At 43.9% G+C, this 72,089-nt stretch overlaps 1 protein-coding gene and 1 pseudogene across 2 annotated transcripts in view; both read right to left on the bottom strand.

Moving 5' to 3' along the window:
* LOC308165469 (fibroblast growth factor 18-like) overlaps positions 1 to 398 on the bottom strand; it is a 634-nt pseudogene extending 236 nt beyond the window's left edge. Inside the window, exon 1 of the transcript in view lies at positions 1 to 398. This exon is cut by the window's left edge and continues 236 nt beyond it. The product of the transcript in view is annotated as a fibroblast growth factor 18-like (transcript).
* Positions 399 to 20,881: 20,483 nt separating this feature from the next.
* LOC308165468 (G2/M phase-specific E3 ubiquitin-protein ligase-like) lies at positions 20,882 to 49,602 on the bottom strand (the record flags this gene model as incomplete). The annotated part of the gene is made up of 7 exons (XM_080539620.1): positions 20,882 to 20,945; positions 24,022 to 24,164; positions 38,208 to 38,318; positions 38,541 to 38,690; positions 41,509 to 43,188; positions 44,417 to 44,686; positions 49,477 to 49,602. The coding sequence occupies 7 exons, from the start codon at positions 49,600 to 49,602 to the stop codon at positions 20,882 to 20,884; spliced, it is 2,544 nt and encodes an 847-aa protein (XP_080395746.1).
* Between the last annotated feature and the right edge of the window lie 22,487 nt (positions 49,603 to 72,089).

The raw sequence follows: 72,089 nt of genomic DNA, 5'->3' as shown, positions 1-72,089 counted from the left end.
TCTCCACGAAGACGCAGTCTGCACTGCGGTTACTGGCCTTCTTCCCCACCAGCTTGCCGCGGCGGTTCATGCACAGGTAGAAGTTGGTCTCCTTGCCTCGGATTCTCACCTGGCTACCAAAGGTATCGGCCTCCACTACGAGCATATTTGTCTCTGTCCTCCCCGCGGGCGCTGATCCGCCAGCCCAGCACCTGGACGTGCTTCCCGCTGGTGCGGCTGTAGAGCTGGTAGACCCGGTGGTGCCGGCGGCTCATGGCGTCCTGGACACGCGTCTGGTTCTCCACGTGCACGCTGAAGTTAACCCCGTCCACGCCAAACACCTGCTGCTGTAACGGATTGCACATCACCAGCAACATCTGGATACATAAGACAACCAGCGTGGGGAGAAGGGGCCACATCGCTTCCCCCCTCCACTACGGAACTTTGCCCGGAGTCAGTCCCCTCGCTCGGCCAGAGGCGGTCCGACAGTACGGAGAGTGTTCTCTGTCTGTGTTTATAATCCGTTGGACGGAGTGGAGGGTCAAAGAGTCAGCGGACACTCCCGTTGGCATCGTAGCCTCATCAACTTGCAATGCAAAACGTTTGTGTAGTTTCTCTGCGAGTTGTTCCTCAAGGTCCTCTGACATCTCACCTATGCATCTTGCAATGGTGTCGTTGGACAGGGGAATGGTCTTCAATTTTGCAGCGGTTGTCTCATCAATCAAAGTTGACACCATATCCAGTGCAGCTGGGAGTATGAGCTCCTCAGCTATGGTGTGCGGTTTCTTGCACTTCGCAATTCTGTATGCAACCTTGAATGACGCTATTTGCGCTTTGGTACTTACGGATGCCGCTTTTGTCATATGAGTTTCTTGCTTTCTGTACTCTGTAAGTTTTCTTTTAAAGAAGGCCAGTGGCTTCTTTGCATCATTGGGGTGTGTTGTCTCAAGGTGCCTTTTTAACTTGTTTGGCTTCAGGCTGTCTGCTGCTAATGTTCTGAGACATAGCACGCACAATGGTCTCTCCTCACCTCCCACCACATTCACGGTGAAGCCCATTGCAAGGTAAGCCTCGTCATACTTTCGAACATATTTTTTTTTTAACCATGTTTGTCGCATTTTCCGTTTTTGTTTTCGCTGTCCCTGTCAGAAATGACTCCATTACGAAGATTATGAAGCTACAACTAGAACAAGTCAAAGAGTTCACCTGAGTGTTAATTGTTGACCTCCCCAGTCTCTCGCGCCCCACCAGTATTGCTATTGCGCCCCCTTCCGGGGGCGCGCCCCACACTTTGAGAACCACTGGTCTACTGTGGCGGCTACAGCTTTTTTGTTTAGCTTAAATTCAGCCAGAATGCCATGTATTTCTTCTGCCACCACCAGGCCTGTCTGTGACTCATACACAGCTTTGGTGTTAAGCACCTTCTGCTTAATGTGGCCATGAATCGAGTAGTGCACAGTAACCGTTAAATAGTGGTCCTGTGCCACACTCGTCCACCCATCACAGGTAATAGCAACCACATTTATGTTTGCTAATTCCTTAACACTTAATCAGCCGTGAGGTGTTAAACAGCACCAGTGAGTACAAAAAAAAATCTACCTTTGCACTCGATCAAATTTCAGGACCCTCCTTTCATGACTTTTCCTAGATATGTGCGTTCTACCACCCAGCATCTTTACATTTTCAAAATCGAGTTAGTATAAAGCGATTTTGCAGTATTTCTGTGTGTGTCTGTGTATTTGCCTTGGGATTCGGCTGCCATCTTTTTCTCCAAGGCTGCAATTCTCTTTTATATCAGCAGAGGTAGCAAGGGGACACACACTGTGCTCAACCTTCAGGCTTCAGTGCTGAATTAGATACAGTATAAGACTGATAAGTATGTAACATAATGTGTTTATATATAGACTATATATAGCAATAGGGATACATAAGATATGTATATGTACAGACAGTTATGCAAATGATAAACTGTACAGTATGTCTCCCAATCCCTTCAGATTTGTTGGAGCTGAGTTTTTTTTTTCACCCAAGTTCCATGCAATAGTGATAAGATATTATGATATGTGTAGCCTATGTACAGTTATGAATGATACACTGCACAGTACCTATCAAGCTGTGTGGTATTACATAGGTACCGCAGCAAAGTAGTTCATCAACGAATATTATATAACAAACGGATATTTATAATATTGTATATAATGTCTTTTTTGTATATCACTGTAGACCACGTTGTAGTAGTAGCCAATTGCAGAGTGTATTAATTATTTTGTTTGTTTGAATCCTCACTGTGTTCATGTTGTGCAGTGAACAAACAATTGTTGGGAGAATAAACTGTCTCTTGCCGTGAAATGTGTACATCAAATAAAATGATGTCGGCGATGATTATGCCTGTAATCATCAACGATATAACGAACGGATATTTCTGAGTGGGGCAGTCCCAGATATAGTGAAGACAGACAGGAAAGTAAGGAGAAGAAGGGAGAGAGTATTGACAATTGATAATATTGATAATGTAGGAATAAGTGTGTTCATATGCAAACATATTCAATGGCATGTAATTAGTAGGCAATTGTTTATCACAGATGAATCCTGACAATTGATGGTTGATGCATGGGGGAGGGTCATCTTATTCTCAATGATCTCTTTCTGATCGTTTCCGATCACCAGACTGCATGGAAGATCATAGGGGTGAAAGACCACTCATCCCTGCAGTCTATTTTTGAACAGGCTACTCTCAGACAGGCTAATAGAATTCTCATGAATCCCTCCCATGTCCTACATGCAGAGTATGAACTGCTGCCCTCTGGGAGGAGGTTCAGAGTCCCCCGCGCTAGACTAAATAGATTTAAAAATTATTTTATTCCCGTTTCTGTTAAACTTTTAAACTGCACCAGATGAATGTTGAACATATCTTGCTTATCGTTTTATTTCCACTCTTGTTTTAATCAAGGCTGCCTTCTGTTTGTGTGTTAACATTCTGTATTGTCTGTTGCTCTTTGTTGGCTGCTGTGGGGTGCAAGCCCAATACACATTTCCCAGTGATGGGACAATAAAGTGACTTTTGACTTTTGACTTGACCACACAAAGGATGCCAATTCCTCCAACAAGCCCTTCAAACCATCCCCCACCAGAATGGTTGTACTCAGTTGTACTCAACTCTCTCAACCACGGCAGTTTCAACCACGGCAGTTTCTCGCGCCTGTCCCGTTGCAGAGTGTATTCATTATTTTGTTTGTTTGAATCCTCACTGTGTTCATGTTGTGCAGTGAACAAACAATTGTTGGGAGAATAAACTGTCTCTTGCCGTGAAATGTGTACATCAAATAAAATGATGTCGGCGATGATTATGCCTGTAATCATCAACGATAACGAACGGATATTTCTGAGTGGGGCAGTCCCAGATATAGTGAAGACAGACAGGAAAGTAAGGAGAAGAAGGGAGAGAGTATATTGACAATTGATAATAAGATATTGATAATGTATTTCGCTGTCGACCAAAATCGTTTGAAATTACGTGCTTGTGCATTGAATGACACTATGTACAGCGCTGTCAATTTTCAAATAATGCAATAGGCTATATATGAATGTTCAGTTGTGATATGAAGTAGCCAACAATTCTCATGTCGACCATGATAATAATAGGCTACAACAAGGTTGTACATAGATATACGCAGATTCATATTTGGATAGTTGATTTTGGCACCATAGTAGCCAATTGCAGAGAGTATACATTATTTTGTTTGTTTACTGCACATTATAAATGAAATGATGTGTATTAATTATTTTGTTTGTTTGAATCCTCACTGTGTTCATGTTATAATGTTTAGTGAACGAACAATTGTTGGGTGTTTGCCACAAATCGGAATTCTCTTGCCGTGAAATGTGTACTCAATAAGACATGCGCTCTGCGCTGCGGGCTACATTTGATTATGTAATCATCAACGATTGATTAGTAGGCCATTGTTTATCAAAGATGAATCCTGACAATTGAATGCCATTTGAGATCGAGACTCGGTAGCCTAATAGTGATAATGAGTTCAATCTGTAAACAGTTATCATCTCAATAGGACGGCCAATGTAATGCGTTGTTTTTTTGATTTTGCATTCCTTGTTTCGTGGTAAACTAATCTCTTTCTGATCGTCCCGTTCACAAAAACCTAAGGTGCATAAGTCACGTAATATGGTGAAATAAATGTTCGTTCAGACAATACAACATATATTGAAAAATATGATGATGAATACATGTGGGATGGAGGTACGGGGATGATATGTGGCATGTCCGCTCGCCAACTATAAAGCACTTGGTTATAAACATACTAGGCTCTGTTTCTAACAAGTAGGCACAAACAAAATCACTGTATGGGACAACTCGTTTCTAGGTTACAAACTTCTGAGTTACAATCACTTGATGTTGATGGGGGGAGGGTTGATGGCTCTCGATCGTTTCCGATCAATGAACAAAGACATCGGGTTTCCCCCGCTCCACCACGTCCCAACGGTGTGTTTCTGTAACCATTTTCTCCTCCTTGTTGCATAAAACAAATCAAGGTCTCTCAGGAGACCACTATTTATAAATAATAATCCACAGATAGGCACAGTCACAGTGCTACATGAAAATATCTAGCCACACACCACATATCATAGCTCCGCCCTATATGTATTTATCATCATATTTCTCAATATAAAACGGAGGTACGATATATGGCAGATATATGTATGGTATATTATGGCAGTTTCTGGCGCCTGTCCCGTTCTGTTGTTCAAAGAATATAATATAAAACGCATCACATGTTTGTCATTGTGTGAAAATGTTTCTGTAGCGAAGAACCTTGGTTCAATCTGGAGCTGATCAACTCCGGACGCTTCTTGCGTGACATCGCCATCCAGCGATTTTTGTGGGTCAGTACACACTCCCCCATTGTGAATAGTGGTCGTGTGATTCCACACCTCGTTGCGCTTTAGTAGGTAAAAAAACGTCGCGCCTGTAGTGTTAATGAGGTTTTCTTTTTCAACTGAGTACCATGCAGGAATAAGGGTATTGGACAGAGCATCCCTGGATGGCGGTTTGTAGCGAGGATTGAGGGCGGTGGTCATCTCTCTGTAAACATATTTGAGGATATTTATTATTAGTCATTTTGACTTTTGTTTTGTTTTGACATAATTGTCTAATGGCACAGATTTATAAACATAAAGTAAACAAATATTGTTTTCACGTCATGATGAACTCCATAGCAAAAGTAGGTGAGTAACCCTATGTGAAGAAATGCAATGTCACTAAATATATTATTACAATGACATAATACTTAAATAATAGATTTAATTATACTTAAAGTATGTTTCATGATGTTCATAGATATTTCTTACCCACTGCCATCCAAACAGCATAACGAATCCATGTGTCTTCTCCCAATTGAACCATTAAATAGACATTGACAAAAGTACTCAAAATAGGAAGCACTGGAATGAAAGGAACCTACAGAAATATCAAACAAAATGTAGTCAAACAAACGTTCCGGTTTAATATCAACCTACTCTATTTTCAATACTGTACTGAAACCTTACCATGAAAGCAGCTTTGGTTGTACTTTGAGGCTGTCTCCAGATAATGGTGACAGTGAGAACCAGAAGCAAAAGGATCACAGAGACCAATAAAAGACTCCACCACTCCTGGTTCAGCACAGACTCCACAGCCTGAAACCTGAAACAGGGAGATTCCACAGTGGAAAAGGAATGCAGTCCCTTGACCACAAACCTGGTAACAGCCCTGTGAATTTCCTCCACCTTGTCATTGGTCAAAGTTCCCTTCTTGAATCAGAATTATTTTTATTACCAAATATATTCATACATACAGGAGATTGAACAACCCTTACATTTAAACAACGTTTCTGAAACAATCAAAAGAAGCAAAAATCGAACTCCCCAACCCAAAAAAGCCAAACAGCCTGAACAACAGAATGTTTTTCTCTCTGATTCTAGGCAGAACTTCTCATACGCTTCCTCAATTTCAGGGTCCATCTCATCCTCATCGTCGTCAAATCTGTGAAAACACAAGTAATTTACATAATGGAATAAAAACTGTAAAACAAAGTGTTTTTATCAAGGTCACTCTGGCAACAAGGTACCCTTTACAATGAGTTTATAAATGGTTTGTAAAAGGGTTATGTTACATGTAGTTCATGTTAATCGTCATTAGTTAATCATCATAGTTTGGTGCTTTATTAAAATGCTTTTATGAGAAGAAAAGTTCTCTGATGCTGTAGCTGGAGAGCCAACAATATAAACATAGGTTAAATAATGTTACTGTAGCTAAATATTTGCTGCTGCCTGTCTTGGATAGGACCCTCTTGAATGCTGTACCACATAACGACACCTGGGGTCGCTTGGGTGCGGATCAGACGGTCTGCCTGACCTCCACACACCCCTCACCCTACTCCCCCAGTCCAGCTAACACCATCCATCCTGGGCCTACCTACCTGCATGTTTAATCTCTCAATCCCCCGTCCCTTTCCTGGTTAAATAAAACAAAACAAGAAATCATAGAACGATGATCAAATCAGTGTAACGATGGTCAAACAGGCAAACTTCTTTCAACCAATTCTTTTTATTGATCTGCATGGAAGACATATAAAACACAAATCTTCCTCTGGTGACACACACACACACACACACACACACACACAGACCCAGACACTCTGAGGGTACTTACTCACACACACACACAGAGACACAGACACTCTGAGGGTACTCGTCATCGATGGCCTCCCCCGTGAAGTAGAGCACGGCCCGGGGGACGATCGTGTCGCCGATCACAAAGTCCTCAGCCAGGACGGCCTCCGAGTCCTCGTCCTGCAGGAGCAGCAGGAGAGCCAACCGCTCATCAGTCACAGGCAGCCCACCGTGAAGGCAGCTAACTAACACAAAATGGAAGCTATTCACATCAGCACAGGTGAGGCTTTACTTACCAGCTCTCCACTTTCTGGAACTGTCAAAGGGGGAGAAAAGGAGTAAATAGGTTAAACACCACCATCCACTCATGAGCAACAAATGCACTCAAAACAATATCAATTTCTCCTCAAAGCCTCCCAATGACAAATCACTGTATATACGAGGCAATGCTCGTGTGAATCTTTCTCTCCTCTCTCACTGTAGCTGCTGCTTCTCCTGTTGGGCTCCAACTGATCTCTGATCTCACTCCAGTCTTTCTCTCCTCTCTCACTGTAGCTGCTACTTCTCCTGTTGGGCTCCAACGGGCAGCTCTCTGATCTCACTCCAGTCGGCAGTTGCAAATGAAAACGTGGCAGGAGGATCAAATGGCGAAGGGCGAACGCAGATAGAATGACCACTGTCCCCCTCTTTAAATAAATAAACAGAAACATTATTACTAACCTGAGGAAATGCTGTCATCATCATCCTCAATGGGAATGGCGATCTCCGCCTCCCCCTCTCCGGAGGTGCTTGCTGCTGCTGAGGTGCTTGCCGCCGAAGGGCGGGTGAACTTGCGCAAGCTGTCAAACACGGAGCACCCTTCTACCCTTAAATGTATCGCGTGCGTTGTCAGGTGTTTCATCAAGTTCGACGTGTTGCCTGCTTTACACGCAAATGATTTAAAACATTTTGAGCACTTCGCGTTGTTTTCATCGAGTCGGGTGAAATGCAGCCACACTTTAGAACGCTTCATTGCGGTCTTCGGCATTCTCGGTGACCTCGTAGCTAGGCTAGCTAGCGAAATTAGATAATATGATTATGATTATTATGATGATAATAATAATATCAATACAATAATACAATAATACAATCACTAACTATATTACTACACTTACTATAAACTCACTCTTCTTCTTCTCAACACAACTGCTCACCTCACTACCACGACACGCACTGATTGGAAATTGGAAACAGGCGATGTCACTCACGTCACGACTCAAGTCACGTGTGGTTGACTGTTGCATGACACCGGACACCAGGGGAAAAAAATAAAATAGAAAAGTACCGAAATGAGGAACCGAAATCTCCTTTGCGATTCGGTACGGGTACATACCGAATGTAAAGTAACCGGTACCCAACCCTACATAGTAGGCTACACTAGTATGCTTAATAAAGCAACTGAAAAGGGCTGGGCTATGCTACTTTTAGTGCATGAGGATGAGGTAGGTTGTGATACTCATTACTCACCACAAATGCGTGTTCAATAGGCACAGCAGCTTTTTTTTTCCGCGGCTAGGCTACTAGGCTACTAGTGCTTGATATTCCTTCCATACAGCGTGCTTGCAATGGTGAATCTTAAGGTGACTTATGAGATTCGTTGTGTTGTAACTCGTAGACCTTTGCCCTCCTCTCCGAACTTTTGTCGAACATGTGTTGCAACGCACTATCTGCCTCAGAAACTCTGCAGAATGTCAGACACACCGGGGAAGCTCTCATGTTTCGCTGTCGTCTATACACTGCGTGCCTGTACGCAGGCGCAGCAGCATGAGCGCGGAAACCGGAAGCAGAAATATTTCCGGCTTCATATTATCGGCTAAAATGTTATAAAACCGATAAATACCGATAAACATTAATTTCCCATTATCAGGCCGATAAATATCGGTGCCGATAATATCGTGCATCCCTATCTACAACATCAAAAGGATTAGAGAAAAGAGACCAGGACTTGTTAAATAATGTTGTTTTTGTTGTTGTTTTTTTACAGTAGTACACTACTTTATTGCTTTATGGGTTAATTTAACAAATCTTACCCTGAAGCATGTATTTCTCAGCTACTCTCCGGAGAGAACGCTTCTTCACCGCAGACATATCCTCCTGGAACTGGGCTTTGGACAGATATAAGAAAATTTCACTGTGGCTGGTATAGGATGCCATATCTATTATCTAATATGTATAATAATTGTGTATATATATATATATTAAAACAGATAAAACACAATTTCACTAGAAAACAATCAATAAATGGTTGGAAAGCTAGCTATCAATGCCCTGAGGTAAATTGTGTGTGTGTGTGCGTGTATAAACAGATAAAAAAACAATTTAATTCAAGATTCAAGATTCAAGAATGCTTTATTGTCTGTCACAGAGTGACAGAAATTCTCCTATGACAGGCAGAAGTGCAGCTCAAGAATACAGTTTCCACATTAAAACACACATAGGTCACATACATTAATACATACAATAAAACAGACAGATATAACAGTGTTTATGTAGTGCCTATTTAAAAAGTCTAGTCATTTAAAAATAATAGTAATAAAAACATTATTATGATTTAAAAAGCTAAAATGCTAAAATGCAGTGTGCTTCCTATTTTAAAATGTTCAGGGCGGTGGTTGCAGTAAGAATGAATGATTTTTTATGTGTTTTTCCGGGCCAGTGGAGTTCTATAACGGCGGCCTGATGGAAGTGGCTGAAATGATTGGTGGAGGGGTTGAGAGGGGTCCTGTGTGATTTGTGTGGCTTTTCTGATTAGTGACCGGTTGTAGATTTCAGACAGGGGGGTTTGAGGTGAGCCGATGATTTTACTTGCCTGATTGACTATACGGGAGAGTTTGGTTTTGTGTTTGACAGTGAGGGAGTTGTACCAGGATGTGTTATTGAAGGTGAGAATGGATTCAATGAGTGATTTGTAAACCAGGGTTAAAATGTCCTTGCTGACGTTAAAAGCCCTGAGCTTCCTCAGCAGGTGGAGGCGCTGCTGGGCCTTTTTGTAGATTAAGTCAGAATGCTGGGAGAAGGACAGAGAGATGTCAATCTCTGTCCCCAGGTACTTGAAAGACTGTACCTGTTCAACCAGCTGGCCGTTGATGCTGAGGGGCTGGAAGAGGTGGTGACAGTCTGCCTTCTCCCTGTTCCCAAAGCACAGCTCCTTAGTTTTGCTGGTGTTGAGCTCCAGGGAGCTTTGCTGGAACACCAGGGCTAGGTCTTCTGCTGCCTGGTGGTACTTGGCCAGGGCGTCGGCCCCAGTCAGGTGGGCCACCAAGGCCATGTCGTCTGCATATTTCAGCAGCACCATCCCTTCTGTGCTGCAGGTGATGTGGTTGGTGTAGACAGCGAAGAGTTGGGGGGATGAGACAAGTAACATTACATCCAATCATCAAAATTCTGCCGTCTGAACTAAGAACTCCCTAGGGGTTCATTCTATAGTTTCTAAATCCAAACCACATGTTCTGTTCATATCATGGTTATTTCACAATAGGCAGGTCAAAAAAAGGCTCCTTGGGCCTCAAATGGATTATATGGCAGTTACAACTATAATGAAACAAAGAATATGTGTGTGGGCATACAGTCAAAATAACACATCTGACAGTTATTGCATAGAGAAACACGTGTTCTTCTTCCTTGTGTCTTCCAGCTTTGTTGGATACCAGTTCCCCGGTTACCGTGGTAGCCAGTACCTGCTGGAGAAGGGAGAGTACAGACACTTCAACGAGTATGGCGCCCTCAGTTCCAGTCCGTGAGGCGCATTAACTAACTTTAATTAAAATTAAAATGTAATTAATGTGAGGCGCATTAATTAACTAGCAAGCAATCAATAAATGGCTAACTAGAAATAAATCACTACAATTTGACTAACTAATAACAGCTAGCTATCCAAGTTAGATAGCTAGTTCGAAATAAATCACAATCTAAAATAAAACAATTTACAATACAAGCACAATATAAGAGTAACGTATAAAAGGAAATGATAGGGTTATCTGTAGTAGTTCTCTGTAGTAGTAGTAGTAGCAGGGGTTTGCGTCGAGCAGGAGTTGGCACGAAACAACAGCTAGTTGGCGCGAAACATCAGCTAATCAGCAGTGTCCATCTGCATAGCAACGGCATAGAAACCGTTTTATTTTGATTAAATTGTATTTATTCAACCTCAGAGTTTTTAAGAGGTTAACTTGTTTTTGTTTGTGTGTTTTTTTGTGATTATTTCAATAATTTGTCACGGCCAGGCTCATGACCATGACAAAAGACGGGAGACACACACACGATCTTAAAGTAATGAAAATAAATGTTTTATTATAAACTAAATGAGGCTAATAACAATAATAAGATGAGGTGTGGTAGTCAGTGAATCAGTGGTGTAATGTGAGTGTAGTGGAAAGTGGTGAGGTGAGTGTTGCATGGTGTGAAACAAGGAACAAACAAATAAGATAGAAAATAATGGTGCCTAGAAGGGGGCCATTGGGCTGTAAAACTAGATAATCCTGCATTAGCACGCAACTGTAACTATGGCACATGGGATCAGTGCAAATATACAGCCTCTCATCTCTTCTAAGTAACATTCAATCTCTTAATCTTTTCCCACCCATACTTAACCTCAAAGTGGGGATATGCCTGAGCTCTGGCTTATAGAATCATGGGGAGAGTGTGTGCAGGTGTGGAGAGGTTGAGTAGGTCAGGAGAATGAACACAGATATTGGGCCCCATTCCAAACCAACCACTTGACACTTTGCCGAGTGCTTCACTGAGCTCAGATAGGGATCGTGAGGCGGGTGACCTGATCTCAATGAACTCCCAGTGACCACGGGGAGGGAGGGTTACAATCAAGTCCTTTCAAATCGACTTTTCCGAATAGACACCAAGGCACGCTGCAAGCGCCCCGTTGTCCAGCTGAAGCCCCGTAATATGGGATTGTAGTGCTGCACAGCTGGATTTTATAACGTTGTATTTGATAACGTTTATTTTTGGTCTCCCTGAAGGACGGAATGTTAACCAACGCCAACGTCCTATTCAAGACCAAGTTCGTGGACGGCGTGTCGGCCGTCTCCAGGACGACCCAGATCCAGAGCGACTCCAACGCGTCCCAAGGCCGTCAGAGCAGAGAGCAGGAACAAACAGGTCGACGTTAACTAGCGAACACGGCATAAATAATTTAAAAATTACAATATTTATTTTGTACAAGTGAACAGAAAACCATTTTTCTGAGACAGGTAGACAGACTGGGGGAGAGACAGGTAAACAGACAGACCCGCTTTCACGGTCTGTATTCATACTGAAAATCAAGATCAAGCGAGCTTTTGGAAGGAATCTGTAGCTTAATAACGTTAGTTATGGCTAGCTATGTCACGTAGTTCATTGACATTGTGCAGACAGACTTGCTAATGCTAATTCTTACCTAGTAATCTAACGCCGAATCTAACGGTGAAACATTATTTGGCAAATATAATTCCCGTAACCAGCAATTACCTCTTCCTCATCGTGAATTCGTGAATGTTATTAATCCTTAATATAATATTAATATTATTCCTTATAATAAGTAATAAGTCTCAGTTCTCCTCGCGTCGTTCAATCCGCTCAAGCCGTTGCTGTCAGATTCAAAATACGCATCAACCAACCGTTAGTCTGGCCTCTGATTTAGCATTGTACAAGACCCGAGCAGGTCATCGCTGACTGGAGGTGTTAGTGTTAATTAGCGTTAATTAGTGATGTTCTTCACCAGTTGATCCTGCTTTTCCTCTGCTTGTGGTAAAACAATGTATAGATGCTATGTAGAGACGTTTATTTCCTGTGGAATGAGGTGCCTTGGATACTCTTTTTCCACTGATGGAAGGCGTACGTCTTCAGGGAGAACAGCAGGAAATTTCTTGTGGTTTAGGATATACTGCACCATGCCTTCCATTTTCTTATACTCGGTTGGTGGATACAGAAGATGTCCCAGATCAGTCGTCTCATCATCATGACTGTCTTGGTCCTCTGTTGCTGTGCTCTGGAAGTCCACATCAGTACTCCGGACTTCTAAATAGTTCGCGATCTGTTTGAAAGAGGTGCCATTTGGCGATGTATTTATGTGGGCATGATCTCTTAGTCTTTAGGCACGGACAGTGCCATGTGTTCTTTTTGATGTCATACGACACCATGACTTCCCAAACAACTGTAATATGAATGTGTGGGTTCAAAAACGGATATGTACTTTTTGGACTGAGGGGCTCCAACTTCAGTGTGCACAGAGAGAGGTATTTTGATGTTTTCTGCAAGCTTTTGTCGAGTGAGGCAGAGCTGTTTTTTGTCTTCCCCAAACCACTTGCTGGTAACCATCTCTTTAAGGGTTCCCTCATGAAGTACCGGAGGAGAAGCATATGATGTACCTATAGATTTCAGGTGTATGCATTGAAAAGAGACTAATCCACTCCTCCATGCAAACTCCATGTTCTTTTGGCACTCTGCAGATTCACATGAAACATGTTGATTTTCCCCCCATACTTTTAATTGGGCATGCAGAGTGCTGGCACCATGAAACGTCTTAAGGACAGCATAGATCCCATTGATAGGATCTATACAGTCACTTTGAAGGTGGGACGTTGCTGTTATGTCCTTCTGCTTATTTGTGTGCTTCCTCTTTATGTGCACTTTAATGTTTTTTTTGTTCATGTTAAGACGGCAGATAGGACATTTTTGTTTGGATTGCTGCTGATGTACCCTTTTCATCTGTCCACCCGGGGGGTTTGGCATTGTGGTCGCTGCAGTGGCGGTGGTCGTTGCTGCAGTGGCGGTCGCTGCAGTGGTGGTCGCTGCAGTGGTGGTCCCTGCAGTGGAGGTGGTGGTCGCTGCAGTGGTGGTTGCTGCAGTGGTGGTCGCTGCAGTGGCGGTCGCTGCAGTGGAAGTGGCAGTCACTGCAGCGGTGGTTGCTGCAGCTGGGTTGTTGTGCTTGCACGATCCAAGGTGGTTGATGACGTCCACCCGAAGTAAAATTGTTGACTGGCAGTGGATGCAGTGATAATGTAACGCTCGGTTACATTGTAACCCACATCTGTGAATGGTATACCCTATAACAGAGCATATAATTGTAATATTATTATTGATTATAATGATCCTTTTTAAAGTGTTACCTTATTATTCTATGATCATTTGTCAATTGAATATGCTACACAACATCTAAATCATATACCTCCCACAAATGTCACAGAAGGGTTAGTTTTGATTCATTGCTCAAATGGAATTGGTCTCTACTGCAACTCCATTTGCATTTCCCAGAGAATGTTGGCCAACTTTACCTTCATGGAAAACTGCCCGGTTGAAATGGCCCTCCAAGTGCCTCTTCACCTTACTTAGAAGTAGGGATGTCCCGATCCGATACTGAGATCGGATATCGACCCGATATTGGTCCTGAATGCTGGATCGGAGATCGGACCAGAAAAAAAAAAGGCTCCGATCCGATCCTACTGTCATCCGCAGTCAAACTTATGTGTATAAGCGATGAGAGAATAAAAACAGTGAACAGAAACACGTGTCGCAGAAATCCTTCACGCAAGTCCTATATGCGCTTAAAATGCGCATAGCGCTTCACGCGAGTCCTATATGCGCTTAAAATGCGCATAGCGCTGCGCTGTGTGCTTCCGGTTTCATTACAAAGAGGTTAACCCTATGTGCCTGACGTCTAACAACATTCAAATTACTCTAACTTCATATTTTTTCGGATTTCAATGTATGACACATCATTTGAAAGCTTATGATCCGTAGTTCCAATCCACAACACGTCGCATTTGTTGCTTTAATAAAGGCTGGCAGTCTTTAATTTAACTGTTGTTGGTGTGGACTATATACTGGGGAGGTATTTGAATGAATGAATGAATGAATGGTCTTTATTGTCATTGCTACAGTACAGGTACCAAACAACGAAATTTAGGAGGGGTGGCTCCCCTGGTGTTAGGTAAAAAAAAATAAAAATATTCAGGGGTCAAAAAATGTATACAAATATCAGATCGGTATCGGTATCGCCGATACCCGAAGCCCAGGTATCGGTATCGGTATCGGTAGTGAAAAAGTGGGATCGGGACATCCCTACTTAGAAGTGTTGGCTTGAAAACCATTGCATCGCAGAAAGGACAGTGAAACTGCTGGCAGCAGGTGCTGCATCTTTTCAGCTCTGGCAACGACCTTTCTCTCTGACATGTAATATGCATCTAGAAAAAGAAAGGGCCTAATTGGTCAAATTGAACGTTCTTAGATGATTCCACAGACAACTTTGACCAGAAGACTCTGGATTACCCCCCTGACAAACCCACATACAGTATAGCTCATAGTCATACCTGCATATAGCAGAGTTTATGTACAATACTGTAAAATAGCTTATAGACATAGCCTACCTGCATAGAATATAGTCATGTATAATACCGTATAATATTGCTGTATAATACTGCTGTTCATATCCTATACACATATTTACCCTATACATATATTTATATTCACCATTCCTCTTATTTACCATCTGTACATACCCAGGGCTGGACTGGGACAAAAATTAGGCCCTGCCATGTGGCTCAGACTGGCCCAACACAATCGGTCCGACACCGCCGATCAACATGCTGGCAGTCTGTTGAATATACCATTTGTAAAACCCCCTATAGAGCGGAGTAAGTGACATGGACAGCAAGTATACCAATGCAAGTGTGAACCAGTGTACTCACTCACTGTTGCCGTACTCCACGGTGATGAGACATGGCTGCTGTGCTGAGCAAACAATACCCATACTCAATACTGTTAAGTAGTTGTATAACAAAAAGCTCGGCAGTCATAGGAATAATTACAATTATTTATTAACATTTTAATACTGTTAAGTAGTTGTATAACAAAAAGCTCTGCAGTCATAGGAATAATTACTATATTAATTATTTATTAACATTTTAAATACAAACAATATCAAATATCACTCAATATAACACCACTGTAAAAAAAAATGCAGACAATGCAATAGGGAAGAGAGAGAAAGACACACACACACACACAAGAGAAATGTGAGACATGGTACAGCAACACATGTAAAAGATGGCTATAGCTGAAAAGATTGGATACTCACCCAGTTCCGAAAGGCTCAGCCCTTTCAATCTCCACCTGGACAATTAATGGCCATATCCGAAAGATAGTGAGAGGAACAGAGTAGAGGGAGGGGCAGAGATAAAGAGACAAGGAGTGAGAAGACATGATAAGTGATTACATAACTGATTCAGATCAGAATCTTCTGGGAATCAAAAAACAGATTTGCAGCATGTCTATATAGTGTATACTCACCAAGTCAAAACGCTGCCTGTGAACTCCAGATCAACCAACACAAACGGAAAGGCTGCAGTCTTTAAAACATGACAAGGGAAGGCATCCTATGAGACATAGAGAGCAAGAGAGAGAGAAGGAGAGAGGAATGATTACATGACAGATTCAGATCAGAATCTTCTGGGAATCAAAAAACAGATTTGCAGCATGTCTATATAGTGTATACTCACCAAGTCAAAACGCTGCCTGTGAACTCCAGATCAACCAACACAAACGGAAAGGCTGCAGTCTTTAAAACATGACAAGGGAAGGCATCCTATGAGACATAGAGAGAGAAAAGGAAAGAGATTAGCATTTGTTTGGCAAGTCTGTGGCACACACATCCCTGAGACTGGACTAGCCTAGTGATGAGAATTTAGATATTTTTAAATATATGTCTCACCTTTTTAAGCTAGAGGAGCATCTTTCTCATGAGGTCACTCTTCTCAGCTACCCTGTCAATGATGTCAGGGTGCTCCTCAGTCTGTTCTTGATGAACTTGAGTGTTGAAAATGTTCTCTCGCAAGCCACCTGGGTTACGGAGAGCGTCAGCAGGTACTTGTAGGCAAGCCCAAGGACATGGTAGGCATCTGAGAGCATGTTGAACTGTCGAAGTACCTGAAAGCAGCAGAGTGGGCAGTTTCTGCAGGAGGCGCAGCTTTTGCTGACAATATCTGGCTCCTTATCCTCTCCTGCAGACCCATCTTCTTCCACTGTTCTGGCAGTGTATTCCTCCATGTGGGATGCCTTAAGCCTGTCCCACTGCAGAGCGAAGTTCTTCATTTCCATCTGAAGGTTTTCCACTGTAGCCCTGCTGTCAAATCTGATTAGACATTTGCTGAGGTCCTGGAAAGCATTGTGAGGAAGGTCTGTCGTCTTGAAATTGTTGAAGTTCCTGGGGTCCAGGCATGCCAAATCATTAATGAGAGTGCCGTTTGTTAAAAACCTTCTCTGGATTACCTCGCTGGCTGTGTCCAGAATTAGGTTGTGGACATTCACCTCGTATGCTCTGAGAGCATTGTCAGGTACCTCATCTAGAGCCTTCTCTCCCGGCATGTTCTTCCTCTTCCTTATTCTTTTCTTGGGGAGTGAAGTCTCCACTTCGATGTCTGCTCCTCCCTCTCTCTCTTCCAAGTTCTCGTTGGCCCACTTTACAAAGGTGTCTGCAGCCGCCTTCACAGTAGTGAAATCCCGTGTGATGTTTTTGAGGCTGTCTTGTGTGGCTATCACCATCCGATGGGCGGAGAGGATTTCCATCCCACTGGTCTGGAGGTACTTGGAGAGTGGCGTGGTCAGCTCAAATATTCTGAGGAAGATCTGTGCTGTTAAGACGGTTTCGTATTTGAGGAGGCCCTCTTTGAATCCTCTTGCTTTGGCACGGATGGTTGGCTTCTCCTTTGCCTGCTGTTCTATGGCTGTCAGTGTGAGCACTGTTTCGAGGTAGAGGCTGCTTGTCGGTTTATTAAAGTGTCCAAACACTTTTCCAACTGCTTCATGCTTGGACAACCACCGTGTTTCTCCTATTGGAGATAGTCGTCTGTGCCTTTTGTCTTGGGCTTCATTGTCCCACAGTATGACCCTCTGATATGAGTCCTTGATGAAGACTGCCACGTCGTTTAGTAGACTGAACAGAGATCCACTTTCCAAAACACTTCCAGTCGTGTCTGCCAGGACAAGATTCAGTACATGGGCATAGCACCATACATGGACATGAGTAGGAGACTGGGATGCCATAAGTGCTGAAAAGCCTCTGTACTGACCCTGCATATTTGATGCTCCATCTGTTGAGTTGCCGATGCACATGGCCTTGTCCAGTTTCAGACCATCCAGGACCCCAGAGAGCAATTCCACAAAGTATTGCCCTGTGGATGCATGGCACTTCACCACAGCAACCAGCCTCTCATGGACTTCCTCTGTCACGTACCGAATAACGACGGCACACTGATCCTGGCTGGTTATGTCCTGTGTGGTGTCGAGCTGAACAGTGAACATTCCAGCTTTTTGTATGTCACTTGCGATGGTCTCCTGAATGAGATGACCAATACTGTCTATCACTGAGTTTACAGTGGTCTTGGACAGTAAGGTGACGAGGGACCCTCTACCTTTTGTTCCACTGGATGCATGCAATTCTTTGCTCTTTTTAATGCACTCCTCAAGATGCTCTTTGAGGCTAACATTGCACTTTCCTATTATAAGGATAAGCTCCAAAAAGTTGCCATGATCCAGGGTACTGTCGTCCCACTTGTATGCTGCCTCGTTCTCCACATGCCTGTAGCTCAAGCCCCTCTTGCCTATCACCTTCACCACATCCACAACACACTCCAAAACCTGGCGTTTCTTTCTTACTTGCTGCCCATGAGCAGACATCTGACTGCCAGCAAACTTGCTCTGGATATCTCCTTTTCTACTTCTTAGAAAATAGGCTTCAGCACACTTTCGGTGTGTAGCACTCTTTTCATGCTCCTCCACATTCTGTTGCGCACGTCTCCATCCTGTCATTCCAGTAATACATTTTCTGGGGTCAGTGCTATTGCCAAATGCCATACAGACAAAACAAAACAATGTATGCTGTTCTTCGCAGTATGTGAGCCACTTCCTACTGGTGCCATCTGCACATGTGAAATACTTTTGTGCCGCTGTATTTTTGGTTCTCTGCTGAGGGTGGTAATCTAAAAAGTGATCGAGCATGGAAGGCTCAGGACAGGCAAAGTAATTGAAGTCCTGAACGTGGCACTCTGTTTCCTCTGTTTCATCTTTTTCTCTCTCCTTTTCCTCTCTTTCCCTGACACTCTGCTTTTCTGGGGAGGGCAGCAGCAGCTCAACCTGGTTCAACAAGACATGGACAGAGAAGTAAACTAACTGGTTGTCAAAATCAGCAAAGTTCTCATTTATATGTAAACACAGGCTGCATGATTGCATTATGTTACACCAGAAGCCCAGTCATTTCAAATGGAAGGTTGCAAGACAACATTATTGAGTTGCAGCAGACTGCATGAGTTTTATTTCTCCATGCAATAAAAAGCATTCATTAGTTCTGAACTAGGCTAGTGTAGATTTTTTTTTAAATCTTTTTATTTTCAAATAAAAAGTATTATTAACACCCATTGTTGGTATTGCATTTATGTCAGTGACAGTGATACCTCAACTTGCTAGCTAGCAACAAAATAGAAAGTCACAAAATGCAGAACACCCCTATCTAACGTTAGCTATAGAGTCCACAGCCAAGCAGCACTAACGTTACACCACGAGAGAGATCACTGTGTGTGCATGAATTCCAGCCAAGTCCTGGTGAAGCGCAATGAATCATGCTGCCTGTACGGGTTAGCATAAGTCATAAGACATTCTCTGCTGCTGCTCCCTTAATCTGGCCAATGCAAGCGACTAACATAACTTTGCTTTTGTAAAACTAAGTAACAACACTGCTTACCTCTCTAGCTGTGTCCTCTGTCTCCTCCTCAATTGCTAACGGCACATCAGTGCTAACGTTAGTTAGCGGTAAAGATGTTGCTGTGGCAGCCACAGCTGTAGTCGGCCTAGCCCCCACAGTCGATGCAGAGAACATATCTGTCAGTTTCTGACATTTTGAGGCATCCTCTGCTAGCTTTTTACTTTTTTCTCCCTAATTTTCTGGGCACCCCCTTTCACTATCTTATCGGACATGACACTGTACTTGGGTTGTCGGCCGAGGGATCAGAGTGGAGGAGGGGGCCGATGGACAGCAGGTGTGTGATTGGGCCGATGGACAGCAGGTGTGTGATTGGGCCAGCCCATGTGTTAGTATAAACGGGGGCCGCAGCTTGATTCAGCGCTAGTGGGCCGCGCTAGTTGGGCTCGGCCGCGTTTTTTTTTTTTTTTTTTTTGGGAGGGGGCGGGGTCAGGCGGCCCGACCGGCCCAAAACTAGCGCGGCCCATCTGCCAGCTGGCAGAAAGATTGTATGGCCAGTCCAGCGGTGTACATACCTGCACATACATAGTATATGTTATAATAGTAATAGTTAATATAACATAATAGTTATATTTGCACTCCGGTTACATGCCAAACTTATTTTCGCTGTACTGTACTTGTACTGTACATTTGAATCTAATCTAATAACTAAGGCAATTGAAATATAACAGAACTTTAAACTAATGTTGGGCTAACAATTCGTTTTGCAGGGCTGCAAGTGAATACTTAAAATAATGGCACAGTAGCTCAAGTTTACATTGACTATTGGTTAGTACACAATCCCTTGCGGCTTCATATTGTTAATTTTGTTGTCAAATTCCATAAAGCCTGGGCTAGGGTTAGGGCTAGTCACATGTGCTGCAGACTCAGCTAGCTACGTAGCTAACCTCAGCTAACAAAGGCCGTTAGCACGCTAACCCAGCTAGCTAGGGATGTTAAACTATGTTTGACAAAAGCAACAACATTCCCACTGCTGAGCAGTCTGATAACACACCGCCACACAGTCCTAACCCTAACCCCAGTCTCACCTGATCTCCAATTTATATCACTTTTTAAATGTTAAGTGTTAGTTACGCTACTTACTTTTCTTTCTTCCTTCGCGAAGTTTCTCAAACTGGTCTAGCTGGCAAGTGCTGACACTACAAGTTCGTGCTAAACACGTGCAAGGCACATTCCATTCCGTCCTAGAAGGCACATTCCTTTCCGTCGCACATTCCTTTCCGTCCTGGCTGCAAGGCTGCAGCTGGACCCTTCTCGAGAAAGTAGTGAGAGAAGTAAGGGGGGTGTAGTCAGCTGGGCGGAAGATGACAGCGGGGGGGCGGGGGTGGAGGAGTTGGAGATGGAGGCAGTCAGTCATTTGTCATACGTTGAAAATATGTTGACTATACATTGCTAGCCTTAACACTATTATTAGCATACAAATAATAACGGAGGCTACAGATAAACTTGCATACCTCATTAGCCATGCTGGTCCAGGGCCTGGAGAATGTCTTGGGTCTTCTGTGCTCCAAATCCTTCATCCCTGGAGGGTCACACACACAGGACAAAGGGGACAATAAGGGAAATTTGATTTGGTTATGTTATGAGGTATGTATATCTGTGTGTGCGTGTGTGTATGCGTGTGTGTGCCTGCGTGTGTGTGTGCGTGACACAGTTAGTCAGGTCAGTTTTTGTGATGCTGTGACATACCTGGTCTTGCAGATAAGCTGTCCCTTTATGGATCAAGGTATTTAGTGAGGACCCTCCTGACCCTCTTCCGCTCTTCAACGACCAAACATACAGTAAATGATGCTGCACATAAGCATCCAAAATGCACCCTGTAGCTCCTAAGTGACAAAGAATATTTATCAGATGTTAAGAAAAAAAAATCTTCCCAAAAAATATCAGTCTGTCTTTCAGTCAGTCCTTAAGGGTCAAGGTACTCCGTGAGCACTCTCCTCACTCTCTTCCCCCCCCCCCCTTCATTACAGTCAGTGCTATATCTATTGCACTGTGTAGGAGGCTGTGAGTCCCTTTCACCTTGTATTGTTCCCAGGGCTGGACTGGGACAAAAATTAGGCCCTGCCATGTGGCTCAGACCGGCCCAACACAATCGGTCCGACACCGCCGATCAACATGCTGGCAGTCTGAAAGACTAATAATCTAAAAATCTATCGACCTAATCTAAAAAGTGATCTAGCATGGAAGGCTCAGGACAGGCAAAGTAATTGAAGTCCTGAACGTGGCACTCTGTTTCCTCTGTTTCATCTTTTTCTCTCTCCTTTTCCTCTCTTTCCCTGACACTCTGCTTTTCTGGGGAGGGCAGCAGCAGCTCAACCTGGTTCAACAAGACATGGACAGAGAAGTAAACTAACTGGTTGTCAAAATCAGCAAAGTTCTCATTTACATGTACACACAGGCTGCATGATTGCATTATGTTACACCAGAAGCCCAGTCATTTCAAATGGAAGGTTGCAAGACAACATTATTGGGTTGCAGACTGCATGAGTTTTATTTCTCCATGCAATAAAAAGCATTCATTAGTTCTGAACTAGGCTAGTGTAGATTATTTTTTTATATCTTTTTTTTCCAAATAAAAAGTATTATTAACACCCATTGTTGGTATTGCATTTATGTCAGTGACAGTGATACCTCAACTTGCTAGCTAGCAACAAAATGCAGAACACCCCCCATCTAACGTTAGCTATAGAGTCCACAGCCAAGCAGCACTAACGTTACACCACGAGAGAGATCATTGTGTGTGCATGAATTCCAGCCAAGTCCTGGTGAAGCGCAATGCAATCATGCTGCCTGTACGGGTTAGCATAAGTCATAAGACATTCTCTGCTGCTGCTCCCTTAATCTGGTCAATGCAAGCGACTAACATAACTTTGCTTTTGTAAAACCAAGTAACAACATTGCTTACCTCTCTAGCTGTGTCCTCTGTCTCCTCCTCAATTGCTAACGGCACATCAGTGCTAACGTTAGTTAGCGGTAAAGATGTTGCTGTGGCAGCCGCAGCTGTAGTAGGCCTAGCCCCCACAGTCGATGCAGAGAACATATCTGTCAGTTTCTGACATTTTGAGGCATCCTCTGCTAGCTTCTTACTTTTTTTCTCCCTAATTTTCTGGGCACCCCCTTTCACTATCTTATCTACGAACATGAGGTAGAGCAATTGAGCAAGCTGTGCAAGGTTAACAACCTGCTGCTAAACAAGTCAAAGACCCAGGAATTCATCGTAGACTTCAGGAGGAAAAAGTCCGAGATCCTGCCCCTGCTCATCGACGGAGAGAGCGTGGAGATAGTCTCAACCCTCCGATTCCTGGGACACAACATGCGGGATGACCTGGCCTGGAAGGACAACACTAAAGGCACCATCAAGAGGGCACAACAGCGGCTATACACCCTGAGATGCCTCAGGTAACAACACAACAAGAAGGAGATACTGGTGGCCTTCTACCACGGCGCAGTGGAGAGCATCCTCACCTTCGGCATCTCCAACTGGTTCCACAGCTGCACAACAGCGGAGAGAAACGAGCTACAGAGAGTCGTGAGAACAGCACAGAAGATCACCGGCGCCCCCCTCCCCTCTCTGGAGGAGCTGTACAAAACACGCTGTCTCAGGAGGGCCTCCAAGATCTCCAAGGACCCGACCCACCCTGGGCACGAACACTTTGTCAAGCTGCCCTCGAACAGGAGGTACAGGACCCCGGCCGCTAAGACAAACAGACTGAAGAACAGCTTCTACCACAGGGCCGTCAAGGCCCTGAACACAGAAAAGGCCTAAGTTCTGGGCCCAGGACAGTCCGGACGGATTGTATGGCAGCTAGTGCTGAGGCACAAACATGTACATTTTCAAGCCTGCAAACTGTGACACTTTAAAATAATGTGAAAAAAGACTTTCTTGTGCAATATGACAACCCTAGTTGACTATCTGTGCAGTATAGTACAGTGGATTGTGTACATAGCCTTTATTGATGTAAACCAGCTCCTTACCTTCTTGTGATTTTATGCATCTATGCTTTTTCTAAAATGTGTTTCTTTTTCCTTTCCTAAACACCAGGGGAGCCTCCCCTCCTAAATTTCGTTGTTTGGTACCTGTACTGTAGCAATGACAAATAAAGTCTATCTATCTATCTATGACACTGTACTTGGGTTGTCGGGCGAGGGATCAGAGTGGGGGAGGGGGCCGATGGACAGCAGGGCCTAAGCATGTGATTGGGCCAGCCCATGTGTTAGTATAAACGGGGGCCGCCGCTTGATTCAGCGTTAGTTGATGCCGCGCTATTTTGGGCCGAGCTAGTTTTTTTTTTTTTTTTTGGGGGGGGGGGGGGGGTCAGGCGGCCCGACCGGCCCAAAACTAGCGCGGCCCATCTGCCAGCGGGCAGAAAGATTGTATGGCCAGTCCAGCGGTGATTGTTCCCAACACAGAGTGATCATCCACAGCCTCCTTACTGGCCTCACAAAAATTGTGGAGGACAAAGCAGGAGTAAATTACATAGGGCAGGTCATCCATGTTTATGTCCATAGGCCTTCTAAGTGCAGCAAATCTGGCCTTGAGGCGACCAAAAGCACACTCAATGACCATACGTGTCCTACACAAACATAGCCCAAAGTACTGCTCCTGAGGTGTGGAGCCACCGTTTGAATATTCCTTCATCAGGTAAGGCAGCAGCGGGTAGGCAGGGTCACCAAGAAGAAAGATTGGTATGGCCTCCTCGTCATCCACAATCTGTTTTTTCAGAGCAGGGATCTTGCCCGTCTTCAAGAACATGTTTAGCTTTGAATTAGCAAAGACCCGTGCATCATGCACACTCCCAGGCCACATTATCACAACATCCAAGAATCTGTACTTGTAATCACAGACAGCCTGTACATTAAGGGAATATTTGCCTTTCCTGTTGATGTAGTCCATGGAGTTGCTAGATGGCTGCTTGATTTCGATGTGGGTGCCGTCGACTGCTCCAAAACATTGTGCCATGCCATGAGCACGATGGAAGGCCACAACTAGATCCTCAGCCGCAGGCTCCGTAAAAGGCAGCTTGATGTATTTTGGACCCAGGTGGGTGGCGATCGCTGTGCATGTCTGCCTAAGGATGACGGACACAGACTGTCGCGACACGCCAAAGGCGTTAGCAGTCTTCCGTAGCCTTCCCTCGTCGCTCAAGTAATAAAGTGTTACCGCAACTCTTTTCAGTGGATCAATTGGTGCCCTCATGTTTGTTGTTTGCCCTTCGATATATGGGCGCAGTTCTTCGCTCAGCGCGATGACAGAGGCTCTGGACATGCGAAAGTTCTCCTTCCATTCTTCGTCCACGACAACGCCATTCACAAAGTTATCCCACCAACTGCTGGTTCTGCCCGGTCTCACCCAAAAACTTTCGCCTGGTTGCCCTTCTGGTTGTCCTCCGCGGTGTATTGAAGAACATATTGTAGATGTTCTCCATGTCCATTTGTTGCTGTCGGTGGTAGTAGAGGAGCAACAGTAAATTTTGCTGTAAAAGCCCAATCAAGCTCAATAGGTTCTGCAGCACGAACGCAACAACTCTGTAAGGCGCCATTGTTGTTGTTGTTGTTGGCTGGGTTAGCGCATGCGTGTTACATAAAACAGCTGCACTGCGCATCATCTACGCGCATGATGACGTGACGAATACAAAACAAACGTCTATCTCGTCCAGACGTCCAAAAATATACAGCGTTTTTTAAAGATCTTCACTCTGGCAGGCGTTTTTAAACATCTTCGTTTTCAGAGGGCAAAAACTCGTTTGCGTCTGGACGAACCCCCCAAAACGAATAGAAACATCCACGTTTGTCAAAAAAACGTATAGGTCTGGACAGGGCCTTAGTGCAGCCAGGATACATTATTTTTTTATATCGCTCCGTCCTGGAGCGTACCGGAATGAACCGCCCTCTGCGGCGGCTGCTGGTTTGCCCAGCGAGGACATGATGGAGGGGGTGGTTGGGGTTGTCCCTGATGGACAGCAGCTTGCTCCTAGTCCTTCTCTCCACCACCGTCCCCAGAGAGTCCAGGCTCCTTCCCACCACTGAACCGGCCTTTTTTACCTAGTGTAGATGGATTATTACTTGATTAATACCTATATTAGCCACTCGCTCAAGACGTGGCATGTAGCAAAGACTCCATAAGCAAGGTTCTTCTCAACACAATTAGACACTGATATTGTGGGCACTGACATAGTGTAATTGAACGGAAAGGTGGAACAAAGTGTTGGTTACAATCAATTCAATTCAATTTTCAATTCAATTATACTTTATTTATCCCCGTGGGGAAATTCATTTTGCCACGCCACTCTCTAAAAACAACACATGACAACACAACATAAAGGACAGACAACAATATTGGGCCAGCCATGTATAGTATATAAAAAACAGTGAGATCATGATAGAAAAGTGGATAAAAAGATGGCTATAGTTATCATATTAAAATACTAAAAAGTGATGATTAAAATAAATAAATAAATACAGATTCAGGAGCCTTGACCCCGACTACTACTTTAGTTGCCATTGCATTTACATTTACATTTACATTTTTGGCATTTAGCAGACGCCTTATTCCAAAGCGACTTACAATCAATACATTTGAATGCTAAGCATGTGAATCAGCAGTCCACCATTCGTTGCAGGAAGAGTACTCTAGCTCGGGCCCGGGGCCACTGATAGAAGGAAAACCTTCTCCCTATTATCGCCTTCTACTAAAATTTTTTTTTTTTTTTTTTTTTACTGGAGAAACTGAGAAACAGTACAAGGGGGGCAATAGAAGTTCTTAGGGACACAGTAGAGGGGAAAGCGGGTGTCTTTAGGAGACGTAGTGGTGAGGGTCAGAAGATGTCTCAGGAGGAGCAGTTAAGATGTAACCTGAAGAGATGGGTCTTCAGTCTACGACGGAAGATGGGTAGTGACTCTGCCGTTCTGACAGCCGTGGGGAGCTCATTCCACCAGCGGGGAGCCAGTGTTGTGAAGAGACGTGATCGGGCAGCCCGACTGCTGTGTAGAGTAGGTGGGGCCAGTCGGCCAGCCGAGGTGGAGGAGCGGAGTGAGCGGGCAGGGGTTTGGGGGGTTACCATTTCCTTCAGGTAGGCAGGCGCTGTCCCTTTAGCTGCCTGGTATGCAAGCACCAGGGTCTTGAATCTGATGCGAGCTGCCATCGGGAGCCAGTGCAGGGTGCGAAGGAGAGGGGTGACATGCGAGTATTTGGGGAGGTTGAATACCAGCCGGGCAGCAGCATTCTGGATGAGCTGCAGAGGTCTAATGGCTGAAGCGGGGAGCCCAGCCAGGAGTGCATTGCAGTAATCCAGGCGGGAGATGACCAGTGCCTGGATCAAGAGTTGCGCTGCCTCTCTGGTAAGGAATGGTCATATCCTTCTGATGTTGTAGAGGAGGAATCTGCAGGAGCGAGTCGTTGCTGCAATGTTTTCCGCACAGGATAGTCGGTTATCCAGGATCACTCCAAGGTTCTTGGCTGTCAGGGAGGGGGTTACAGTAGAGTTCTCCACTGTGATGGAGAAGTCTTGGAGAGGGCAGGCTTTCCCGGGGATGAAGAGGAGCTCAGTCTTGTTAAGATTGAGCTTGAGATGGTGGTCAGCCATCCAAGTTGAAATGTCAGCGAGACATGCTGAGATACGGGTTGCCACGTGTACATCAGACGGGGGGAAGGACAGGAATAGTTGAGTGTCGTCTGCGTAGCTGTGGTAGGAGAGCCCATGTCAAGAGATTACCGAGCCAAGAGACTTGGTGTAGAGGGAGAAGAGTAGGGGCCCTAGGACGGAACCCTGGGGAACTCCAGTGGAGAGGGTTCGTGGAGAAGATAGCGATTCTCTCCAGGTCACCTGGTAGGAGCGGCCCGCCAGGTAGGAAGAAAACCAGGAGTGTGCGGTGCCAGAGATGCCCAGGTCTGAGAGGATGGAGAGAAGGATCTGGTGATTGACTGTGTCGAAGGCAGCAGACAGGTCAAGGAGAATGAGAACAGAGGAGAGGGAGGAAGCTTGGGCAGAGTGGAGGGCTTCCGTGACAGCAAGGAGCGCAGTCTCAGTGGAATGCCCAGCCTTGAAGCCGGATTGGTGGGGGTCTAAGTGATCCATCTTCCGGAGATAGTCAGTCAGTTGATTAGATGCCGCGCGTTCAAGGGTTTTGGAAGGGAAGGAGAGAAGGGATACCGGTCTGTAATTGTGGACAGATGATGGGTCAAGGGTAGGTTTCTTGAGGAGAGGCTTGACTCTGGCTATTTTGAAGGCCGCTGGGACAGATCCAGTGGATAGGGAGGAGTTGATTAGGGTGGTAAGGTAAGGAAGGATGTCGGCGGAAATGGATTGGAGAAGGGGGGAGGGGATGGGGTCAAGAGGGCATGTGGTTGCCCGCTTTGATGTGATAAGTGTGAGAATCTCATCGGGGGAGAGGGGGGAAAAAGATGACAATCCAGAGATCGAGTGTCGAGGGGGGAGTTTGGAAGGGGTGTTAGCATTGTTAGTGGGAACAGTGTTAGCATTGTTAGTGGGAGGAGGGAGCGGTGGGGGGAGAAAGGTGCTGCTGATGTCGTCCACCTTTTTTTCAAAGTAGGTGACAAAGTCATCGGCGGACAGGGTGGAAGGAGGAGGGGGAGGAGGTGGATTAAGGAGTGAAGAGAAAGTGGAGAACAGTTTTCTAGGATTAGAGGCAGAAGACTGTATTTTTGAATGATAGTAGGATGTTTTAGAAGCTGATGCCGAGGAGGCGTAGTTGGCAAGGAGAGAGTGATAGAGGTTAAGGTCATCAGAAAGGCCAGTTTTTCTCCATTTCCTCTCAGCTGCTCTGAGCTCTAGTCTACAAGCATGTAGCGTTTCAGAGAGCCAGGGAGCTCGAGGAGAGGATCGAGCTGGCTTCAAGGTTAGTGGACAGAGGGTGTCGAAGGATGAGGTGAGAGCGGACAGGAGGGTTGAGGATGCCGCATCAGTGGATAGAAGGCAGAAGGATTCGACAGAGGGTAGGGAGGATAGGACAGAAGAAGAGGGCGCTGGGGGACAGGGTACGTAGTTTACGACGAGAGGGTCTTAAGTGGTTAGAGGCTGAGAGGGAAGAGGAAGTTTTGAGGGGAAGGGAGAAGGATATAAAGTGGTGATCAGAAACTGGAAGAGGGGTAACGGTAAGGTTGGAAGTGTGGGAAGATCTGGTGAAGACAAGGTCGAGCTGATTGCCTGCCTTATGAGTCGGAGGAGAGGGGGACAGGGTAAGGCCGAAGGAGAGGAGAAGGTCAAGTACTCCAGATGAGAGAAGCTTCTCAGATTGGAAATTGAAGTCACCTAGTAGTACGAGCGGAGTGCCATCATCAGGGAAAGAGCTGAGAAGGCCATCCATCTCGCCTAGGAAGTCACCGAGTTGGCCTGGGGGGCGATAGATGACGACAATGTGGAGTTTGACCGGGGAAGAGACAAAAGCAGCATGAAATTCAAAGGAGGATGTAGACAAGTGTGCCAGGGGAAGGACAGTGTGTGACCACTTGGGCGAGATGAGGAGTCCTGTGCCTCCCCCTCGACCAGAGGGTCTAGGGGAATGAGAAAAGGAGTAGGCGGCAGAGAGGGCTGCCGGTGTAGCTGTGTTTTCTGGTGTGATCCAGGTTTCAGTGAGAGCAAGGAAATTGAGGGCCATAAGAGATGCATAAGCTGAGATAGCGTCAGCTTTCCGGACCGCCGACTGGCAATTCCAGAGACCGCCTGCGGCGATAAAGTCATGGTCAGTAGAAAGAGGTGGGTAGATGAGATTGGAAGGTTTGCGAGGGGGGATGTAGCATCTAGGTGTCCTCCTGAGTGTCAGAAGAACAGGGATAGGGAGAAAGCACATTGTGGCAAAAGTCTGTAGAGGGGAAGAGGGCTAAGGAACCAACAGAACTAGGACTAGCTAAGCGCACTCAGTAGACCGGAGTGACTTGAGAAGACAGCAGCAACACTACAAACAACTGGAAGAGAAGGTACTTGGTACCCTGGCTTCTGGCTTCCTCTCAGGCCTTCCTCGATGGACTCCCACAGATAGACTCCCCTGTCTTGTTGTCACGAGTCTTGACTCCCACAGATAGACTCCCTTGTCTTGTTGTCACGAGTCTTGACTCCCACAGATAGACTCCCTTGTCTTGTTGTCACGAGTCTTGACTCCCACAGATAGACTCCCTTGTCTTGTTGTCACGAGTCTTGACTCCCACAGATAGACTCCCTTGTCTTGTTGTCACGAGTCTTGACTCCCACAGATAGACTCCCTTGTCTTGTTGTCACGAGTCTTGACTCCCACAGATAGACTCCCTTGTCTTGTTGTCACGAGTCTTGACTCCCACAGATAGACTCCCTTGTCTTGTTGTCACGAGTCTTGACTCCCACAGATAGACTCCCTTGTCGTCACGAGTCTTAGTGTCAGGAGGCTGTCGCTCTCAGACAGGCCAGATATTTATGGACACTAGCAGGCTTGTAGCCACTCCTCACTAACGAGCACTAATGACAACGACTGACAGGTGTTCTCACAGTCGCCTGTATGACCTCCCTGGCCTTGGTCTATCCACTATATAGGGGCTAGAAGTCTCCTCCTACTACAAGTTAACACCTACTTGATCAGAAACTGGTTAGTTTCACCAGAATGACTCTGAAGCCTTTGTTTTGAAAACAGACAGCTTAACTAGATATTCTTAAAACAGACAGCAATCACCCTATTACTTTCCCTATCACTATTACTAATGAACAGACAGGTATCAGTAGTCCAATTTTAACTAGATAGCCTTAAAACAGACAGTTATTTACTCTATTACTAATAACGAGACAGGTATCAACTTATCAGAAGTCCAGCTTACTAGATAGTCTACTTACTCAGAGTGGAGAGAGAGATGACCATTGAACAGTCTTAGTGCAGCCGGGATAAATTATTTTTTTATATCGCTCTGTCCTGGAGCGTACCGAAATGAACCGCCCTCTGCGGTTTAATGGGACACCAAAATAAATAAAGGATAGAAAAAAGCTAAAAATAAATAAATGTGAATATGCTATAACATGTTATTTGACTATTGTTATGCTCTTAGGTCATTCCTCCACTGTGGCTCCTCTGGAGAGGGTGTCTAGAAATCATGCTGCTCCACCCGTCATCATCATATCTGATGATGATGACGATGATGTGCCTGAGGAGATTGTGGTGATAAGCAGTGATGATGAAGAGGAGGAAGTGGAGTGCCAGCAGCACAATGCCTCTTGCCAGATTGTGGTGAAGGAAGAGGAAGAGGAGGTCCCTTCCTCAAGCTGGGCCTTGACCTTTAGATCAATTTTGTTTGGTTAGTGAATGACTTGTTCACTTTGATACTAGAAATGTTTTTCTAAACAATTGTATGGGGTGGAATTAAAAAAAGATATAGTAACAACTTAAAAATAATGTGCTTTTTTAATGGGACACCAAAATAAATAAAGGATAGAAAAAAGCTAAAAATAAATAAATGTGAATATGCTATAACATGTTATTTGACTATTGGTATGCTCTTATAGTCTAGCAGCAAGTCCTCAAAAAAGGCTTTAGTTTTCGAGATACCCCTACCCGAGGTAGAGCAAATGACAACAATGATTTTTCTTATCTTTAGGGTCTCCCATTAATGAAATTGATTGTTGTCAAATTTTATTTTTGGGGAAAATATGTTTTTTTGGTTGTTCTTTAGAGCTACCCCAATCCCTGAAAAAGAGCCAAATTAGACCAGGCCGAATATGGGGAAGGTGACAAAAAAGCCCATAACTTGAGAATGATCACTCCTTTCCTCTTCAGATTTGCTGAGGTATGAACCAGGTGGTTGTCCTACATCACCAAATAGTCAGACAACTATTTACCTCAATAAATACTGAATTATAGTCCTGTAAACTTAGCTTTAGTTTAGACGGAAATTGTACTTTTTGGTGACAGGAACATAGGACTCCATCACTTTTCTCTCATTTATCAGAAAAACAGAAATCCCTGAAAAATATATCATTACTGAATTGTCTAGGGTGCTATTGAACAATAACCAGTAGTTGTATGGAAATATCTCATACAGTTCTATTGCAAATGAGATTTCTTTAGACATAGGCCTACCTCTTCTCTGATAGTCAAATTCCGAATGGGGGATAAGTGGCATAATAGCCTATAAGTTAAGAATGCCTACTCTGATGGTCATTATATTTGGAGAGGGAAATACCAGGTGGCTGAACTACATCACCAAATAGTCAGAATAAGAGTAACCCAATAAAATAAAGTGTATTAGTTCTAAGTTGCAAGCCTCTAAAACATAGGTGTAAATAGTACAGGTTTTATTCAAACTGGAACCTTAATTCAAAGTACAATTAAATACAGTCCTCAAACATTAGGGGACACATTTTGACATTCTGCACAGCAGGTGCAGAACTCTGTACAGGGAAGGCCAACAGAGAGGCACTGGCACTTTCCACTCTCTCCACACTTTGCATCTTTGCAATATAAGTGAGTGATGTCTCTCACTTCTGTAGGTGCTGGGGTTTTTGTAAAAAGGACAGGTTGAATGGCCCCATCTCTGATAATCCACCCCTTGCCAATAGGACTCCATAACAGGGGTTTGGGCATGTGGCTGTGACACCATACCGCTGTCTGGAACATTGCTCTCTGCACATGCTGCTGAAATGCATCCTCTGTTGGCGGCAGATTTGCAGAGGCTGTATCAGATGTTGATGCAATAATGAACCTCAGTTCATCCAGGTTTGTGCACATCAATCCATTTTATATGTTATATAGCCCACATTTTATATAGCCCACAGCTGCCACTATACACATTACTAGCTATACGAATTACTGCATGTATGATTTATTTCCGTGTCATGCCACATAGCTACACGGCCCATCTCACATACAAGACGCCTATATTACATAATAATAACAATCGAGCATGTAGGCACAATATTGTAGCGTGAACGCAGGAACATTCGTCAGCCAGACGGACTTACATATTGAGCCTCATCGGTTGGACGCAGTGCACCGCTCAGACCCCACGGGGGGGTCTCAAATACCCGGCGAGTTACGTGCCCTTTTAATTATTTACTATTCAGCCAATAGTCCAATGTTTGTCTTATTTATAGGCCTGTGATTATTTGAATGAGATGAATGTGTACTACTGTATATTTATGATGATTAATTGAGATGCATGATCAGTTGTGGAAGTTGAGTCCTAAGGGCGAATAGCTAGATGTTGGACTGTCTCCGTCCTCCGAATCCTAGTCTGCCTGATCATCGCCCATAATAATGAAGTGGCTTTTATAATACACCTTTCTGGCTGTGTGTTTTGTGCGCTCCCTCTCCTGACATTTTACCAATACCCCTAAATCAGGGACCCACATATTTTATCACAATATGTCCAGTTGTATCTTGTAGAAATTGTGGAAGCAAGGCAAGCAATATTGGTAGAGCCTATTGTAATCAGCCTGCCTGGTCCGACTACGTAACAATAAAGTAACAATTGAGAATGGAATGTTGTGGTGCGACAAAAAACGCATCGCACGCCGTGTGCATTGGGATGAGATTTTTTATGATTTTCTCATAGACTTCAATAGTGTGAGTTGAAAATTGAATTTTGCGGTGCGACAAAAATCGCATCGCACGCCATGTGCATTGCAATCGAATGTTGTCCGGCGACAAAAATCGCACGCCGTGTGCATTGGCCTTATGATCATGCGCACTGCGGCTGTTTGCTGTTCCCTAACGCAAAAATGTATTCACATTTTTCAAAAGAATTACATCAGATTCCGACATGAGGACCTAAGCTTTAAAATGTGTCACATATGCACTATTAAAACATTCTAACATATGTGCTTCAATGGAATGATGAAAGGTTTGATCAAATTCAACTGGTATTCCATCTAAGCCTGGGCTTTTTAATGCTTTAAAAGAGTTAACGGACACGGACAGTTCATCCTCTGTGATTGGTCCTTCACATTGGTCTTTCTCCTTGGATGTTAATTTGGTTGTTAAGTGGTGACGTGTTTCCGGGTCCAACGTTGGCTGAGGCGCTCTCTTCGAAATGCCTCAGTAATAATAATAATTCATTATATTGATATAGTACTTTTCTGAGGCTCAAAGACCCTGACAATATGGGAAAAATGGGAAAGTGCTGCTGTGTCCCTTGTTGTATGAATAGATCCCAGTCTAAAAAACGATTGAACTGTCATTCTACCGCTGTAGTACACTGGTACTCGTACACTGGTACTCTGGTGCTGTAGTACACTGGTACTCTGGTGCGGGGAATTTCTGGTTTGGACCCGGAAATTGCTAAACGTCGTTTGATGTCAGACTTAACAACCGAATTGTGGCCTATTTTCTGGGAAAAAAGATTGTGTGCTGGCACTCAAGAGTGGGACTGGGGGATTTCGAAATGAAAAAATGTTAGTAAAATATTTATGCTCTTTGATTATATCTTTAGGCTCTATAAATATCGTTTTGTTTTGTTATGTGTTTTTTTGGGCAACATTCCTGTGTTCATGAAGAACTCCTTTTTCCATCCATTCAACTTTATTTTTGTAAAAGGTTTGACTTACTTTTTCTTCATAGCTTAGTTCTAGTTCTTTTTTCATTTGTTTGAGGGAATTTTAGGTAATCATCTACGAGCTCAGATAGTCGCTCAATTTGTTATACTATCTTCTGTTCTGATGGTGTTTTTTCTTTTTTTTATTGAGCTGTGTTTTATACAGCGGCCTCTCAGGGGACACTTAAAGGCATCCCATACTACCAGAGGGTTCTGTAGCTGTTCCTACATTTCCATGGAAAAAATTATCCTCTTTAAAAGTGGGGAGACTACCCCCACTAGATAGGCAAAAAAAGAAAGAAAATAGATATCACTATGAACACATTCCCAGTTTGTTATGTACATAAAAACTAAGAAAAAATGTATTGCTTTTGTAAAGTTTTCTGAATTGTATTATTGTTTATGTTTTTTAGGCTAATTAGATGCTAATTGGGCCGAATGTGCATACATCTCCAAGGGCACTAACACCATATGTCAACATATGTGTTTTTTTCAGAAAAGATTGTGTCTATGTCCTCGTATCAGCCCATACATCAGGAAATACTGTCCATAGTCATAAAAATATATATTTTCGCCATGTTTTTGGTATTAAATGTACTATAAACAGGGCTATGCAGGGGGACTGCATTTTTGCAAGAAAAAAAAGAAAGAAAAAAACCCGACTTATCTAGTCTTACTTAACTTATCTAACTTATTAACTTATTAACTTATTAACTTAACTCTAACTTATCTAACTTATCGTCGTTTTCTTATCCTCGTAACTCCACTGAATCAATCGTAACTCCACTGAGTCAATCCTTCCGCGTCACATGGGACACGAGAACCAATCACATTCGAGAATTCTCGCATCAACCAATAGGATCGCGTATTTTAAAAAAAATGCAACCTATCTATTTTAGTGATTGGTTGCTGATACAAGGGGCGTTGTATATATTTTTTGCGACCATTACCTATATAAACCGAACGGAAAAAGGGAAAATTGCAGAGGGAGCCAGACTGTCGGTGGGGGATGGATGACGGGCTGATTACGGACAGGTGTCAGTGATCAGACTCGTTATCCTGCTGGTCTATTTAACCTGTGTGTGTTTGTTACCCCGGGAGAGTGAAGGAGACGGGAAAACCTGCTGAGGTGTTGGAGAGAGACAGAGAGAGCTGTACTTGTTCTTTATTCTTTATTATTTAGAAAAGACTCGCTCAGCACGTCAGTGACGTTGCTGAGCCGTGCTGTACGCCAATTAAAAACATATTTACAGCCGTTCCTCTGTGCCTAGAGACTCCTACAACAACTGAGTTGATTCAGTGAAGAAGTCCAATGCCAGTTGAGCATCATTGAACTTCTAGTAACATGACATCAATTCTACTTCTGAGTAAAACCTGCCAAGAAAGATGGCTCATTAAAATGTTTGAGATTTCTTCTCAAGGCCACATGAGATTTGTTATTTTCTAAGCGAATGCTTCTGATACCTACCTAATTCAAATACTCCACTGGCTACAATTTTGTCAACTTTATTGCTGAAAATCAAATCAATCAACACTTTGAGCTGTCCTTGAAATCAGGACTAGTGGGTCTCAACTAACAATTGAGGTTCGGTTTAGGTTCCCACGAACATCTGAGATTGAATTAAACTAATTTAAGTTAAAATCACCAGTTATAATAAGCTCATCGCCTGTATATTGGGCAAGTAGATCCCCAAGTGCTTCAACAGAATCCTTTCCAGCAGATGGAGAACAAACAAGATAGCCTGATAAGGCAATATCAGTGTCAGATATACTGATTCTTTTGAGCCATGATTCACTCGAAACAAGAATATCTGGGTCGGTTTGTAATACAAATATTTAAACCTGATCTAACTTGATATAAATGTCACGAGATGAAACGGGACCTAATAATAGGATGGGAAGTTCGCAGGCATGTTGATTAGACACAGCTGAAGTGGGTTAGCTGATGAGCGAACTAGTCATGGGATTGGCTGTTGTACCCTTTAAAAAAACCTGGGTTTAGGTGAGAGAGTGAGAGGAGAGACAGGGGGAAAGGATTACGTGTGTTGATGTGAATGGACTGTTGGTGATGTTCTCTTGGCGTGAACTGTGAGTGAGTGTGAGTGAGTGGCTAGTATTAGTGCCACACTATTAACCAGTGTTACGACCCCATATGTGTTCTAGTGGATACGCGGTGTAACAATTAAATAAAACCGGGGGGACAAGAATCAGAGGAGAAGGGAAATAAAATAAACAAGATTTATTGTACAAAGGTAACACAAACAGGTTTTCTGTGAAACTCTTAACTGAAAACTACTCTATAAAAAAGGAGATTGAATGAATCTACACTATAATTAATAAAGAATAAAGTAAATTAACAGGCCTTGTGGCAATCTAATCTAAGTAACCAATCAAATACAACTAAGATTAATAAACACAAAGTACAGCTGTAACTAACAAAAGAAACCAACACAAAACAACTATAAAGTTGTTGTCTGGCCCACTGGCACCAACTGAGTGTCTCTCCCAGGCTTTTATCCTCCCTCCACCCTTGATTGAGGATTGAGTAGTGATGGCGAGATCAGTGGCGTACCGCAAAATCCCGAGGGCCCTTTCACAACGGAGGTTAACTCAAACGGATGTTGCGGTACATTTATTTTAAGGCTGCATATAGCCTACAGCAGGGGTCCCCAAACTTTTTTCTGTGAGGGCCACATCATTTTTCCTTTCTGTGATGGGGGGCCTGGGTCGGTCTCTAACATAAAATAATATGGAACAGAGTGGAATGGAGGCGGTTGCGCAAAGCAATTGCGCGCAGGAGAGCACTGGTGGATGCAAACAAAGTCTAAACAGTTGAATTTGGATGGAATGTATACCTATAGTGATATGTCAATGAAATATAATCAGTTTTACAGTCTGATACATGAGGGAGGACCCTCATCATACACGGGGGGACCCATGAAGCAGGGCTGTCTGGGGGTCCTTAAACGAGCATCAAACACTTAATTTCTTGCTTTCTGGTGAATTTAGATGCAATTTGTGCCCTTTCTGCATCAATTTATGGTGGAAATGTCATTATTTATGTAAAGGAAAACACAATATTCAGGCACCAGATGACCATTCAAAATGTAATGTAATATAATGCAATATAATGCTCTCAGGCATTCTGTACTTTCAAATATGTATTCTCCTTGAGCAGTCAACATCAACTATCAGCTATTTCGCTAGCAAACACGAAAGCTAACTTATTTGCGAAACAGCGCCCCCGCCACCACGTCGGCGCAATGCCGCAATTGCAGTTAGAAATGTTGTTGTTCAAAGGGCCGGTCCAAGTGTGGGGGCGGGCCGTGTCCGGCCCGCGGGCCGGAGTTTGGGGACCCCTGGCCTACAGCATAGACCGTTAGTTAACCCTAACCCTACTACAGCATGGATAGGCCGTATGGTTGGCCTGGACAGCTATCAGCTACAGCGCGCCGCCCGTTTGTTCAGAATGACACTGTGTGTGTGACTGTGCGGACATATCCATACACAAACGGCAACAAGAACAGACCGACAGGCTACACACCACCCCGAGTTAATTTGATTCATAGATTAATACATATCTCAATCTGTAGATTGTGTGGAGAATGAAGAAGGAGTCCTTGAAATGTTCTCAAAACATTCACACAAGAGACGTTCACTTCAGAACCCCAACTCAAATGTAAAAAAGCTACAGACTTATTATTTTATACAGATTTATTTTGTTGATAAGATCAATTCACACATGGATTATAACAGACTAAAAGTGGATTATAACAGACTAAAAGTGGATTATAATTATAATATTATAGTATAACACACTTTACATCTCTTCTCTTCTTCTTCTTCTTGTTCTTCTCTGTGTTATCCTGGACTTCCTGTACCTCTGCCTCCTCTCCTCAGGGTTCTGGAATGTCCTCAGGGTTCTGGAATGTCCTCAGGGTTCTAGATCTCAGCTGCGTGTCCTCAGAGTTCTAGATCTCAGCTGCGTGTCCTCAGGGTTCTAGATCTCAGCTGCGTGTCCTCAGGGTTCTAGATCTCAGCTGCGTGTCCTCAGGGTTCTAGATCTCAGCTGCGTGTCCTCAGAGTTCTAGATCTCAGCTGCGTGTCCTCAGGGTTCTGGCCTTCTTAGCTTGTCGATGGAGGCTGATGATGATGACTTCCTCTTCCTCTCCCTCCTCTCCCAGACCTTCTGCATCTCCAACGAGTTCAAACATGAGATGGACGCCGGCCTCCTGGACGGCAATTTCTCCTGGGTTGGGCCTTTTTTTGAGTTAGATTGACTGGACTAATTATGGCAGAGTAGTTGAGCTCTGAGGTGATGAGCTGTCTGTAACGAGAGTAGATGTCCTCCAGCTGTTCGTCCTCATCCTGTGTGTTGGTGTAGATCCTCACCTGGAACACACGTACACAGTTTATAAACCTGGACTGTTCACATTGTCACACATGCTTTTTATAAACCACACTGAGGTCAGTTTCAAAAGTAGTACAAAACCATAATAAGAGAGTATAGAGAAAGCCAAGTTTGGCCTTAATCTTGGTCTGTAGTTTTGAGATGTGGCCTGAGAAAGATAGTGAGCTGTCTAACCAAATTCCCAGGTATTTATACACCGTGACCTGCTCCAGGATAGCTCCCTCACAGGTGGTAATGATGGTGGCTGGGGGGGGTGTGGTGCCTTTACGGTTGAACCACATGAACTTGGTCTTGGAAGTGTTAAGGGACAGTTTGAGGTGGGTGAAGGCCTGTTGGATCTGGAGGAAGCTATCCTGGAGAGTTGTTAGTACAGAGTCAGGGGAGGGACCAGTGGCATAGAGAATAGTGTCGTCAGCATATAAGTGAATGAGTGAATTTCCAGCAGCCAGGGGGATATTGTTGATGTATACAGAGAACAGAGTGGGACCAAGTATGGAACCTTGAGGGACACCCTTGGTGACTGGGAGGGGGTGAGAGAGAAGGTTTTCAAACCTCACACGTTGCACCCGATGAGAGAGGTAATGAGAAAACCAGGTTAGTGAGTGGTTAGTAACCCCGATGCTACTCAGTCTGTTCAGTAGAGTGGGATGGTCAACGGTGTCAAAAGCCTTTGCCAAATCAATAAATATTGCAGCACAGTGCTGCTTAGCATCTAACGCAGAAGTGATGTCGTTGAGTACCTTTAGGGTTGCTGGAACACAACCGTACCCTGCGCGAAAGCCAGACTGCGCCCCAGAAAGTAAGTTATACACATGCAGATGAGTTTCTCAAATAAAGTTTGACAGAGTTTCTCAAATAACTTAGACAGACAGGGCAGGATGGAAATGGGCCTATAACAATTTGGGTCAGCCTTGTCACCACCTTCAAACAGTGGGAGCACAATGGCTTCTTTCCACTCGGCAGGTAAACTGGCTGAAAGCAGGTCTGTTAGGGGGGCTGCGATGATGGGGGCGGCAGTTTTAATAAAGAACGCCGCCAGCTCGTCTGACCCGGCAGCTTTTTTGGGGTCCAGAGAGGTCAGTTCCTTCTGCTGTTTTGCTATAGACAACATTTATTAGTAAGATGTCTGAGGGAACAACAGTTGAACCTATATGTGATTATGAATGAATGAATGAATGAATGAATGAATGAATGGTCTTTATTGTCATTGCTACAGTACAGGTACCAAACAACGAAATTTAGGAGGGGTGGCTCCCCTGGTGTTAGGAAAGAAAAAAAAAACTCACAAGGGAAGGAGCTGGTTTACATAAATAAAGGCTATGTACACTATCCACTATACTATACTGTACAGATAGACGACTAGGGTTGTCATATTGCACAATAGTGTTATTGCACATTTATTTAAAGTGTCGCAGTTTGCAGGCTTGAAATGTACATATTTGTGCCTCAGCACTACACCTGATTTTTTAAGTCCAGCAGCTGCCAACAATCCGTCCAGACTGTCCAGGGCCCAGAACCTAGGTCTTTGCTGTGTTCAGGGCCTGGACGGCCCTGTGGTAGAAGCTGTTCTTCAGTCTGTTTGTCCTTGCGGCCAGGGTCCTGAACCGCCTTTTCGAGGGCAGCCGGGTAAAGTGTTCGTACCCAGGGTGGGTTGGGTCCTTGGAGATCTTGGAGGCCTTCCTGAGACAGCGTGTGTTGTACAGCTCTTCCAGAGAGGGGAGGGGGGCGCCGGTGATCTTCTGTGCTGTTCTCACGACTCTCTGTAGCGCATTTCTCTCCGCGGTAGTGCAGCTGGAGAACCAGTTGCAGATGCCGTAGGTGAGGATGCTCTCCACTGCGCCGCGGTAGAAGGTCACCAGTATCTCCTGCTTGCTGTGTTCCTTCCTGAGGACTCTCAGGATGTATAGCCGCTGTTGTGCCTTCTTGATGGTGTCTTTTGTGTTGTCCTTCCAGGTCAGGTCATCCCGCATGTGCATCCCCAGGAATCGGAGGGTTGAGACTCTCTCCACGCTCTCTCCGTCGATGAGCAGGGGCTGGATCTCTGACTTTTTCCTCCTGAAGTCTACGATGATTTCCTGGGTCTTTGACTTGTTCAGTAGCAGGTTGTTAACCTTGCACAGCTTGCTCAGTTGCTCTACCTCATCCCTGTACGCCACCTCGTCCCCCCCCGAGATGCATCCCACCACGGTGGTGTCGTCTGCAAACTTTATGATGGAGTTGCTGGGGTGGACGGGGGTGAAGTCGTAGGTGTAGAGGTTGTAGAGGATGGGGCTTAGCACGCAGCCCTGGGGGGACCCAGTGCTGAGTCTGAGGGCTGTGGAGGTGTGGGGGCCCACCCGCACCCTCTGGGGGCGGTCGGTCAGGAAGTCCTTGATCCATGCACATATAGAGTGTGGTAGACCCAGGTCTAGTAGTTTGGTCACTAGCCTGTCTGGAAGGATGGTGTTGAAGGCGGAGCTGAAGTCCACAAAAAGCAGTCTCGCGTAGCTGTTTCCCCTCTCCAGGTGGGATAGAGTGGCGTGGAGAGTCGTCGCGATGGCGTCCTCTGTGGACCTGTGGGCTCTGTAGGCGAACTGGTATGGATCCAGGTTGGGCGGGAGGCGTGTGAGTATGTGGGCCCGGACTAGTTTCTCGAAGCACTTCATGATGATTGGTGTGAGTGCCACCGGGCGGTAGTCGTTTAGGCAGCTCACCGTGCTTTTCTTCGGGACTGGGATGATAGTTGAGGTTTTCAGGCAGGGTGGGATGGTGGCCTGGGACAGGGACTGGTTGAAGATGTTGGTGAAAACCCCGGCCAGCTGGTCGGCGCAGTCCCTCAGCACCCGTCCCAGGACGCCATCCGGCCCGAGGCTTTCCTGGGGTCCACCGCCTTCAGCACGCGTCTCACTTCATGCTCTGTGAGGGTGAGGCTGCTGAGAGCTGGAGAGAGTGGTGTTTGTGTTGTGGTTACCTCCGTTCGCCCCTCGTCGAACCGGGCGTAGAAGGTGTTCAGCTTTCCCGCCAGCAGGGGGTCGTCCTCTGCCTTTTTTTTTTTTTTTTTTTAAACACTTCAAACGTGCAAAAACACTGCAAACAGCAAAAAGTGAGTAAAGTAAAAACGTAAGATTATATATAAACATAAGACTTCTATATATAAGACCATGGCTGAAGTTCAAGACCGCAATCAGACACTGCGTAATCCATGTGCTTCTTGAAGGAGTCGTAGGTGGACACCACAGGCAGGACCAGGTGGTTGTTGCTGGGCTGTCTCTCGGGCAAGGCCCCCGCTGGGTCCTGGGGGTGGAAGAAGGACAGGCTGGGGCGGGGGTGGAACCCTACAGCTGGCACCACGTCAGCCGCGGTAGCGAACACCAGCACGTCCTCTAGCGACGTTGCACATCTGCCCACTTCACACTCCAGTAGGTAGTGCCTCCAGAAGGTCACGACGCAGCTCTCTTTGGCCGAAGGCTCCTGACTGTCGGAGAACTGGACGGTGAACAGGTCAGCTACGGCCTCGGCGGTCAGCTTGGCAACAGGACCGCAGAACAGGCTGAGGAAAACCTCAGGGAACATCTGGACCTGGTCAAACACCCCCAGTGTCTTCAGACCCTCACAGAACCTTCTGTATGGTAAGGGCATTCTGGTAATCAGATGGAAGTTGACCAGGTCCTCTAGCAGCGGGTCTCGGTCTGAGAGGCTGTGGATGTGTCTCATGCAGCCAGCCACCTCCAGGTACTCTGAGGCTGACTGCATGGCCTCTCTCAACGCCTCCACGGACTGGCTCTGCTGGATCGTCTTGATTTTGTGTGTGAAGTGCGTGTCTCCTATTTCGTCCAGGGTGAGGGGGGTGTCCCTGGGGTAGTTGAAGAGATACCTGTAGAGAGCCCTGGAGAAGAAGGCTGGGGGGGGGCCTCCGTGCACCAGGCTGAGAGACAGCAGACAGCCCACGTCGTAGTACAGGTCCTCACACTGGGCTTGTGAGTTGAGGGTCAGGTCCTTGGCCCCGTCGGGGCCCTGGAAGAGCACACAGTTCTGCAGCTGCTGCGTCAGGAGCCTGAGGAAGTGGCGGGTGTCTCCTCCAGGAGAGTCGCACCCCGGGCTCTGCTCCCTGGCGCTGCTGAACCTGACAGACGGGGCCTGGGACGGGTCGAACTCACTCCTGTTCACCAGCTCCAGGCCAGCCTCCAGGGCTGCGCTGCCGCTCACCGCCACTAGGGGCGCCTGCTTCTGGACGGACGATATCCGGCTGGCCAGGGCCTGTAGGAGGCCCATGGGAGAGCTCCCTGATAGAGATGGCCTTTTGAGGATGACGTTGGACTGGGCGGAGGACAGGCGGCGTTTGGCTGTCCTCGTCCTGCCCTGCTCTGCTGCCTGAGGAGAGCCGTGTCTGGACACTCTCCCGGCCACGGCGGTAGCACAGTCCACACACTCCCAGTTGGTCTCTGACAGCTTTAGGGACGAACACTTCCGATGGGTGCCGCTGGACCCACAGAGCTTGCAACGCAGTATTTCAAACCAACCGGTGTGTGAGGAGTCCGCCCGTCCTCTGCGGGACACACATTTCAGAGCGTCACAGTGCTGGTACACCTGCAGCAGTTCTCCGAAGGCGTTCTCCTCCATCTCCCAGGATGCATCTCTCTCAGGTACGTAGATGCCCATGCGCAGCATCTCCTCCTGGAACTGGTCCTTGTTGCTGCAGAGCGTACACCTGAAGAAGTGCTTCCCAGCGCTGTGGGCTTGGTGCTGGACACAGTCTCTGTGGAACCAGCTGGCGTGGCAGGCCGGACAGCGCAGGACGGAGTAGGACAGGACGGGTTCTACAGGGTCCAGACACACGGAGCAGGACTGGGGGAGGCAGATTAGTTGACTTGACTGTGTGTGTGTGTGTGTGAAGAGACACTGTTTTATAATATTGAATGCTTTATAATGAAAGGCCATTAAGGCCATATTTCAGAGCAGGAAATCTATCAGAGATGCTTCTACTGCAGATAGAGAAGATGCATTTAAAATGCTAACATATTGTTGCTGAACAGAATATACAGTACATATACAGTGTATTCCTATATATTATATTATATAGAAAGCACTAGTGAGAATAATTTTTTTATTTGATTTATTTTATTTAAAAAAATAAAAAAACATTCTATGCCTTTTATTATTTATATTTTACCCACTGTGCCTGTACACTGGGAAATGAACATCCTAGTAGGTTACCTCACCTGTCTACAGGTTACCACAGGTTACCTCACCTACTGAGACAGGCCTGAGGGAAAAACTGTGAGCGGGGGGGAAGGGGCTAGGAGGGCAAACAGGACTGGAGGGTGAGTGTAGCAGGGGAGTGGGGCTTGGAGGCAAAGGGCTCGTTGGAATAGGAGCGGGGTTAGGAGGACCTGAAATGGTAGATAAAGTAAAGTTAGACGCAATCTGGACCGTTTATTTTGCCAAATAAAGTTGGTAAACAAAGATGAGGGAGGGGGCAGGGGGATATTCTGGAACAAATAAAGAAATTTAGGGAGTATGTTCATTTTTAGAATATTTATCCTGCCAATCAATCATTCGGTGGTTGCCGAGTAAGGCGACGCAGTCTGCCTTGTTTCGTGACCCTGGGCGAAGGCTGATGTGGCTGAATGTAGCTGCTCATTTTCAATAAATATATATTATATATATATTTGATTAATTTGAGACTTGTTTTGACACGGTCGTTTCAGAGAATGTCTCGCCCCGATCAATCAAAACATTCTGAAGAAGTTGCTATGGTGATTCATCAAATGTGTTTTTTTTCTCCAATGTACACTTTTAGAGTCTTCAGCAACCCAACGTTCTCAAGTGTAATGAAGCGTTATGGAACGAGAAGCCCGTGGTATATCGTGGATATTGGCACAGCTAACGGGGTCACACTTTTAATTCATGTTTTTAATACATTCTCTACTTTCCTTGCTGTAACTAGCATTATAATAAAGGGCATTGTATAAGCTGTTGGACTTGAGTTTCCTGTGCTCATTCTAAATTTCACAAAATAACCCATCACAATATCTACATAAGAAACGTTTAAGAGCGTTAACTGCATCTTTATCACTTTGCACTGTAGTTGCCTCCTCACTTGTAGTTGCCTCCTCTGTAGCCGTCTTAAGAGGCAGTACTTGAGGATTATGCAGTTGGAGTGGATGAACTTCTCCTTCTGGGCCCAGGCCTCCTCCAGCTGGGACACCTTCTGGACCAGGACCCTCTTGTCATCCTCGCTGGTCTTCCACAGGTCCACAGCCTCTAAGAACGTAGTCTTGTACGAGACGTCAGGACCGCCTCCCAGGGACGGGTCTGTGGGGACTTGGGGTCCTCCGGGGGATCTTGGCCCCCCCCCACCCAGGGACGGCTGGGGGCCCCCGGGGGCAGAGTGGACAGAGTTTCCCCAAAACACTTGGAGCCAGGGTGCACGTTGGCTATGATGTATGTCTTGGCATTTCCTCCCAGAGAGTCCTGCAAGAGAACAGTTTTCTGTTACATCACTGAAACATCAACACAAGGCAGTTTCCGCATTTATCCCCGAAGCCCCTCCCACACTGTGGATATCCGGGCTTGGACAGTTTAACCCCTTACAGTCACCCTATTGCCTAGTCTATGCCTATATATATCTGCTTTTGTTCTTTTCTCTATAGTACTGTACATTGGTCCTTGCAGGTGTTGGTAGATTGCAGTATTATTGACAAATGAAGCCAGTTAGTGATAAAGGCCTGGAGCCTTCATTTAAAAAGTTTAGGCAGAGAATTCTACAGGGTAGACCTGGTGCCATGACACCCTGCGTTCGCAAGGGTTTCCCCCATAAGAACCTCACAGAGAAAAAAAACACATGAACAGGTTGCCGATGCTGACTTTGTCTTTATTTCAAGGAGCTAATCCAACACCTCACATTCATCATCACTCATGTCTGGGGAGCTGTCATTCTCCTCCTCTTCCTCCTCTACTTCAAGAAGGGAGGAATCAAGGGGGTTGAAACAGTGAGTGTGACTGTAGGTTTTAAAAACCTCCGACTGCTGGTAACAAGTGGCGTGCAGTGTCCTCCTCAAGCTGCACAGCAGTCCTCCATACCCTAGAGCTGTGTGGTCTGGTGGAATATCTGCAAGAAATGTTTTTTAAAAAGGAAAAAACTGTCATCATGACTACTAGTTTTTAATTAATTTTCATTTTTAATTTAATTTTAATTTAACAACTCAGCCCTTGTTTTGGTTGAAAGTCCTTCTATCACTTTAAGGGCCGGTTGCTCAGACATGAGCAACTAATTCAGTTGAGGTGTGGTCTTGTGAGTTATTATTTAAAGAACAAATGAACTATATACAAATGTACAATACATACAAAACATGGACTACATACAAATCTACTAAATATATACAAAACATGGCAAATGAACTATATACATATGTATAGGCAACTGTACAAGGACAATGTCAATAATATTCTTATTATTCTATTCTATAGAATTGTACAGTATAATAACAAATTATACACAAATCAGACCAAGCACACACACACCAACATACACCAAAAATGAACTCTACCTGATCAGTGTTACTACTACTATTATTACTGTTACTATTTCTGTTACTATTATTACTGTTACTATTATTACTGTTATTACTACTCTCCAAATTCGATATCAAATAAGGCTTGTTGGAAGCGAAGCCTCACCATGGCTTGCTTTCGGGGGTCAAGACGATCTAATGTGGGTGCCAAACTGAGGAGGTAGTGTTCATTTTCGGTGTATTTGGTCTGTGCTTGGTCTAATCTCTGTATAATTTGAGCCTGGTATGGGTTCACTGAGGGAGGCATGTGTAGATGTCACTGAGGGAGGCATGCGGTCTGTGGAAAGTAGTATCCTCTAGGCCAGGGGTCGGCAATAGGCGGCCCGTGGGCCATTGCTGGCCCGTCACCAATAATATTTGGCCCAGCAGATTATTTTGAGAATCCACTTTTTTTTTCTTTTCTTTTTTTTTTTTTACAATATCGGACCGACAGTCCCACACCACGCCTATAATGTCCGAATAGAGAATCGACCTCCACCTGAATAATGCGTATTGTACTTTTATTCATGTTGAGAGTGAATGACACAGGGACAGACAATCAGGCAGCGAAGCGCACTGACGCTGAACCCCTCACAGTGAATCATAAGTAGGTGGACAAGGCGTGGTGCTGAAATAGCGTGTGTGGTTTGAAAAAAATAACATCAGCTCATTAAATCATTCAAACGTAATTTTTACGTATGTGACTGCAACACACATATGAACAGTAACAAAGCAAATTCTGTTTAATTTTCTGAAAAACATTGACAACAAAATCGGCGCAAAAGTGGTGGTAGGCCTATGCTCCTGAAACGACAGAACAAACGCGCTATTAGGGATAATAAGTACAATGAGCCATAAGCCATTCATTCAAAATATACAAAATACAATTAGGTTATTAAATACAATAACGACAGGCTTGGTACTCACGTAATGTGAAAAGTGGCATCTCCCATCGGTCACTATTTGCTTAATATCTGGTGATATTGACGTCACTTTAATCCGCGGTTGTTTTGAAAACTAATAATATTCTTGATTTGATTATTGATAATAGTGATAACTTGAGTGTTTTCAAAGGGACATTTAGGCAGGTTTGTAATAACGGACACTGTATTTCAAATTAATTAGAGAGAGTCTCAACTATCGCAACTCTATAGTTTATGCACCGCCGCAACCTTCTTTCTACGATGCAACGATCTCCTGTAAGGGGTTCAGAGCTGTCTGGAGTTCCTCCTGGATTGACACAAAACTTTACTGAGGAGATTTCTGGACTAATTTGACAGTCCCACTATGCTTTCATACTCAGTGATTACTAATTAACAAGACCATTATGATAACGACATGGATCCATGTTGAGATGTCCGCGAGACATGCAGAGATTGTTTGTTATTTGAAGGGTATACCGCCATCCGCAGGCAGTTTATTTTATTTATTTTATTTATTTATTTATTTATTTTTATGCATCAATCAATTCCTCTCGTGCGTCTTTATCACATTCATTGACGAAAAGGACGACTCGCATGTATAGAAAGGGAACATTGTGAGCACGGAAAATGTGAGTCTCACAACGGCTTTGCATTGATGAAACCAGGTAGGATATATAGTTCGCTGTCCATTCCTCTTTAAATGCCCTGTTTTCACCGTCAACTTTCCTCTTTAGACCTTTGGAGAGTGACATGATGTTTCTCTTGCTAGCAGGTTAAATGTTTAGCTAACTTCACCCGACACGCAAACAACCAATCCAATAATAATGTGACCTTGTCTGGGAGGAGGGGGGAATAATTATCTGAATAAAACTATGTTAAATAATTATTAGAATAAGTTAGGCTGCGATACATCGTCAGTCCACACATTTATTATTCAAAACTATGGAAGAGGGTGAAACTACGTTTCAACGTTGTTGAGAATCACAACACAAACTCGCTAGTCAAGCCTAATACTGCAACGTAATGGATTGGACTACTACCTAGTTAACTATAACACTACTTTACATTGTTAGCAGGCTCACAAAACAAGCTGTGTTAGTTGACTAGCAATGTGTACAAGTATTAGAACGTGTCACATTTTTTTAACAATCAATTAAATTAGCCTTTGATTATGTTCTGGCCCGCCATCTAGTGGCTCAAAAAAATGTTGGCCCGAGGCCAAACCTAATTGCCGACCCCTGCTCTAGGCCTAGGAAGTCCTCAGTTTGATCCTGTACGGAAGAACCCAACACAGCACTTGAACATTTACGTTTTCCAAGTTTATACATTTCTTAAACACCAGCCTAATCATACGTCCATACCAGAGGGCCAAATGCTGATAAAAGATGAGAGTGGCTGGTAGATTTATTTACTATTGAGTGGCTGGTGAATCTGAACGTTTATCTGTCAGTGGCTGGGGCCTCATTTATAAAAATGTACTTGGACGTCATCTTTGACTTGCACGTAAGCACATTTTTCTAAATGGTCGTAAGCATTATTGATAAAACCGCGCTTGTTTAAAATTGCGTACGTACTTCCTTCTATAAATAACAAATATACTTGAAATATACTTGAACGCAGGTGAATAAGCCTTGTATTTACGCCCTGTGATAGCGGCTCAATTATAGCGGCTGAATTAAGCCAAGTGCTATAAATGGAATGGAATGGACTTTATTTGTCATTGCTACAGTACAGGTACCAAACAACGAAATTTAGGAGGGGTGGATCCCCTGGTGTTAGGAAAGGGAAAAACAAAACAAAAAACATTTTAGAAAAAGCATAAAAGCATAAAATCACAAGAAGGTAAGGAGCTGGTTTACATCAATAAAGGCTATGTACACAATCCACTGTACCATACTGCACAGATAGTCAACTAGGGATGTCATATTGCACAAAAGTATTTTTTTTCACGTTATTTTAAAGTGTCACAGTTTGCAGGCTTGAAAATGTACATGTTTGTGCCTCAGCACTAGCTGCCATACAATCCGTCCGGACTGTCCTGGGCCCAGAACTTAGGCCTTTTCTGTGTTCAGGGCCTTGACAGCCCTGTGGTAGAAGCAGTCCTTCAGTCTGTTTGTCTTAGCGGCCGGGGTCCTGTACCTCCTGTTCGAGGGCAGCCTGACAAAGTGTACGTGCCCAGGGTGGGTCGGGTCCCTGGAGATCTTGGAGGCCCTCCTGAGACAGCGTGTGTTGTACAGCTCCTCCAGAGAGGGGAGGCTTGATTGAGGTGTTGTGCAGCACCTTTGACGAGTTCACATGATGAGTTCACATGATGGTTTGACGAGTTCACATGATGGTAGACAAACGAAAGAAGAAAAACTTTACTGAGGAGGAGATCGACAGTCTTTTATCAGAAAGAAAAAGCACTTTTTAAAAAGCGGCAGTTTTTTCCCTTTTCCCATAGGGTTGTATGTAAAAAGGCGCTGAAGGCGGCGCTTTTTTCTAAAAAAAAAGACGTCAAGTGTGAACACCCCCTAATGCTGCTGCATTTTGGACTAATAGCAGCTGGCCAAAGAGTAGTCTTTGGCTAGACTGCTTCCAGATCCTGATTTCCCAGCTCGCTGTCTTCACGTTTATCACCTTCCATATTTACTATTATTATAACTTCAATCACATTTGTTGAGTTATTTAAAATAAATTCATACCTTGTCATCAATATTAGACAGTGGCACGGTGTATCTTTGTGTGATGTGGGGCTGCAGGAAACACAGCCTCCGCAGGATAAAGTTCTGCCTGTCAGTGTTTCCTCCAGCAATTCCAGACAATTCCATCTTCATGCACCGGTTGTACTGGGTGCAGAGAGAAATGATTTTCTTGTTCACCACTTTGTCTGCAATAAGTCAAAGTTAAAGTCAGATTTATTTGTCACATACTGCTATCATACAAGTACAATGAGCAGTGAAATGTGTTTCCGACCAAGATAGCCTGCAAGCTAGCTAGGTTGTTTTGTTTGTTACCATAGCTACCGTGCTATCTTAGTAAACGAAAAAGGACAAGACGTAACTTACCGGACACACCAAGGATGCTTCCAATCGAGCAACGGGCATGGTGTCTTGTCTTTAATTTAGTAGAGTATGATAATGTTGAGTTTATTTAATACAGACAACGGTGCAACTCGTAAAGTTGGATACGCCGGTCCTCCGGCTCGTCTGTCCAGAAGAAATCCGCCATGTTTCATACTGGTCTGTGCTGTTTCCTGATTGGCTGAAGAGAAATAGCAATGTTCTAGAGAAGCTGGACGCTCTAAAACTCCCCCTGGCGATTTGACACTCTAGGTCCACAGTGTGGAGGAATAGAAAGTTCTAATGGGGGGCCAGAGAATTTGGTAAACAAACACCAAACTCATGATAAATGGATGCAAGTACTCCCACAACCCTCCCTTTAAGCCTAGTTCCAGACTAAAAAGCCATTTAAACTGGTTTAACTAAAAACGTCTTGCAGAGACATAGCTTAAAACAAGACAGATTTAGTCTATTCTGGTTTAAATTAAGATGATTGCAAGAAGGAAGTTTAGAGCTATTCTAGGACTAAATTGAACCAAGTTGGAGCTTAAATTAATCCTCCAAGGAGGCAGGTTTAACTTCAGTTTAACATTGTCTGTGAGGAAGCATGGAGTACTTGGATTATCTCAATGAAGACCAGCATGCCTTACAGAGGCTAGCCAGACGGGTACTTGTGGATAGGAGTGATCCACTGACTTACTTTGATGAAATAACTTTTAGAGACCGCTTTCGGATGCACAAGGAAAATGCATCAGAAATAATTTCTTTGCTTGAGCCTGGACTATCCATTCAGCTGTCTCAACGAGGAAGGCCTGTACCTATTCCACTCCAAGTCCTCATTACCTTGAGGTTCTTGGCATCTGGAACCTTTCACTGGGAAACAGGTGATCTGTGTGGTGTCCATGAATCTACTGCATGTAGAATAGTGCACAAAGTTTGCAGGGCCATTTGTGGACTGAACAGTACATATATCAACTTTCCTGATGCTGCTAGCCAAGCCAACTATGAAGTAGAGTTTTATGAGTATGGACACTTTCCAGGAGTGATTGGCTGTATCGATGGATGTCATATTCCAATCAAGTGCCCATCAACTCCTGATGCTGAGGAGTACAGGAACCGCAAGAACTGGTTCTCCATTAATGTTCAGGGTGTATGCACTCCTAATTTGGAGTTCTCAAATATTGTTGCCCGTTGGAAAGGTTCAACTCACGACTCACAGATCTTTTTCAATTCTTCAGTGTGTGCTGAGTTTCTGAGGGGACAACATAGTGGACTAATGCTTGGTGACAGTGGATACGGCCAGAGTACATTTTTATTCACACCATACATTAATCCCATAACAGCGCCACAGAAGAGGTACAACAGGGCTCATATCCGCACTCGAGGTATGGTTGAGCGTATGTTTGGGGTATGGAAAAATCGATTCCAGTGTTTACACAACACACTCCGCTTCAACCCAAGAAGATGCTGCATAGTGATCACTGCTACAGCTGTGCTGCACAACTACCTGAGGAGGCAGCACTGTCCTGAACCTCCACAGGAAGGTGAAGATGATGCAGATGTGCCCATGGTTGTGCATTTATTGTTTGCTTTGTACATACTTTAAGAGTAAAATTAAATGAGTGACCAGGCTGGAATAAAATAGTCAGTACTCGTGTAAATACTCTTGGGAAATTACAAGACACTTTTATTGTGAATCACAAGAGTTAAGCACAATTGTCTCAGCACTGTACTTCATTGTGTTCATAGCTCTCTCCTCCAACTTCATTTCCAATTCAACCTGGAGTATACTCATTTTGAATTCATGGGCGTCAGCAGCTTTTTGAATGTGGGGGGGACACTTATTTTTGGGGGGGTCTGGGGGCCCTCCCCCCGAATTTTTTTAAATAGTAGATTCAATTTCCTGCATTCTGGTGCGTTTTACACCCAAAATAATCTCCCTCTTTCTTTGTTTTTCCTTGGAGCTGGCATGGTCTGCAATTACTGACTACTATTATGTTTTGGTTTAACTCACAGAGGCCTGACACTGACACTTGGGTACTTTATTAAATATGAAGATTAAAAAAGAATCAAAGAGTGAATTAGAAAAGAATGAGGTAACTTTGAGTCAACAAATTGAATAAAAAGTTATGAGGAAACATAAAATATGTACCTAGGCTACTCAGAGCCTATTACAATCAAACTTAGCCCTCTTCAGTGCATTGCAGAACATACAACTATAACAAAAATAATAATCAAAGAGTGAATTAGAAAAGAATGAGGTAACTTTGAGTCAACAAATTGAAAAAAAAGTTATGAGGAAACATAAAATATGTACCTAGGCTACTCAGAGCCTATTACAATCAAACTTAGCCCTCTTCAGTGCATTGCAGAACATTCAACTATAACTCAATACAACCTGTTAAAGACTTGCTTTTACTCTATTCTTTCCCCAAAATTTCAAAGATTCCCCTTTTTTGTCCTTTCATTAAATGTTCCATATCTCCTCCTATAATCATATTTCTCCTCTATTATCTGTACCATGCATACAGCAGGATTTCTACAATTAGAACATAAGACATCATACAAAGGCTCCAAAAGTGTGACCTCTTTTGTCATTTGCAGACACAAATGACTGGCAAATCTCCTTTAAGTCAAGTTTGTCAAGATGCTCTTGGTGGATGTGGCAAACAGCCACATTGTTCAAGCGCTTTTGAGACATTGAAGAGCGCAGCCACGTCTTGAGCCTTCTTAAGGCACTAAAACTTCTCTCAGCCTCTGCTGAGGAACATGGCACAACAAGAAGAAGCCTGACCAACACCTCTACTTGAGTGAACAGACCTCGAACCTCTGGCAGCATAGCTCTCAGTGTATCCACCACTTCACTGACTGTGCTGCAGGGATACTGAAGTTTGAACATGGCTAGCTGTACCTCCAATGAATGACGGTCTAGTTCTGGGTACGAACGGACCACATCCACATCCTCCACCTTTCCAGTTATTAACACTCTTTCCAGTAGACTGAGTGTTTCGAAGCTGCTTTGGTCAAAGCGCCTTGTCAACTGGATCTCCACTACATCCAGCATTTTAAAGAATTCTATCCTGTAGAACTACTCAGGGGAGGTAGGCCTAAATGCTGGTGCATTTCCTGTGAAGCGCTTTGGGGGTCTCCGGATATGAGGAGTCTGGATAGCCTCTATGTCCAACTCCTGGATCATGTCACAGGCTTTGGTGTATATCTGATGACATTTTTCATCACATCTCTTTACCCGAATTGTGTTTTTCACACAATCAACCGCAGCCAGCATCCCTGAGACACTCACTGTCTTGCTTTGAAGGGAGCGGTTGAGACATTCAAGTTCTTTTAGAACTTCAAGGGCCATAATCAGGCTAAGCAAAACCTGCCCCTTCTGAAACCTCTCCAGAAGCCCTCTTGCAGTTATGCAAGTGTCAGAGGAGCCATGTGCCATTTCCTCAAGACTGACCAAAATATTTTCGTATTGGTCTACAACTGCCTGGATAGCTACCACCCTCATGAGCCATCGTGTGGGGCAGAGGGGCCTCAGAGTTCTGAAACTCCCTGCTTCCGACTGGGCAACCTCCTTAAATATTGTTTTGTATTTCCCTGATAGATGGTACAGATTGCCAAGTTTGTGGACTAAATCCAGCGCATCAGACACAATAGTGCTTGTGCTACAGGCTGTCTGAGTCACCAGATTAATGCAATGAGGACCACAATGAACGTAGAGAGCAAGAGGTTGTGTTTCTTTTATGACTGCCTGAACGCCTTTAGCTCCACCTGCCATATTGGCTGCCCCATCATAGCTCTGCCCGCGAAGGCAGGATAAGGGCAGGTTCAATCGAAGGAGGACATCAGTTGCCATCCGAGCCAACTCTTTCCCTGTTGTTGAGGAGACTTGATAGAGGCCCAAAAACTCCTCATGAGGTAGCAAATCACTATCTACATAGCGTAGGCATATGGCCTCTTGTTCATTCCCAGACAAATCTTGTACTCCATCAATTATGATGGAGTACATGAGTGTGGACACCTCATGTATTTCCTTTGATATATTTCTCAGAACGGAGTTGCCCATAATAGTTAGCATCTCATTCTGCATTTCTGGACTTGTGTAATGGTGACAAACCTTACTGAGCCAACGCTTTAGAACCTCATCATCCCCTGCTCTAAGCTTCAGTAGCTGAACAAAGTTTCCCCCATCACTCTCATGTCCACGTAATGCTAGACCCTGACGGGCAAGTAAACAAACTGATTGCATTATTTTCAGCAAACAAGATCTGGCCTCTCTTTGCTGCTGCATCTTAACTGATGATAACTGTGTTTCTATTGTCCTGTGAAGGTGTGTGTGAGTTGTAACAGCAACTTTGTGTGCATGACTATTTTCATGGGCTCGAAATTTTTCAATGGCCTTTTTCCAGTTTTTAAAACCAGAAACCACAAAGGCTAGATCCACATTTTTCGCAAGAGGGCTTGCCTGCCTTTTGAATGCTTCTTTACAATAGAAACAAAACACGCCCCCAGCATTTGGCACATAATGAACCCAAGGAAAGTCCCTAAACCATTTTTCCTGAAAGGTAAGAGTCTTGTTCAGCAGACGTTGGGGTGGAATGACTCTCAGGTCAGGTTGATTTGCCTTGTGGTACACATCCTCTCCCTCGTCTCTCTCAGGCTGGCTCCTCTCACCCTCCTCTTTCTCAGGCTGGCTCCTCTCACCCTCCTCTCTCTCAGGCTGGCTCCTCTCACCCTCGTCTCTCTCAGACTGGCTTCTCTCACCCTCCTCTTTCAACATCCCTCTCTCTCTTGCATCTCCATCAGAATGGGTCTCTCTCTCTTCATTCTCAATGTTTCCCTCCCTCTCTTCTGTATCTAATGTCTCCTGTTCCTAGAAATTAAAATAAGAATGAAATTGTCCATTCATTTAATTTGATTATCAATTTTCATAATTCACAGTAAACTTTGATGCTTTCAGGCATGCTAAATTATGCCTTTGCAAAAGTTGGTATAGACTGAGGGACTGGGCATTAGAAGATTGTGAAAATATTATTATTATTAATAATAATAATAATATTTAATAATAATAATAATAAGCAATGCTAAATTTTCCTTAACTGCCTGTCACCTTTCAGCACTTACCTCAGCAACAGAGCTGTCTCCACTGCCCCTGCCTGCTGCCCCTGCCTCTGACTCACTCTCACTGTCTCAACCACCTATATCAGGAGAAATGGGGATGCATTGAGCACTTGTTCATATTGTTTTTCTCTAATAGAACATTTGACATAGAAATACAATCATCAATACAAAAAATACAATCACAAGCATTTTAGAAATAGAAAAATAAATGGAGCAGGTGTTTTCTTCTTATTTTTTAACCCTAGCTCAAGCAATCAGATGCAAAATTGATTCTTTGGGTGGGTGCAATGGCCAAATTAAATAGTGCAAATGCTCAGGGCAATGAACACGGGCAGGAGATGCAATAATGACAGGACAGGTAAGCACTGTGAGGTGTTTGTCGCCATTCTGTGCTTTTGATGACATTTCGCCTGTGTCTGTTCTGCATTTAAACATGTCTAACCGCACTAGTAATGCCTAACAAAACTGCTAGTGCCATATCGCTGATCTAGCTCGTATTTGGTTGCTAGTAGGCTATGCTAATTCTATTGCTAATACAGAGAATGTCTCATAAGGTGCTAACATTCTTATCAGAAAAGCTGGCTGTGTTTGACCTTGGGAGAACGCAATGTTGCTGTTTGGCCACTCACGGGAAAACTTGGATGACTTTGACTTACTTTTCTCTTCTTAGAAAAAAAAATCCTTATATCCATCTTGGTGGATGATCTAAATATCGTCTTGCCTCAGTCTGAATGTTTTGAATCTGCGTGCGTGTCTGATGCTGCCGTGTTAAAAACAGAAGTAAAACGCGGAGTGGATTTCTGGATATGGGCAATCCCCTACTCATAAAGTGGAACGGATTTGATTGTGAAGCAATGAAAATAACGCTGACCAGTCATGCAACATATTTTTGATGGCAAATGTGGGGGGGTCCAAACGACCTTGTTTCAAATTCCAAATATATGGTGGTGACGCCCATGTTTGAATTCATGTTCTTCCTTTAGATATTTCATTTTCTCTTCATGAAATTCTCTGGCTAACTTTTCATGCATTGTCATCTTTATTCTTCTTCGCTGACAGGTGCTGACAACTTCAGTTATGGCGGCAGCAGATGTGGACGGTAAACACTCATTGTGCACTGGCTCTGTCACTTAGGTCACAATTGTTTCCTCTGGGAAAATGAACAGTGTTAGAAGCACACATTTACTTATATGAACCTTAGAATGAAGATTGACAGTTGAATATGGAGGTTACCATTTGGGCTCAGGCTCAGTTCTTCATTTGCACTGTCCAAATGGTCATCATCTGGAATACCATCCAGGGGTTGCTGGTGCTCTATCATTCCAGAAAGCACATCACTGAATTCATCAGTTTGGTGATCTTTTGGTGGTCCGCCACCAGTAGTGAATCGCTCTCTTCTGGCTTCTGCACTCTGTTTTTTTAAAGTCAGTTTGATGTTCTTCCAGAGAGTCTATAAAAGCAGATGTCATTCAATATGAATTATCTTACACAAATATGATTTTTTAAAAATGTATCCAGGGAAGTCACACTGAGACATCTCTTTTACAGGTGAGCCGAGGCCAAAAAAAGCAGCAAATAAGAAGTGAAATGCTGATAATCTCATGAAGAGATGAATGAAGATCTCACCTGAAGTTGCTGTACTGTTCGTTTTGTTACTTTTTCATTTGCATTAAATTCACTGCTAATTGCAATCCAACTACTCTTCTTCTTTTGCTCGGTAGCAGCAGTATGGTTTTGACTTTCAATGATTGGATGGTTTGATGCAATTTGTTTTAGTAGTGTCTTCTCCAACTCAGTGTAGTTCTTTGAACGAATTCTGGTTGCCACTGCCATTGTTCCACATCAGTCACATCAGTTTCTTACATATTTTTCTGACAATTAAGATAAAAACCATTTGCTTTCAAAATAAAAGCTCCTGGTATTGTTTTCTATCAATGTTCTCACTAAAAATTGTGTTTTCTGTTCCATTCCGGGTTTTCATGGGGACCATTGTATGAACTAGCCTGGCTCCGCCTCCCTCAAATGAGGCTTAATCCAGGTGTTTGCAATAAGGCTTACTTATCTTACTCCAGGACTCCATAGTCTCCGACTTACTAAGCCACAGTTGAGATACTTTCATGCAAGCGGCTTAAATGACCTAGTTTAACTAGTCAAGATTAGGCCTAGTCCTGTCTTTATTTAAGCCCTGTCTGAGCAACCGGCCCATATGTCTCACCTCTAGGAGGCAGTTTGGCTTATCAGGCTACACCACCATACATTAATTGCGAATTTGCGCTTGTTAGTCATCATCAGTGGTGGATAAGAAGTGTGTGTGTGGATAAAGAGTAACTAACTCTATAGGCTATTAAACAGGGACTGAACTCTTATCAGACTGGAAGGTTTGTTAGTCTAGCCGCTATACATTTAATGTATAGATGTCTACATGTAGAGATGTTTAAATAAACATAGATAATAAACATAGAGCAACATAGAGCAACATAGATAAACATAGATAAACATAGATAATAATGGATTTTATTTATAAAGCACTTTACATTTCAAGAATCTCAAAGTGCTACAGTCAATAAAAGAAACAAAAACAGCACAACACAATAAAGATCACTAAAAATATAAAAAGCAGAAAGGTTAAAAAGACACTGGCATAAAACTAAAGAAAAAAAATAATACAAATCTGGCTACTGGAACGCTTTGTTAAAAAGATGAGTCTTAAGTCCGCTCTTAAAAGAGTCGACCGACTGTGGTGCTCTCAGGTGGGCAAGGAGGGCGTTCCACAGTTCGGGGGCGGAGGTGGGTTTTGGTGGGTTTGAGGAGGTTTGCATTTGATGAGTGCGAGTGGAGGGGCTGTGGGATTTGACCAGGTCCTTGAGGTAAGGGGGTGCGTTGCCGTGAATGCATTGATGAGTTAACAGTGATATTTTGTAAATGATCCGAGAGGAGATGGGAAGCCAGTGTAGTGAGTGGAGGATGGGTGTGATGTGATCGTATTTGCGCACTCATCAGGATCCTAGCAGCGCTGTTCTGAATGTACTGGAGCTTCTGAAGGCTCTTGCTAGGGATCCCGATGAGAAGTGCAGTAGTCAAGCCTGGAGGAGACAAAGGCATGGACTAACTTCTCGGCATCGGGCAAAGACAGGGTGGGGCGGAGTTTTGCTATATTTCTAAGGTGGAAGAATTACGTTTTGGATATGTGTTTAATGTGGGCCTCGTAGTTGAGGTGGGGGTCCATTCGAACACCAATGTTGGTGACGACGGATGACAGAGGGATAACCTGTCCAGAGAAAGTGATGCTTGTTATGGGGGATGATTTAACCTGGTGAGGGGTGCCGATGAGGATGGCTTCTGTTTTGCAGTTATTTAATTGAAGGAAGTTAACTCTCATCCACGCCTTTATCTCCTCCAGGCAGATGGTGAGTGCAGATGAGGTTGACTGAGGGGTTGGGACCGTTGGGTCCAGTTTAATGTAGAGTTGTGTGTCGTCAGCATAGCAATGGTAGGGGATACCATGCTTGCTGATGACACGGCCGAGGGGTAACATGAAGAGGGTGGGTCCGAGTAGCCTATATATATATATATATTTATTAATTTCTTTCTTCTACATAAAACGGGCACAGGGCTAAATTCTAACAGTACTAAATTCTAACAGACAAACAGGGACAATAACCTCCCCCACGGATACTAGTTGTGGTTGTTATGCCCTGTTGTGTACATGTCTCTGTGAAATTCAATAAAAAATATTAACCACAAAAAAAAAAACAATGTACCGGTAACTCTTTTCTCTACTTTGTCACCATTTGCGGTCGGCAGTCGGCGAACGCGATTAGATTTAATATTGACGAGAAGTTCAAGACGATCTTGTCTGAAGTTTGGATTCTGGTAGTGACGTAGGATCCCGCCGGTTGGAGACCCCGCCGGTTGGGCGACCACTACCTTCCTGAACCCGTACAGGTACAGCTGGTTGGTGAAGCTGTGGAAGTTAGACGTTTTGAAAACGAGCGGAAAACGAGCGGAAACCAGACTGGAATTTTTCTGCAATGTTATTGCTGCAGATGGAGTAGGTGTGGCAGAGAGGGAGGAGCGAATAGTGTCAACTTTTGTTCTGAAGAACGAAAGGAAGTTGTTACATTGTTCAGTTGTGGTTGTTTTGTTTGTGGAAATTCGTGGTTTCAGGAAGTGATTTATTGTTGAGAAAAGCTGCTTTGAGTTGCCGGGACTTGTTGATGATGTTTGAGTAGAAGTTTGCCTGCGCCTCCCCGAGGGACTTAGAGTAGGCCTTTTGATGATCCCTGTAGGCCATTTTATGGACTAAGTTCCGAGGCAATGAACCGCCGCTCCAGGACACGCCCAGCCGCCTTCATTTTCCGAAGCTCGCTGGTGAACCAGGGAGCTGAACGAGAAAAGGAAACAGTTCGAGTTTGTAGTGGGGCATGGGTGTCCAGGAGGCTGCTCAGGGATGTATTGTAGAATGCCACCGATTCAGTAGCTGATGAATGGGTGGCAGAGGAGAGATGATTGAGGTCTGAAGTCAGGGTTTCTGGGTTTATGCGTTTCAGATTTCTGAAGTGTATTTGGCGTTTTGGTTTGGTATGGGAGGGAGGGAATGGTAGAACCATGGAAATGACCTTGTGGTCGGACACTCCCATTTCATAGGCAACTAGGTTGCTGACCGGGGTGGTGGTGTCAGTGATGACCAAGTCCAGTGTGTGGCCCTTCCTGTGAGTAGGGACATGGACATGTTGTGAGAGGTTGAGGCAGTCGAGGAGTTGCAGGAATTGCAGGAGTTGCAGGAATTACACTATGTCAGTGCCCACAATATCAGTGTCTAATTGTGTTGAGAAGAACCTTGCTTATGGAGTCTTTGCTACATGCCCGTCTTGAGCGAGTGGCTAATATAGGTATTAATCAAGTAATAATCCATCTACACTAGGTAAAAAAGGCCGGTTCAGTGGTGGGAAGGAGCCTGGACTCTCTGGGGACGGTGGTGGAGAGAAGGACTAGGAGCAAGCTGCTGTCCATCAGGGACAACCCCAACCACCCCCTCCATCATGTCCTCGCTGGGCAAACCAGCAGCCGCCGCAGAGGGCGGTTCATTTCGGTACGCTCCAGGACGGAGCGATATAAAAAAAAACATTAATCCCGGCTGCACTAAGACTGTTCAATGGCAACTAAAGTAGTAGTCGGGGTCAAGGCTCCTGAATCTGTATTTATTTATTTATTTTAATCATCATCACTTTTTAGTATTTTAATATGATAACTATAGCCATCTTTTTATCCACTTTTCTATCATGATCTTACAGTTTTTTATATACTATACATGGCTGGCCCAATATTGTTGTCTGTCCTTTATGTTGTGTTGTCATGTGTTGTTTTTAGAGAGTGGCGTGGCAAAATGAATTTCCCCACAGGGATAAATAAAGTATAATTGAATTGAAAATTGAATTGAATTGATTGTAACCAACACTTTGTTCCACCTTTCCGTTCAATTACACTATGTCAGTGCCCACAATATCAGTGTCTAATTGTGTTGAGAAGAACCTTGCTTATGGAGTCTTTGCTACATGCCACGTCTTGAGCGAGTGGCTAATATAGGTATTAATCAAGTAATAATCCATCTACACTAGGTAAAAAAGGCCGGTTCAGTGGTGGGAAGGAGCCTGGACTCTCTGGGGACTGTGGTGGAGAGAAGGACTAGGAGCAAGCTGCTGTCCATCAAGGACAACCCCAACCACCCCCTCCATCATGTCCTCGCTGGGCAAACCAGCAGCCGCCGCAGAGGGCGGTTCATTTCGGTACGCTCCAGGACGGAGCGATATAAAAAAAATCATTTATCCCGGCTGCACTAAGACTGTTCAATGGCAACTAAAGTAGTAGTCGGGGTCAAGGCTCCTGAATCTATATTTATTTATTTATTTTGATCATCATCACTTTTTTGTATTTTAATATGATAACTATAGCCATCTTTTTATCCACTTTTCTATCATGATCTCACTGTTTTTTATATACTATACATGGCTGGCCCAATATTGTTGTCTGTCCTTTATGTTGTGTTGTCATGTGTTGTTTTTAGAGAGTGGCGTGGCAAAATGAATTTCCCCACGGGGATAAATAAAGTATAATTGAATTGAAAATTGAATTGAATTGATTGTAACCAACACTTTGTTCCACCTTTCCGTTCAATTACACTATGTCAGTGCCCACAATATCAGTGTCTAATTGTGTTGAGAAGAACCTTGCTTATGGAGTCTTTGCTACATGCCACGTCTTGAGCGAGTGGCTAATATAGGTATTAATCAAGTAATAATCCATCAACACTAGGTAAAAAAGGCCGGTTCAGTGGTGGGAAGGAGCCTGGACTCTCTGGGGACTGTGGTGGAGAGAAGGACTAGGAGCAAGCTGCTGTCCATCAAGGACAACCCCAACCACCCCCTCCATCATGTCCTCGCTGGGCAAACCAGCAGCCGCCGCAGAGGGCGGTTCATTTCGGTACGCTCCAGGACGGAGCGATATAAAAAAAATCATTTATCCCGGCTGCACTAAGACTGTTCAATGGCAACTAAAGTAGTAGTCGGGGTCAAGGCTCCTGAATCTATATTTATTTATTTATTTTGATCATCATCACTTTTTTGTATTTTAATATGATAACTATAGCCATCTTTTTATCCACTTTTCTATCATGATCTCACTGTTTTTTATATACTATACATGGCTGGCCCAATATTGTTGTCTGTCCTTTATGTTGTGTTGTCATGTGTTGTTTTTAGAGAGTGGCGTGGCAAAATGAATTTCCCCACGGGGATAAATAAAGTATAATTGAATTGAAAATTGAATTGAATTGATTGTAACCAACACTTTGTTCCACCTTTCCGTTCAATTACACTATGTCAGTGCCCACAATATCAGTGTCTAATTGTGTTGAGAAGAACCTTGCTTATGGAGTCTTTGCTACATGCCACGTCTTGAGCGAGTGGCTAATATAGGTATTAATCAAGTAATAATCCATCAACACTAGGTAAAAAAGGCCGGTTCAGTGGTGGGAAGGAGCCTGGACTCTCTGGGGACGGTGGTGGAGAGAAGGACTAGGAGCAAGCTGCTGTCCATCAGGGACAACCCCAACCACCCCCTCCATCATGTCCTCGCTGGGCAAACCAACAGCCGCCGCAGAGGGCGGTTCATTTCGGTACGCTCCAGGACGGAGCGATATAAAAAAATCATTTATCCCGGCTGCACTAAGACTGTTCAATGGCAACTAAAGTACTAGTCGGGGTCAAGGCTCCTGAATCTGTATTTATTTATTTTAATCATCATCACTTTTTAGTATTTTAATATGATAACTATAGCCATCTTTTTATCCACTTTTCTATCATGATCTCACTGTTTTTTATATACTATACATGGCTGGACCAATATTGTTGTCTGTCCTTTATGTTGTGTTGTCGTGTTGTTTTTAGAGAGTGGCGTGGCAAAATGAATTTCCCCACGGGGATAAATAAAGTATAATTGAATTGAAAATTGAATTGAATTGATTGTAACCAACACTTTGTTCCACCTTTCCGTTCAATTACACTATGTCAGTGCCCACAATATCAGTGTCTAATTTTGTTGAGAAGAACCTTGCTTATGGAGTCTTTGCTACATGCCACGTCTTGAGCGAGTGGCTAATATAGGTATTAATCAAGTAATAATCCATCTACACTAGGTAAAAAAGGCCGGTTCAGTGGTGGGAAGGAGCCTGGACTCTCTGGGGACTGTGGTGGAGAGAAGGACTAGGAGCAAGCTGCTGTCCATCAGGGACAACCCCAACCACCCCCTCCATCATGTCCTCGCTGGGCAAACCAGCAGCCGCCGCAGAGGGCGGTTCATTTCGGTACGCTCCAGGACGGAGCGATATAAAAAAATCATTTATCCCGGCTGCACTAAGACTGTTCAATGGCAACTAAAGTAGTAGTCGGGGTCAAGGCTCCTGAATCTGTATTTATTTATTTATTTTGATCATCATCACTTTTTTGTATTTTAATATGATAACTATAGCCATCTTTTTATCCACTTTTCTATCATGATCTCACTGTTTTTTATATACTATACATGGCTGGCCCAATATTGTTGTCTGTCCTTTATGTTGTGTTGTCATGTGTTGTTTTTAGAGAGTGGCGTGGCAAAATGAATTTCCCCACGGGGATAAATAAAGTATAATTGAATTGAAAATTGAATTGAATTGATTGTAACCAACACTTTGTTCCACCTTTCCGTTCAATTACACTATGTCAGTGCCCACAATATCAGTGTCTAATTGTGTTGAGAAGAACCTTGCTTATGGAGTCTTTGCTACATGCCACGTCTTGAGCGAGTGGCTAATATAGGTATTAATCAAGTAATAATCCATCAACACTAGGTAAAAATGGCCGGTTCAGTGGTGGGAAGGAGCCTGGACTCTCTGGGGACGGTGGTGGAGAGAAGGACTAGGAGCAAGCTGCTGTCCATCAGGGACAACCCCAACCACCCCCTCCATCATGTCCTCGCTGGGCAAACCAACAGCCGCCGCAGAGGGCGGTTCATTTCGGTACGCTCCAGGACGGAGCGATATAAAAAAATCATTTATCCCGGCTGCACTAAGACTGTTCAATGGCAACTAAAGTAGTAGTCGGGGTCAAGGCTCCTGAATCTGTATTTATTTATTTATTTTAATCATCATCACTTTTTAGTATTTTAATATGATAACTATAGCCATCTTTTTATCCACTTTTCTATCATGATCTCACTGTTTTTTATATACTATACATATAGGGGGTAGTGGTGGTCTAGTGGATAGTGAGTTGGACTTGTGATCGGAAGGTTGTGAGTTCAAATCCCGCCTGAAGCCACACCACTACTAGTGTGCCCTTGGGTAAGGCACTTAGCCCTCAGTTACTCCAGGGGGAATGTCCCTGTAATTCGTAATTGTAAGTCGCTTTGGATAAAAGCGTCTGCTAAATGGCAAAATTATTAAATTAAATTAAAATTAAAATTATACATGGCTGGCCCAATATTGTTGTCTGTCCTTTATGTTGTGTTGTCATGTGTTGTTTTTAGAGAGTGGCGTGGCAAAATGAATTTCCCCACGGGGATAAATAAAGTATAATTGAATTGAAAATTGAATTGAATTGATTGTAACCAACACTTTGTTCCACCTTTCCGTTCAATTACACTATGTCAGTGCCCACAATATCAGTGTCTAATTGTGTTGAGAAGAACCTTGCTTATGGAGTCTTTGCTACATGCCACGTCTTGAGCGAGTGGCTAATATATTAATCAAGTAATAATCCATCTACACTAGGTAAAAAAGGCCGGTTCAGTGGTGGGAAGGAGCCTGGACTCTCTGGGGACGGTGGTGGAGAGAAGGACTAGGAGCAAGCTGCTGTCCATCAGGGACAACCCCAACCACCCCCTCCATCATGTCCTCGCTGGGCAAACCAGCAGCCGCCGCAGAGGGCGGTTCATTTCGGTACGCTCCAGGACGGAGCGATATAAAAAAATAATTTATCCCGACTGCACTAAGACTGTTCAATGGCAACTAAAGTAGTAGTCGGGGTCAAGGCTCCTGAATCTGTATTTATTTATTTATTTTAATCATCATCACTTTTTAGTATTTTAATATGATAACTATAGCCATCTTTTTATCCACTTTTCTATCATGATCTCACTGTTTTTTATATACTATACATGGCTGGACCAATATTGTTGTCTGTCCTTTATGTTGTGTTGTCATGTGTTGTTTTTAGAGAGTGGCGTGGCAAAATGAATTTCCCCACGGGGATAAATAAAGTATAATTGAATTGAAAATTGAATTGAATTGATTGTAACCAACACTTTGTTCCACCTTTCCGTTCAATTACACTATGTCAGTGCCCACAATATCAGTGTCTAATTGTGTTGAGAAGAACCTTGCTTATGGAGTCTTTGCTACATGCCACGTCTTGAGCGAGTGGCTAATATAGGTATTAATCAAGTAATAATCCATCAACACTAGGTAAAAATGGCCGGTTCAGTGGTGGGAAGGAGCCTGGACTCTCTGGGGACGGTGGTGGAGAGAAGGACTAGGAGCAAGCTGCTGTCCATCAGGGACAACCCCAACCACCCCCTCCATCATGTCCTCGCTGGGCAAACCAACAGCCGCCGCAGAGGGCGGTTCATTTCGGTACGCTCCAGGACGGAGCGATATAAAAAAATCATTTATCCCGGCTGCACTAAGACTGTTCAATGGCAACTAAAGTAGTAGTCGGGGTCAAGGCTCCTGAATCTGTATTTATTTATTTATTTTAATCATCATCACTTTTTAGTATTTTAATATGATAACTATAGCCATCTTTTTATCCACTTTTCTATCATGATCTCACTGTTTTTTATATACTATACATATAGGGGGTAGTGGTGGTCTAGTGGATAGTGAGTTGGACTTGTGATCGGAAGGTTGTGAGTTCAAATCCCGCCTGAAGCCACACCACTACTAGTGTGCCCTTGGGTAAGGCACTTAGCCCTCAGTTACTCCAGGGGGAATGTCCCTGTAATTCGTAATTGTAAGTCGCTTTGGATAAAAGCGTCTGCTAAATGGCAAAATTATTAAATTAAATTAAAATTAAAATTATACATGGCTGGCCCAATATTGTTGTCTGTCCTTTATGTTGTGTTGTCATGTGTTGTTTTTAGAGAGTGGCGTGGCAAAATGAATTTCCCCACGGGGATAAATAAAGTATAATTGAATTGAAAATTGAATTGAATTGATTGTAACCAACACTTTGTTCCACCTTTCCGTTCAATTACACTATGTCAGTGCCCACAATATCAGTGTCTAATTGTGTTGAGAAGAACCTTGCTTATGGAGTCTTTGCTACATGCCACGTCTTGAGCGAGTGGCTAATATATTAATCAAGTAATAATCCATCTACACTAGGTAAAAAAGGCCGGTTCAGTGGTGGGAAGGAGCCTGGACTCTCTGGGGACGGTGGTGGAGAGAAGGACTAGGAGCAAGCTGCTGTCCATCAGGGACAACCCCAACCACCCCCTCCATCATGTCCTCGCTGGGCAAACCAGCAGCCGCCGCAGAGGGCGGTTCATTTCGGTACGCTCCAGGACGGAGCGATATAAAAAAATAATTTATCCCGACTGCACTAAGACTGTTCAATGGCAACTAAAGTAGTAGTCGGGGTCAAGGCTCCTGAATCTGTATTTATTTATTTATTTTAATCATCATCACTTTTTAGTATTTTAATATGATAACTATAGCCATCTTTTTATCCACTTTTCTATCATGATCTCACTGTTTTTTATATACTATACATGGCTGGACCAATATTGTTGTCTGTCCTTTATGTTGTGTTGTCGTGTTGTTTTTAGAGAGTGGCGTGGCAAAATGAATTTCCCCACGGGGATAAATAAAGTATAATTGAATTGAAAATTGAATTGATTGTAACCAACACTTTGTTCCACCTTTCCGTTCAATTACACTATGTCAGTGCCCACAATATCAGTGTCTAATTGTGTTGAGAAGAACCTTGCTTATGGAGTCTTTGCTACATGCCACGTCTTGAGCGAGTGGCTAATATAGGTATTAATCAAGTAATAATCCATCTACACTAGGTAAAAAAGGCCGGTTCAGTGGTGGGAAGGAGCCTGGACTCTCTGGGGACTGTGGTGGAGAGAAGGACTAGGAGCAAGCTGCTGTCCATCAGGGACAACCCCAACCACCCCCTCCATCATGTCCTCGCTGGGCAAACCAGCAGCCGCCGCAGAGGGCGGTTCATTTCGGTACGCTCCAGGACGGAGCGATATAAAAAAATCATTTATCCCGGCTGCACTAAGACTGTTCAATGGCAACTAAAGTAGTAGTCGGGGTCAAGGCTCCTGAATCTGTATTTATTTATTTATTTTGATCATCATCACTTTTTTGTATTTTAATATGATAACTATAGCCATCTTTTTATCCACTTTTCTATCATGATCTCACTGTTTTTTATATACTATACATGGCTGGCCCAATATTGTTGTCTGTCCTTTATGTTGTGTTGTCATGTGTTGTTTTTAGAGAGTGGCGTGGCAAAATGAATTTCCCCACGGGGATAAATAAAGTATAATTGAATTGAAAATTGAATTGAATTGATTGTAACCAACACTTTGTTCCACCTTTCCGTTCAATTACACTATGTCAGTGCCCACAATATCAGTGTCTAATTGTGTTGAGAAGAACCTTGCTTATGGAGTCTTTGCTACATGTCACGTCTTGAGCGAGTGGCTAATATAGGTATTAATCAAGTAATAATCCATCTACACTAGGTAACAACGGTAGCTTAGCTAACCTGCCACAGCCAGGTAAGTAGTCTAAAGTTGGTAGCTAACGATATATCGATAACAGTCATCGTATTGATGACCGTGTTTCAAACAATACAAGTTACCTAATGTTAGCTAGCCTGACTAGTTCATAGGTATGCTGGATTTTGAAATAAGCTAACCAAGCTTGAGACAGACCTAGCAGTTAAAAGTCGTTATTTCAAATATTGTGTTGTGGGTGTCACTCCTTTAAGCGTGGAACTACAAGCCAAAATTAAGATTAATAAATTGTATTAATAAACAATGTAATGTGTTATACAGGGTTCGACAGTGCGACTGTTTTGGTCGCATTTGCGAGTGAATATATTTCTGTGCGACTTGGAAATACATTCAATCGCACCAGTGCGACAAAAAAAAAAAAAAAAAGCTGAACTACTGTCATGCGCAGTCAATCTTATGTTCGTTAATAAGATCACAGCGCATCTAAACCAATGCAATCCTTTGAAAACAGACACGTGACAGACACGTGACCCGCAAGCACAACAAGCGCGCATTTACATTTGAAAATCCTGTCAGAAAAAGACCGCTGTTAAAATGAATCCGATTACGGCATACTTTAGCAAGAAGGCTAATGTTAGCAGCGTTCCAGACAGAGAGGAGGTAGAGGGGGGTAGTGGAGTCAACATTACAGCTGGAGACGAGAGGGACGAAGAAAACAGAGACAGGGAAAGCGAGGATGAGAGCGCCCGGTCAGAAAGTGTGTCATTATCTGCCATTATCCGCGCGGGGATAATGGCAGTAACACTGCCAACGCGAAGTCTGGTCTGACAAAAGTGACAAAGGTCTACAGGTACAGTGCCGAGTGGCAAACATCTTTCCCGTGGCTGTTGCTGAAGGAAGGGAAGATGTATTGCAAGTGGTGTGTCGCCCACATGAAGTTAGCTGGAAAGACCGCGTTTGTGTCAGGAGACGCACAGCTGAAACGCGACACAGTGAAAAAATATGGTCTGTCTCGCAAACATGTGAAATGCAGGGAAGCTTTCATGTCAGCTCAGAACAAGCCCCTTGAGAAAGCTGTTGGACGCCAGAAGGCTAGCTACAGTGAGGAAATTAAAAGACAGCTCAAGTTAAAGTTTAACATCGCTTACTACGTGGCAAAAGAAGAGATCCCATTTATTAAATTCCACAAACTATTTGCCCTTCACAAGAAAAATGGCGTTGAATTAAATCCAACCTATAGTAATGACAAACGATGCGCTGACATGATCGGGCAGATAGCGGATGCCATGAGAGAAGACCTTGCTGTGAAGATCAATTCCGCACACTATCTCGCCGTACTGATAGACGGGGACACGGACATCACGAACACAGAGTGTGAGATTGTATATGTACGTCTTCTTGACAACGGGAAGCCTGTGAACCTTCTGGTGGGACAACAAGCCCTCGAACATGCCCATGCCATTGGTACGTTTTTTTTAATAGTCTTAATTTATGAAAGTTGTAATTAGTCTATTTGGTTTTGGAGACTATTGTGTTTTTCTAATTGTGTTTTTTTCTGTAAAGGGGTTCTGAAGGCCACAAAGGCTGCCTTTGCAGCTGTTTGTGAAGGTGATGGAGCGGCATGGATGCAGAAGTGTGTGTCGTTTGGTGCTGATGGGGCCGCAGTGAACATGGGCAGGCAGGGGGGGGTGATAGCCCATCTTCAGCGAGAGGCAGGGCCTCACATCATACCCATCCATTGTATGCCACACAGGTGAGTGTAAATGCATAACGCTACACTATACATAAATAATTACTACCTACTGTAAACTATAAATACTATACACTTAATAAATACTACACTTTAAATAAATACTCATGAATACAACCATTCATAGTTGCATTACAATCTCCATACTCTTAACCTTGAAAACATTTTTTATTAAGTGGCAACACATTTGTTTGAGTCTCTTGTGTTGGAAGAATATGTCTGCTTCTTACACAGATTGGAGCTTCCCAGAGCCAAAGGTGTCGATAGTCTATGATCTCCTGCACCTCATCTGGAAGACCTACCACTACAGTGGAACATCTAAACGAGAGCTCTGTGCTCTTGGACAGGAGCTTGGAGTGGATGTCCACAATCCCAGCAGTGTCAAGGTGTTGTATTTAATACTTATCTGGAATGTTGTTTTGTTATGGACATGATTCAGATGTTTTACCCTGTAAAACACTTAATAATAATAATTATTATTAAGGGAACTCGGTGGATCCCCCACATTCACCGGGCGCTGAAGGTATTCCTGCAGTATGGAGAGGGGAAGGACCTTGCCAGTGATCCTGATCAATACTCTGTGGTTCTCCAACATATGGAGCATCTGGCAGCCTCACAGTCCACTTCTGTGGAAGTGCAAAGACGGGCCAAAAAGGTCAGTTTTCTTGTGTTGACCACTATGAATAAATAAACTAAAGTTAGGCTTTAAAGAATAGGTTAAAAACGCAAACACTACTGTCATCAAGTTGTTAGATGGTTAAGTTTATTTTCAACAGCTAACCATTTTTTATCGTATCCATTTACTCAACTACTCAACAGATAAAGAAGGAAATGGAGACTACACTTTTCTGTGTATTCTGCCACTTTCTCTGTGACCTGTTTGGCCTGCTAGCCAGCCTCACACTGCAGAGGAACAGTTTAATCCTCCCCACAGCCACTTCAGAAATAAGAAAAACTTTAACCAAGCTTCAGGCACTCAAGACACAGCCAAAGGAAGGTGGCTTGTTTGAGAGAATCCTGGCCACATTCGCACAGCAGCAGGGAAATGAGATGAGATTCCAGGTTAGTTTAGGATAAGTCAGTGTTTGTGATGTCAGGGTTTAACATTGATCATCTTGAGGATTATGCAGGGTTGAGAGAGTTTGAGGATGAAATACTGCTATGGTCACAACCAAGATTTTGTGTGTGTGTGTGTGTGTGTGTCTTTTGAAGGGAATGAAGGGGAACATGAACGGCCTCACACATCCACAGCTGAAGCGACATGTGGATGCTGCCATTGACATCAGCATGGATGCTATCAAAGCGAGGTATGGGCAACAAACACTAAAGGAGCTCTGTGCTCTCTTTTGTTTTTAAAAGCATCACACCAAGGTAAATCACAAATCGATTGTGTTGACATCGCAATAAATCTTCTTTTTTAGGTTTGGTAGTTTGGTGTCAGATGAGGGCGTCAAGTCTACGCTGGACTCTTTCAAAGTCTTCAACCCTGATGCCTGGCCAAAAGACCAAGCCAGCCTACTCACTTATGGAAATGAGAGCGTTGCAGATCTGGCAAGGCATTTCCATGAGCCTCTGACAGGGTAAGAATGCATTTTAAGACATTGCATTGACAGACGTGAGACACTAGTTGCATATGTGCTAACCCAATTGCTCTCTTCTATCCTTCAGAGTGGGGTGTGATATTCCTGCCCTGCAACAGGAATGGGAAGGGCTGAAAGTACTCGTAAGCGAGAACTTCAGCGACAAAAGCTATGCTGAGCTGTGGGAGGTTCTCCTCACAAAGGACCCCTATAAGAAAGACTACCAAGTAAGGCAAAGTAGATCCAGATAGCCCTACACTTAAACACATTCATGTTTATTGTATGTATGTTGTTTTTGAATAGTGAGAGGTGAGGGTTAAAAATTAATTAAAAATGAAAATTGTTCTCCCCTTAGAACATACTGGAACTGGTCCAAATTATGTTGGTGCTCCCAATCTCGGCTGCCCAATGTGAGAGGGGGTTTTCAGCCCAGAACCGCATTAAAAGTGCAACCAGAAGTAGGCTGGCCGTTTCTACCACAGAAGACCTAATGCGAATCAGTTTGGAGGGGCCTCCGCTTGAGCAGTTTGATCCAAGTCCAGCGGTTGAAAGATGGCTTGATAGCTCTAAGCGGGCCAGGCGACCAGATTATCAAGACTGCTGGACCACAGACATTCTTTGCATTTAATTGCTCAGAATTTATGAATTTGATATGAAAGCCTGGGCTTAATTATTTATTTATTCATGAATCATTTATTAATAAATGAATATTCTTACTTCCCCTTTACATTGTGTGAGTCTCCATTTTTATTACGGCCAAGAGCCGGTTATGATAATTCTGATATGTTATGATTATGATAATTTGTTGTCGTCATACGAAAATTGCGCAATTTTCATTGTGCTACTGAAATTCTTGGTGTGCTACTAAATTTGTTGACATGGTAGCACAGTGCTACCTGGGGAAAAGGTAAGCGTCAAACCCTGGTTATAACTATGGCTCGTGTCTTTTTATTGTACAAACGAAATAAATGTTTAGCTTCCATAGGCTGGTTTTCCCCTGCTTCGGCAGGCTACTTTATCTCTGCTGAGGTAACTACGGTTAGCTACGAGTTAGTTATAACTTACACCACCTTAGGGGTACGTACATATTTAGTAGTTACTAAGGTCTACGTGATAACTAGTGTGCTTGGTGCAACCCGTTCAAGTTTAGTAGTGACTAAATCTTGATTTTGTAAATACTTACGCAATAAATAGGGTTAGTTTGTACTTAGTAAGACGTGGTGCAACCGGCTCCAGGAACATCCCTAGTAACTATATGGGGCTAGGTGCAATTGCTATATTGTTTTAGATAAATTATTATTAAATTAATATATTACTTTCACAACTGACTAGCCTGCAAATAAACGAATTAATTGCTTATAATTTAGCTACCGCCCCACCCCGACGCCACAGGATGCTATCTACAACACCCATCCCCCTCCCCCGGATGACATCCATAATCAGTTGATGCTCTAACAGTCCCTGCTTCCATAGAGTTGATACCATTGACATTCCTGATATAAAGC

The sequence above is a fragment of the Nansenia antarctica genome (genome assembly GCF_963989245.1).
Source record: "Nansenia antarctica genome assembly, chromosome: 9".
In the NCBI taxonomy this organism is placed as follows: Eukaryota; Metazoa; Chordata; class Actinopteri; order Argentiniformes; family Microstomatidae; genus Nansenia; species Nansenia antarctica.
Note: the sequence above shows the minus strand (reverse complement) of the source record. Positions and strands in the feature narration are given on the sequence as shown.